The sequence below is a fragment of the Elgaria multicarinata genome, chromosome 3 (genome assembly GCF_023053635.1).
Source record: "Elgaria multicarinata webbii isolate HBS135686 ecotype San Diego chromosome 3, rElgMul1.1.pri, whole genome shotgun sequence".
Lineage (NCBI taxonomy): Eukaryota > Metazoa > Chordata > Lepidosauria > Squamata > Anguidae > Elgaria > Elgaria multicarinata.
Window position 1 is genome coordinate 84,300,591 of NC_086173.1, and position 64,977 is coordinate 84,365,567.

At 42.2% G+C, this 64,977-nt stretch overlaps 1 protein-coding gene across 1 annotated transcript; it reads left to right on the top strand.

Moving 5' to 3' along the window:
* The first annotated feature begins 6,661 nt into the window (after positions 1-6,661).
* SLC25A48 (solute carrier family 25 member 48) lies at positions 6,662-42,534 on the top strand. Its single transcript, XM_063120764.1, has 8 exons — positions 6,662-6,941; positions 16,984-17,027; positions 23,779-23,850; positions 24,811-25,063; positions 28,405-28,662; positions 35,918-36,051; positions 39,616-39,742; positions 40,498-42,534. The coding sequence occupies exons 1-7, from the start codon at positions 6,896-6,898 to the stop codon at positions 39,733-39,735; spliced, it is 927 nt and encodes a 308-aa protein (XP_062976834.1). The 5' UTR covers positions 6,662-6,895; the 3' UTR covers positions 39,736-39,742; positions 40,498-42,534.
* Positions 42,535-64,977: the final 22,443 nt, after the last annotated feature.

Genomic DNA, 64,977 nt, shown 5'->3' on the forward strand with positions numbered 1-64,977 from the left:
GACAGATTTCCAGCCTCCAATGTGTTTCAGCTCCCAATTGCACTGTACAGACCTGGAGTGCTTCCAGATAAAGCTTTGATTCTGGAATCGCCTTGTGTCATTCACATAATTTTATGGGGTAGAGGTAGACAAGGCCTCCCACTTGTAACCCTCCCACGTTTTCCCGCTGCTTCTTCCATATTTTCTTCTTCTTTCCTTTACACACAGAACATCAGTTAATGAGGAAAAGATGGAGAAGCTGCACAATTTCTTTCGATTGATAGTGCTAGGAACTGTCCATCTGGAACAGCCACGTCCGTTGCCGGGAAATCAGACCCTTCTTAGGCTTGCCACATTTCCACAGGTGCCCCAACTCAGCTTGCATTTGCGAGCTGAGTTGCAGTTTTTTCCGGAAATCTGGGAACTTTTTTGTTTCTTTGTTTTTGACGGCTGCAATTTGCGCAAATTTCTATTTACAATTTTTATTTAAATCCGTGATCGAATCAAGCCAGCTCATAGGGGAACAAACCAAAGCCCAGGGGGCCCACCCGATGAGAGCTGGGCAAACTCCACCCCTTGGACGGATTCCTCTGACATCCCTAGTCTGGAAGCACCCTTGGCGTTCATTGGAAATTAGCTATTGGAAACTAAGGGGAAATTAGCTATTCCTGTCAGCAGATGGCAGCGTGCTAACAGTTTTTCTTTCTTTCTTTAATTTTTAATTTCACCTGCTGCTCAGGTCAACAGGCGATGCAGATTTGTAGCTTGTAGTTGACACGCAAATGCAAAATGCAGACAAATTCCTCTAAATCCATGACTTCAGTTGGCGATGGCACAGTCGGGCTTTCTCTTCTACGAGGTGAACTTTGAGCTAAGTTTACAAAGGACTGGAAATTTGCACCTTCTCTCAGGCAGGCAGGGGTATGGAAAGGTGGCTTGTTTAGTTTCTATGGAACAAGGGATATTCTTATGGAACCAAGTGCAGTGAAAAGTATAATCAAAGTTTCAGACCACAATGTGAAAATGTGTTTCATAAAGCTTTACACTGAGATCTTAAAGGACAGATAAACAATGTAAAAATACGAATCCTCCTACCTTTACGACTACGAATCATCCTACCTTTATGGCATGCAGAATAATCATTAATCAGTAGTAAGGGCACACAGAATTCAATAACACTTACTCACAGGCAAGTGTGTCTAGGGGGGGGATCTACACTACTGCTTTTAAAGCGCTTCAAAGCACTTTGAAAACGTTTTGAAACCTGTATATGCAGTGTGTCCTGGGCCCCAACAGTTGTCAAAACTGTTATAAAGCGCTTTAAAGCAGTAGTGTAGATCCCCCCTAGGATTTCAGCCCTAAAGTGTTTGGGATGGGGAACATTTCTATTTGAGCTTCCTAAAGAGGAGCAGCTGGAAAGGAAAGCCTTTTTAGGCTGTCATCCCTCCTTGAGCCAGCTGCGAAGACATCAGAGAAGCTGTTAATCAGTTGATGTAATAAAATAAGCCCATTGCAAAGTATTATCCCTTTGGCACTTTTCCATGACTCAGACGTTTTTGACAGGGTCATCCTTGCTCTTAGTGATCACTGAGCAGCAAAAACCAAACCCTCCCATTTAATTTTAGATCTGTTCTGTACTTCCTGTTACTGTTTTGAACTCTCTCTCTCTGTGTCTCTGTCTCTGTCTTTGTCTCTGTCTCTCTCTCTCTCTGTCATTCTACTTCATAGTGCAGGAGAGCTTAAAGCCACCATTTCAGACCTGCATGACTTGAAAAGTAAGCCCAACAGTGGGTCTGGGTCAGCAGGAACTCAAATTGTCACCCGTGGAGATATGCAATATCATCTCCCATACACATTCAGAAGATACATAGTCATTTCAAGGTTTTGATAGAATCCAACTGTGCCTGAGCACTGTGCCCAAATTGCCACTTTTTTCCATTGCCTTAGCAAGCGCTGGTTATGTTGCGCAAGTATTGGTTTACACTAGCCCGATATCATTAGCACTAGCATTGGAGCATGGCTGGATATACCCTTAATATGCACACCAGAATGTCATTAATACATTATTTTCTGGAAGGACTATGCAGAATTATTTGGAGGTTTAAGCCTCCACATGGTAGAAATTCAGAGGAAACCTTCACATGTGCTTGCAGAAGGGCTTTGTGAAGCACTTTGTGTGTGTGTGGGGGAGGAAATCCTCCTAACTGACATAATTTGTATGACTCAATCACTAGGAAGGCCAGCTTCCTTTCCATAGCCTAAAATACAGTAGGAATATTTATTTATTTATTTTATTAAAACATTTGCATCTCACCCTGTATCACTAGGATCTCTGGGAGGCATACAGATAAAATCAGAGCAATGTAAAACAATATACACATTATCAAAGGGTGCTTTAAAAAGACATATAATAAATCATGATAAATAATGTGCCAAGTGTATTACAGGTCCTGAAGATCAGTTGATCCTGTTGACGGCTGCATGACTCCAGTCCACAGTGGCATGAGTACTTATGCTATTCTGAATAAGTAAATGTAGGCTGCTGGGCCATGGGGAAATGGCAGTCACTGACCTGGGCAGGATCTACACTACTGATTTAAAACAGTTTATAATGGTAGTGACAACTGTTGGGGCCCAGGACACACTCCATATACAGTTTTCCAAATGCTTTCAAAGTGTTATATCCCGCGTGGTGTAGATCTGGCCCTGGTTCACACCAATGTGAACCACCCAGAGTGTGCTCATTGTGGGCCTGCCCAATTTACATAATTACCCTTGCTGGTCACAGCTTGGCATTTGCACTTGGTGAGGGTAGTTTGTTAGGGTAGTTAACAAACCACCCAGCAGCCCTACAACAGACCGTGGTTTGTTAACCATCCCAACTATCCACCCTCACCAGCTTGGGACATCATGACAAGCTGTGCTCAGTGGGGGTAATAATGTACATCATCCTGCACATGACCACCATGTTCAGGTTGGTTAACAAGTCCCCATGACATATTAACCACCCTGAGATCATGTGAACTGGCCCACTGGAAACAGCAGGAAATAATGTAAAAGGACTAGGAAAGGGGGGTTGAGAGAGCTGGTTGCAGTGACTCTTCAGGTGTGCTGTGTCCCACAGAAAATGGGGTCCGGAATATCCATATACAATGGGGCCCAGAACACCCACAACATGGTTGCGGGAAACTTGTGTCTTTGTCCACAGAATAATGGCAAAGTCACTCTGATGTTGCCACTTCACCAATTCATCTTTAACAATTTTTGTACTTGACTTTGTTTTAGCAACTTGCTTTCATCCCCAAGAAATGACATTAAAAATAATAATCAAGCTGGACTGTTGTGAGTCAATTGACTTGTCTGCTTTTGTACGTTGGTTTGAAGAGCCAAACCAAGCTTTTTATTTCTCTAGATGCTTAAATGAAAAGTTAAGGGAATTAAATGATAACTTAAAAATACTCACATACAAGAACTTGATGTGCAAATAAGAGCTCATTCTGGATTATACATTCTTACATTTGGAAATAGTTTACCTTTGGGGCAAAAAAAAATACACAACAGAGGTGATTATACTGTGAAATTACACTATCCTTGTTAATGTGCCACTGGATTTATCTGGTAATGTATAACTACAGGTCAAGAATGAAATATCTGATAGTTGGGTTACCTACTGCAAGTAAGTGTGTGAACTGTGAGTGCTCAAGGTATAACAACAGGCCGTTACGGGGAGTTGTCAAAGATATTTTTGAATTCTTAGGTCAGCACAAGGAGGAGAACAATTAGTGGGTTTGGGAACCGAAGATTCAGGTTCAAATATCTGCCTAACCACAAGTGAACTGGGCATATATAAAGTCCCCTAGGAAGAAGGCCACTGTGATGATTGCACAGAATACTATCTTTTATTTCCTTGGATTTGATATTTAATACAATATGAACACAAAGAGTGCATACAGTGTAGGAGCTTGTTGTCTATATGTATGAGCTGGCCTAGCCATTTTATGACCTCTCCAGGTACAGGTCAACATCCTAAGCCATGTGATCCTATATCTTTTTCACTTTGGACAGTTACTTTGTATTTCCTAATGATGAGATTAGGGAACCTGATCTCCCAGTTCTCAGGTGACATTACCCTCAGAATATGCGCTGGCCTAGTAATCTTTCCCCACATAGTTCTATCTTTTCGCTTATCGCTGATTCACACTCTGTCTTTGTACAAATGCTCGTTCTACTAGTTTGAAAGGAAAATCAGCCAAAAAAACCCATTTTTTTTTAAAAAAAATACACAACTTGTCTTTAATGAAAGATACACAAGAACAAATTCAACAACAGTAAAAGCCCAGTTCATGTGACCATCCATAAGGAATTATGGAGGGGGAAACAGTGGGGTTGCATCTGCTGGCCCCTTTACTGACATTATGAACCTGGGGTTGTATCCAGTGAAGTCATTCTGGCAGCAAGAGGGGGCCACAAGTAGAACAGATTTCCCCCTCCCCCTGCAGCAGCATCCCACTCCCCCCAAACTATCTCCAGAGGGTTGGGAGATCCTCCAGAGCAAATCTGTGGGCTGCAGGGGGGCTGCAGGGGGGAGAAGTGGGCAGGGAATCCTGTTATGCAAGCAGACATTTCATTTCACAAACGGATTTCTACTCGCACAAGAGTTGGATCTAACCTCTAATTACCAACTTTTAATAACCAAAACCCCACAATTATTTACATGCATGCCCTTCATATAAATACATTTTTCAGTCACTATAGAATTAAATAGACCTTTCATCTGCTGTTCATCTCCTATTCAAGGAGTAGCAACAGTTATGAATTATAAGATGCTCTCTGTGGCATTAAAGTTAGTAGAATGGATCCAGCCACTGAAAGAATGGCCCATGACTAACTTTAATGGGACTGAAGTGCAACTAACTTAGCCTGGATCCAACCCATTGTTACTTAACCAACATGCTCTTGATGCAACCTTTTCCTTCATATCCGCTTGAACAATCTGCTTCCATGAGGGCACTTGATAAGATCTCTTAAACACTTAGTTTAGAGGCATCTTCATCCGAAGGATAAATATTTGAGTAACTGACATCACTTGGCATGTCTACATCATCCATCATCATTGCAAGGTCATCCCTGTGTTATCCAAATGATGCACAGGGGATCCCAGGGTCAACCGGGGATGACATCTCACTTTCTCCGGGATAAAATGGATGGCAGTTACCTTGATTTTTCCTGCAGTCCCGTGACAACCCTGAGGATGGTGGGTGGTGCAGTGTGGACTCCTGGATCCTTTCTCCTCCTCGCGAGTAGCGTGACACAACAAATGGGCATGGAGCTGGGGGGCTCTGTGCTCATCGGGGGTAAGGGGGTGAGATTTTTTGCCATCTCTAGGATGGCTGTTGGCATTTTATGGTGCTGGCTTTGGGCTTTCTGTTTTGTTTTTTAAACTTACATTTGCACTGGATCACACCCTCACGTAAAAGTCTCCTTTTCTGGGAAAAAACCCTGGCATGCCAGAGTGTCCCTCCTCTATGCTGGAGTGTCCTGTGTGCATACTGGGGGATGATCCCGGAAGTGGGAAAGTCCGGGTAGCAAGTAGGTGTAGATGAGCCCACTGTTAAGATAAACTATCAAAGTGAATTTCTTTCACGATATGTCAATTTTTTATTATTTCAAAACACAACCAACTTACAAACACACAATACAAAAGAAAGAGGGGAAAACATATAGAAAGATAAAAAAAATGCAAAACACATAAAAAACATACAAAGTTAAGATGGACTTTTGATTTTCTCCACAGCAAAAGTAAGTGACCATATCTTCTCTTACTCTATAATTACAATAATCAAAATTGCCCTCTTTCTTTTATCTTAAGATAAAATGAATATTTTTATCTTAAGATAAATGAATTTCTTTTACAACTAAATTAGCCTCTCTATCTTCTTTGCGAGAGCTAAATATCGCCCAGCTCAGCCTTGAACAAGTGACTGCTGTCTTATCACAGAGTGATTGCTGTCTTATCACTGTCTTATCACACAGGCTGAACTTTTCATTACTTCCACTCCCTTGCTCAGACAATCACCTCTTAAATCCTGTTATCTCCTGCTGTCTTTCAAGAAACAATGCTTGCCCACCTGTTTGCCCATCTTCACCATCAGGACTCCTTGCCGCTTTTCCTGCTTTCTTCCTCTTATCTCTCTTGACACTTAAATCTCATCTTCCAGGGCGTGGGACCACTGATTGGACATGACAGCCATCCCTTGCCTCCTCCTGGGATGCTGTAATAGTCTGCAGGTGGAGTAACAAGCCCAGACGAGTTTCTATCCACACACAACCTCTCACAACTGTTTTTTTAAATCTATTTTCCATTGCCCTCCCTGCTGGCAACCCTGTGTGCTTGTACTCTGTCAGGCCTGTTCTGTTTCCATATCTTCTGTTTTACTTTTGGGTTACTGATCAAACCCAGAAATACATTCACACGCACACAGTATTGATCCCCTAGCCAAATCTGTTTCTCACAAAGAGAAGCAGATCAGTAAACAGAATAACTTAGCCATTTGCCTTTCATTGGTTATATACCAGGGCTACGTGGTAGACTTTGGCTCTTGTGCCACACTGTTCCTTTAAACTCTGTGAGTGTGATGTCATACTTTGAAGGCACTTTTGAGAGAGAGGGAGAGAGAGACAGTGTGTGACAGGTTGGATTCAGAGTTGTTTCAGTTCTGAGCCTGCTGAAAGTTGTCAAAGAAACAAACGGCAGCTCTGCAGTCACTCTGGGACACTGTGGGATGTGGAAAAAAACAGACTGAAAGAGGCATATTCAGATTCTCTTCTGCTGCTTGCTTGGTGCTGGAGGAGCTGAATGGGAACAGCCAGCTGCTCAAGAATAAAATTGAACAGGACTGCTTAAAAAAATAATAATATGAGCAGCCTTCAGTTGGATGATTTTGTAGCTGGATGGGTAGGAGGTAAGTGACCCTTGTGGGGTAGTGTGAAAAGGCAGCAGAAGAATATTATAAGGGCCCCCGATTTAGCTGAATACTGATTGACTCTGGTCTTAACTGAGGGCACACATGACATTCTGTGCATTTCTCAGCCATTTGTGTGACCCCTGAGGGTAATATGTCCCATTTGTGAAGAAGGGTTCTTCTGAATTAAGCAGTGAGTCGCCTTTTTATGAATTATGTCAAAGGTACTATGCCCGTAGCTAACAGTTGATTCAAAAAAGAAACTGAGCAGGTTATTCTATCATTTTACCCATGTCTCTGAAACAAATGATGCCATGATTCAACAAAGATGTTCAAAAGTCAGCTTCACTGTGGACACAGATCCCGGTGTTTAGAGAGCTGGGACATTACGGTGGCCAGTCAAAAGGCACGATTCAGCCACTCCGTTCATGAACTCTGGTTCTGACTAGAGTTCATGGTACTTTATCAGATAATGATAGCTGATAAGAAAATACTGGACAGTTACCAGTATTTTCAATCCATTTTACTCCCTGCCTCCTGTGTACGGACAAACAATCCTCTTTGTTTCCCACCTTTCATTGGGTTTGATGCTAAGATCTGTGAAAAGAACAAGGCACTCTAAGTTCCTATGCGAGGGAAGGGGGAGATGTTTTGAACCCTTTTTTCTCCCCCCTGCAGTCCCCGCCACCTCCCAAAATCTGCTCTGGAGATTTGGGGAACCCTCTAGAACAGTGTGGGAAGGTGGAACAGGCGAAATCGGTGAAAATTGCCTCCCCAATTCTGTCATCAGGAAGCCCCCTCTGCGAATGGAATGGGCTCTTCCATGAATGGAAGGACTCTTTCCACAAATGGGAGGGTTCCACTGAACCCACCCCGTGGTCTTCTGCTGAACTCCCACTAACTTCCCAAAGCCAGTGTTTGCCCCAGTTGGACAGCAAGGCTTCAAGAGTAAACGGTGCATATGCATGTATACACAGAGCATTCAAAAGTGGGTCTGTGGTTGTGACAGAACCGCACTTTTTAGTAGAGGGTGCAAAAACTGCAGACTGCCAAGCCATTTCTGGTGGCCCACCAGACCGCCCTGCCTCTGCCACTTAAAAAACTGTGGTGGGGTCCCTTGGGTTTCCCTCACTAGCGCCAGCAGAGATTGGAGAGATAAAGGAAGGGTTTCTCTTGGAAGCCCTTGCAAGTTAACTCCTTCCTTATCTCCCACCGAAGACATGTACATGTGTGTGTGTGTGTATGTTAGTGTGTATACATATTTGCAAATGCAAATGCATGCATGAGCAAATGTATATGCACCTGAATGCATATGCACAGCCTCCCTGGCACCACTCAATGTGGCCTTCGGGGCCAAAAAGCTTGCTGTGTGGTGATGGGTGAACTTTCCTCCTCAGTTGAGAATCAGCTCAGTATTTACAAGCTTTCTTAGCAACTGTTTCAAAAAACCTCACGTTTTCTGGGAATGTACACTCATGGTGCAATACATGCCATGAGAGGACACAGAGGTATCCGATGTTGACTTTTGAGGACATTCATCTGGGCTTCCATGACCACTGAAAGACAAAACAGGGCTGCCTAAATGAAAACACTCCAAGCCTGTACTCACAAGTAAAGCAATATCATTGAAAACTTACAATGCAGAAAAAGTTCTTATCTGTTCTTCTCTTACTGAAGGAACATTCACACAAATAGTTACTTCAGCTCTTAGTGCATTTCAGTGCTTTCGATTAAGCTGAAAAGGATAAGGAATCAGAAAAAAATGGGTGTTCTTTTTTAAATGAGCCACGACGAAGTGCAGCTTGTCACGTGAACAGCCTGCCTGTCAGACAAATGACAAATTGTTCATTTTTGAAAACATAAAACCCATCTGTTAACTGAAAACTGTCTCCATACAGGGTGAACCAGTTAGGGTTTCTTGGTTGGGGAGGAAAATAGAAGTAGGGATCAGCTAGTATGTCTTTATATTAACCAAACTGGAGATAAATTTAGGTGTTCTGCTAGATAATAAATCAATTAATAGAAGCAAAATTGGGTAGTTTTACTTAGCAGTCAGAGGGCATAAACCCTCAGAGGACAAAGTCCCAGGTTAGGTGGTATAACATCTATCTATCTATCCATCCATCCATCCATCCATCCATGCATGTGTTTTAAATTATTAATTTTTTCCTTTATGAGAGAAATAAGGCAGGAATCATCTTTGCATTAAAGCCTAATAGTACATGTTTCTATGTCCCTGTGGAGATTATCCATTAGTTTATCCATCCCAGGGCCACTCTCCTTCTCCTAAGAGGACATATTTCAGGGCCACCAGTCCTGCCAGGGGGGTCTTCCTGCTACATGTCCCATGGCTGCCTCAGGAATTACAGTGGTTGTTTACCCTGCAAAGCTGTAAGATGTCAAGGTAATTAATACTGAGGGAAATGTAAATGACCTGTCCCCTTTACAGTACACAAAGTGATGATTTACTAGCAGCAAAAGTTATTTACCCTCATTACCAAAAATAAACCTCTCCTTTTGCACTATGTGTATGCATGAAAGAGAAGAGTTTGTTTGCCTTGCAAGTTATCTTTCTTAGCATACTGTATGCACAACATGTGTACCATGCAACAAAGGTAATGTATGAAGAGGCTCACTAGATTGCTGGTCTCTATGAAGTAGGTTTTGGCTTCTATGTGGGCGTATTAAAGAAGAAAATCTAAGTTAAGAAACCAGTTTACATACTCTTAATTTATTATTTTTTATTATTATTTATTGGATTTATATACCGCCCCATAGCCAAAGGTCTCTGGGAGGTTCACATAAGATAAAACATCTAAAAACAATATACAAAAATTAAAAACCACAAAAACATGCAAAATTCACATACATTTAAAACCACTACATCAACTTCAGAAACGATGAGACAAAAAACAGACCCAAGCTCATTACATATTGCTAAATGCCTGGGAGAAGAGAAAAGTCTTGACCTGGTGCCAAAAAGATGACAATGTCGGCGCCAAGTGGGCCTTGTCAGAGAGATTGTTCTACAGTTGGGGGGCCACTACAGAGAAGGCCCTCTCTCTTGTTGCCCTCCTCCAAGCTTCCCTTGGAGTAAGCACCAGAGGAGAACCTTAGATTTTGAACGTAGTGTTCGGGTAGGTTCATGTTGGGAAAGGTATTTATGTATTTCTTGACAACCATTGGCAACCATAAAATGATTTATGGGATCACTTAGTATTCTGCAAATCCAAGCATCTCAAATTAAATAGGGAAGGTAGTAATAACTTGGGGACACATCAAATATTATTGAACTATAGTCTGGCAATATGATGCAATAATTTTATGCATAGGGCTATTTGCATGAGTGAAAGACATCTGCTTCTATGGGGGATTCCCTGTTTGTTTGTTTGTTTGTTTGTTTGTTTGTTTGTTTGAACTTCCTCCTTCAGCTGCAACCTGCAGTGGACTATTGACAACTATTTGGGGGTTCCCTGATCCTCAGGATCAGTTTATGGGTGACAGAGGAGGAAAAGGAGCAATAGAGAACCCTGCTTGCAGTTCTTAGGATCTGGCCCGTAGTCGACAAGGCAGTGTTTACTGTTGAGCTGGCTTTTGCCAGAGTACCATCAGCAATATCAAGAGAGTATGGAGCTGCCCACAAGAGAAGGACAGTATTTCACTCAGACCTATCCTCCTGCACTGGCCTACTAATGGGAGCCTGACAAAAGCCGTGCAATATGTCTTAAGAGGGCTTTCCCCGCACATTGGAAGAGAGTGCAAAAGAAACATAGGACTTCGGTTATGCTGTTTTCTAGAGCAACATCCGAGATACTGCACTAGAAAACAGCAACTGGGATATTTGGGACGAGATTCAGCCTTTTATAGAAAGGTCTGCCGGAGGAAAGTCTGAAATACTTCCTCATAACTAAATCAACTCCAGGGAGGAAAGAAGATGTTGTTGGAAGCCTTAGAAGGGACTGAGAGCATCTTTCCAGTTTCTGGCAGAAATTAGAGATAGTTACTGATAGGGGCTGAGAAGGAAGATCCGGGGCCAAAATAGAACATTACTTTAAATGTGCGTCTAGCAGCTATGCTTTCTTTTCATCTTTATTCTATAGTAGGTGCAGGGGCCCTGATCTAGCTTTTAAAAGCCTGTCCCTCTTCTCACACAGCAAGGTTCCCAGTCCAGAGCAGAATGAAACCACTACTACTGCAAAACATACTGACAATGCTATTTTTTTTTAATACACACATAACTCAGGCTAAAGGAAAACGTATTGGTCTCTGTCTAGCTGTTAGGCACCATTCTTCCCTCCCTGTATAAATCCGAAACTCTGACACATTTAGCGCTGTCAGTTGGCTCTGCACCCTGAGTGACCATTGTGACTGCACCTACTAATTGTTTTAAGACCCCCAGAAATGAATTAACCCTTGGCTTGCACCATTTTGTGTGTCTAGGTCTCTAGGTCCCTCCACCTCCTTGCTCTTACTGAAACCTGGCTTCCTGCCCATGATACCGCCATCTCTGCTGCCCTCTCTCTTGGAGGACTTTCTTTCTCTCACACTAGTCGCCCAGAGGGTCGGGGTGGTGGTGTGGGTCTTTTATTATCTAGTTTGTGCCAGTTCCAGCCTCTTTCCATTCCACCTTCACATTGCTTCTCCTCCTTTGAGGTACATGTGGTGAGGCTCTTCGCTCCACTGCGACTGCGCGTTGCAGTTCTGTACCGCCCCCCAGGCTCGTCCTCAAAATTTATCTCTGATTTTGATTCGTGGCTGTCCCTTTTCCTCTCTGACAACTGTCCTACTCTTATCCTGGGTGATTTCAACATTCATGTGGATGACCCTCAAGATGCTGCAGCTCTACGATTTCGCTCATTATCTTCCTCTTATGATCTTAAGCTTTGGTCTGATGCACCCACACATTCCCTTGGACACTGTCTGGATCTTGTTCTCACTCGGAATTGCTCTGTGTTGGACTTTTCTACTGCTCACTTTCCGCTATCAGATCATCACCTAGTTTCTTTCAATATTACTCATAATCCTCCTCCTTCACGTCCCGCTTCTCGCTCTTGTCGTGACTTGCAATCTATCAATTATGAGGCTTTTTCCCAGTCTCTAGCCTCCTCCCTTCCTTCTGTCTGTTCGGCTGTCTCCTTGGACTCAGCTGTCTCCTTCTTTAATTCCTCCTTATCTTCAACTCTTGATAATCTTGCTCCATCTACAACTCGGATAGTTCGCCCTTCTCAACCCCAACCGTGGCTCACCTCTTCCCTCCGCTACCTTCGCTCTTGTTCCCGGGCAGCTGAACGCCTTTGGCGTAAGACCAGGGACCGGGCAGACTTTGTCCATTACAAATTTGTACTCTCCTCTTTCTCTTCTGCCATCTCACTGGCCAAACAGCAGTACTACTCAACGCTGATCCAATCAAATGCTAGGCATCCTCAGCGGCTCTTTGCATCCTTCAATTCTCTTCTGAAGCCTAATCCGCCATCTCTCCCCGCCTCTCTGTCTGCTAATAACTTTGCCTCTTTTTTCAATGCTAAAATCCAAACTATCCGCTCTGATCTGGCCAGCTCTGCTCCTCTTCCAGTTCCTGTTCCTCATCTGTCAGCTCCTCCTGCAAATTTCTCTGCGTTTTCTTCGGTCTCTGCGGATGAACTGTCTACAATACTGCGCTCTTCGAAGCCTTCCACTTGTTCTCGTGATCCGATTCCTTCTCGTGTCTTTATTAATCTTATTCCTGCTATCCTCCCTTCCTTGCTACATATTATTAATCTTTCTCTGTCCTCTGGTTCATTTCCTTCTGCTTTTAAACATGCTACAGTCTCTCCCATTCTCAAGAAACCTACTCTTGATAGGCTATCTCTATCTAACTACCGACCTGTCTCTTTGTTGCCGTTTGTTTCAAAGATCCTGGAGCGTGCGGTCTACTCTCGCTGTCTTGACTTTCTTTCTAGTAACTCTGCTTTGGATCCATTTCAATCTGGATTCCGTCCTCTGCATTCCACCGAAACAGCCCTTACTAAGATCACCAATGATCTCCTTACTGCCAAGTCTAAAGGCCATTATTCCGTTCTTATTCTCCTTGATCTAACTGCAGCCTTTGACACGGTTGATCATGATCTTCTCTTAGATTCCCTTCATGACCTTGGATTTTATGGCTCTGTCTATAACTGGTTTGCCTCCTATCTAGCGGGTCGCTCTTTCAGCGTGTTGGCTAATGGCAGCTCGTCTTCCTCCTTTCCCCTTTCAGTAGGGGTTCCGCAAGGCTCGGTGCTTGGCCCGTTGTTGTTTTCCTTATACATGTTGCCCTTGGGCAAGCTTATTCAATCTCATGGCCTCCAATATCATCTGTACGCCGATGATACACAACTATATCTGTCATCTCCGGAACTTTCTCCTGATATTCACGATCGTATCTCGGCATGTCTTTCAGATATCTCAGCTTGGCTGCTTCATCGTCGCTTGAAGCTTAACATGGCAAAGACTGAATTGCTTGTTTTTCCTCCTAAACCTTCTCCTCATCTCTCATTCTCTCTTACTGTCAATGATGTTACGCTTACTCCGGTCAAGGAAGCTCGTAGCCTTGGCTTTATCTTCAACTCCTCGCTCTCCTTTATTCCTCATATTGAGGCAGTAGCTAAATCTTGTCGATTTTTCCTGTATAATATTGCCAGGATTCGATCATTTTTGTCTGTCTCTTCTGCCAAGACGCTTGTTCATGCACTGGTTATTTCACGGTTGGACTACTGCAACCTTCTTCTCTCTGGCCTTCCTTCTTCTCACATCAGTCCGTTGGTTTCTGTTCACCACTCTGCCGCAAAGATCATCTTCTTGGCTCGCCGCTCCGACCATGTTACTCCGCTTCTGAAATCTCTTCATTGGCTTCCAATTCACTTCAGAATCCAATATAAACTTCTCCTGTTAACCTTCAAAGCTTTTCACGGTCTAGCTCCTTCCTATCTCTCCTCTCTCATCTCACACTATTGCCCCGCTCGTGCTCTTCGCTCCTCTGATGCCATGTTTCTCGCCTGCCCAAGGGCCTCTACTTCCCTTGCTCGGCTTCGTCCATTTTCGTCTGCTGCCCCTTACGCCTGGAACGCTCTTCCAGAACATTTGAGAACTACAAGTTCAACCACAGCTTTTAAAGCTCAACTAAAAACTTTTCTTTTTCCTAAAGCTTTTAAAACTTGATGTTGTGCAGACTTCTACTGTTACTTTCTACTGTTAGTTTTTCCCTACCCTGTGCCTGCTTACCCTACCCTGTACCTGTTTGCATTCTCTTCCCCTCCTTATTGTTTTACTATGATTTTATTAGATTGTAAGCCTATGCGGCAGGGTCTTGCTATTTACTGTTTTACTCTGTACAGCACCATGTACATTGATGGTGCTATATAAATAAATAATAATAATAATAATAATAATAATAATAATAATTCACTGCCATTGCTGTTCTAACAATGCTCATGTGTATTTGAAGGCATACAGTTGGGTCATTTTTGAAAGACTACACTCAGATCACTTTGAACAGCAACTTCGCCAACTATTTTGTAAATTCCCAGCTTGTAGTGGCAGGAATCTTCCTAGGAAAATGAGCAACAGAGAAATCATAATTATGGATCATTTGTGTTGATTTTTGCAACCAGCCATTTGAATTAGGGAAGCTCTTCTGAAACTATTTGGTGAAAGCAAATGTTTGGTAACTTTGCCTCAGAAAAAAATAAACGAATATGTACCATTCTGTGGAGAAGTAAGACTTTTGATTCAAATCTTTAAAAATGCTGCTGGTGTACTTAAGGGAGCACCAAGAACTGATCTTCATAATTTCTTTCACAACAACCCAAGATAAAATCCCTAAATCCTGTATCCATAAAGCAAATACTTTGGAATCTAGCAGTTTCAAAATTGGCAGTATTCAGATCGCTGAAAGTATACCAAAATGTCAAGGTGCTACTCATTGCTCAGCTTTTAATTTAACAGGTAAACTGCCAGCTGTTCAAGCTTGAGAATAACAACCCAGAAAATGATGGGTTTTATCTCGCTCTATGTGTCAGTGTGCTTACAACCAAAGCCAAGAATGTTAGTTTTCTTATAATTTATACTTAAAGAGTTGGGTAGTACCCATTCAGCTAACAGTATATTCAATCCCATCTGGAATGTAATAAAAGAATAATGTCACTGCTGCAGAAAAGCATAACTTCGAAGTAGTCTCTTTCAATTGAGGTATTACATTATATATGAAAAAATTGAAAGGAAAGGTGATGAAGATGCAATGTTCGTTGACACCATTCAATGCAGCTACAGATGGAAGGCCAGAATGGGTAAACCTGACTCATCAGTACTTAATATAGCAGTCTTCTCAGAGCTAACAAATGACAATATTAGATCTGATTATATTAGATCTGATTTTTTTTTCTTGAAGCCTCTATTGAAAGATTCCAAAGTGGCTTTAAAATCAAGGATGTTGAAGAGCGTCTTCAGAAGAGGAGAAATCACGATTCCTTTCTGTTGCGTACTATCGCTCTCCATATATGTTGCACTACAACTCCCATAATCCCTCAGCCTGCTTGTAGTCCAACACATCTGAAGGGTGCTAGGTTGGGGGAAGCTGCATTAGTTTGTTAAACATGCTAGCAAAGCAGTCCAGAATTTGTTGTTGGCTCGTTAAGCCATTGACAAGAATTTGAGTTAAACCTTGATTCCTGGTTCATACGTAACAACAAGCTAAGAAGTGAGGAGAGTGAAACTGAGTAATAGTTTACTTCTCCTCCCGGCTGCATGGGATGGGGAATGTGCAAGCTTAAGGTTTTTCTCAGGCTCACAGAGGCGCTTGTGTATAAGACTACATCCTGGCTTAGTGTTCCATATGAAATGGGCCATCGTGGGTGTGGTCTAGCCATTTGGAGCCCCCTTGTTTGCAATTTAGGCAAAGGTTCTTCAACCAACAGCATGCAAACATGAGTTTTACCTGATTAAAAGCTGCAGGAAGTTTTGCAGAGGACATTTTGTAGATCCTATTTAGCACCAAACCTGTGGGGTTATTTGCTAGGCATTCTAGCATTTCTCCTTTGGTATGCTAGTGAGCCCTAGCACCCAGTTTGGGAATTACTTCCTTAGGCATACAGAAACCTTTGCCTATTTGAACTAATTTCAACGAACTGCCTTTTGACTGTCTCTAGTTTGCCTCTAAATTTCGGGATCTGAGCCTTTAGAGACATGCCAGTGTTATCCTGAGACGCTTGCATGAACTTCAGTGGGGTTTGCTTTTGTCCCCTTTCTCAGGCTCCACCTCAGACTATATATTTACTTGTCCTTTAGGAAGCAGAGTCAAGAAGAAACCCAAGACGTAGCCCATATATGACTTCAGTATTATTGCTCCATCTGGAGAGAAAAAAAACACACCATAATGATGTGCTTCTGATCATGCATTTCTGTAAGCAACAAAAAAGGAAGGCACATGCATACCTCAGTAATCTCTAGGCTGTATTTTGTGAACACAGTCTGGGAACTTTCATGGCATCTCAGTGTGGAATGACAGAAAGCCAGAACGATTTGACAACTCCTTTTCCTTGATCTCCTTGGCCTAGATCAAGGTGGAGAAATGTGGTACCCCACAGTTGCTGGTCTGCAACTCCCATCATCCCTGACTACTGACCATGCTAGCTGGGGCTGATGGGAACTAGAGTCCAACCACATCTGGAGTGCCGCAGGTCTCCATTCCTGGCCTAGACAATAGCATCTTCTGCACTCTCCCTCCTCCTTTCAACTTCCATAGAAAGTACCTGCTTTGTACTGACGTGCAATTCCTCCCATGTGCTGTTGCTGCAACTATCTACGCTTCACATTGTTTCCTTAATTCGCATAATTCTGCTGGTGAGAGAAGTCTGGGAATTTACGAGAGAGAGAGAGAGAGAGAGAGAGAGAGAGAGAGAGAGAGAGAGAGAGAGAGAGAGAGAGAGATGCAGTTGTTTGAGATGGCACCATTCCTTGAGGCCAATAGCAAAATAGTTTCTCTTTGGTTGCTCACTTTTTCATGCAATTGTTTTACTTTAATCTCCAGGAGCTGGAGCTGTAATTGTGGGTCATCCTCTGGACACAGTAAAGGTAAATAGCTTTGTTGTTTTGCTTTTTCTATTATACAAACGTACAAGAGGCCATTCTCTTTGACAGAGAACAGGGATGCTTTCTGCAGTGGGATATATTTTGCATACACGATTAATGCAACCCAGAAAAATATACACCCTATTCAAATAAGTGGTATTTAAGTGCTCAGTTAAAGATTCACAAGATGTACATACACTTTTCTTTTTCTACAGTGTGTTCAATATGTTCAATAATGTATTATATCTCTCTGCTGAAATGGGAGAACTACCAAATATCTTTCAAAATTAAGAAAAACTGTGATTCCCTTTCCCTAGATTTGCCCTGATTTAGAGTTAGTTGGAAGGGATCTCTTACTTTATTGTTTTGAGATATGATTTATAACACTTATAAATCATATGAAAGTCTTTTGCTGACCAGCCCCCAAGGTTTCCTAAGGACTGTGAGAGCAGAAGTTAGCCGCCATAATTTGACCTTCACTATCACCACCACCAGCTCGATTTTGCTACTTTTAGTACACCTGTCACTCTCCAGGAAAGAGAACTTTACAAAATCATAGAGAAGAACAAAAGATAGACCTGTAAAAAAGAGAGGGAACAAGTATGCAACTTATTATCAGGTTCCCAAGTGGTGTTCCATGCAGGCACCAATCAGACCCATGCCTTCTTTGTTTTAGCAAGTTTGCTGCATCATGTGTTTTCAGGCCACACTGGAAGAGCACATGATGGGGCAACTTTGGTGAATCTAAGCAGACTTGGATGGGAGACCACCAAGGAGAAACCTATGTAGGCTGCTTTGAGTCAGGTAGAAATATAACTTGGATCCAAGGCATGTTAGCAGTGTTGAAGTCCCATTGAATCAATGGGACTTAAGTTAGCCATGATCCAGTTTTCACATTGATTTCAGTGGGACCTAAGATTGACTAATGTGGTCTAGATGCAACCGTCAATGAATTAATAAATACCTCAAAGTTGTGAGTACTGATTTTCAATAGATACTTATTTATATATTTGTAACCCACTCATCAACACCAAAGGGTTCCCAGAGTGGCTAACAAGGATGGGCAGATTTTAGGCTTGTGGCATCTACTATGTTTTCCACTAAAGTCCTGAGGTCTAGCAACTGCAGCTAGGTACAAAATAGTAGCTCCAGAAGATGGATATAGAATTGTGGAACATAGAATTGCGGTGCCTCTGAGTCCATAGTCAGCTCAGGAGTTTGTTTTCTGAATCAGAACTGGAGCTTGCACAGAAATGGAGTCCTGTTTCCCACCCTCACCCCCAAAGCTTTCTTGATTTCAGTAGCCTAACGAGGGTGGGGGGAGGGTTTGTTGTCGCTATTGTTTAACCATTGGGTGTGAGAAACTCTTGCTGATTTACTACATGGAGGATAAGGATATCACTAGCCATGATAGCTATATTACTTCCAGAAATGGAGGCAGTATGCCTCTGTATGTCAGCTGTTGGGGAACACCAGCAGGAGAATGCTGTTTCCCTCATGTCCTGTGTGAGGGCCTCCCAGTGGCATCTGGTTGGCCAATATAGGATCAGAAGGATAGGCCAGATAGGTCTTTGGTTTGATCCATCAGATCTGTTCTGTTCCATGACTGTGGGGCTTAGGGTCATCAGTGGCAAAACCTATGACGGCTCATGAGTTAGGGTGGAACTGAACACACGAAAGCTGGGAAATCATTTTTTCTGCCATGGGGCCCCATAGGGTCCCTTTAAATCCTCCCCCTTTGGCTGCATGGCACAGCTCAGCACAAACATTCTGAAGCCTCCAACTGACTCCCCCCAATACAAACAAATGGGGAGGAGTTTGGTGGTGGGGAGCTCATATCTCCCCCAGTGCTTGACCAATCTTTCCTGATTTCGATCTCACTGCTAGTTCACGTATTCTCTCCAGGCCTGACAAATTGGGAGGCTTTCCATCCATATTTCATGTGACAGGCTTTTTTTTTTTCAAACTCTGTGACCCTATTCAGACAACACACTAATCAACAGAGGTTAACTGTTTTGAGTCAAACATTATGGCTTAATGTATCATGCAAACCATGACTTAGCGTGTCATGTGAACCATTCCTAACCATGGTGACTACACAACCATGGTTTAAGCATGCTCACTAATCATTTGCTGCAAAAGGGTTAGCCGCTTAATCATGGCTTAGCATGTTATCTAAACAGGCCCCCCCAAATTTCTACCATAACCTATGCAGTAGAAGAACTCCCCTGGGACCTACATCTCAAAGGACAATGCAAACCTCCATCCATGAGACCATATACGGGGGAGGTGAATCCTTTCCCCCATAACATCCCATAATGTGTGTTGTTATGCACCAAACCTAGATAATTCGCTAGCAACCTACGTAGCTATTGACGTGCAAAATTTGGGGGCAGATTGGACAAGGGCTAGCTTAGCTATGCCCCAAAACTCACTTTTTTGCCCCTATGGGGAAAACACGCAAAATGGTATTCCCAAGCATAACTACCGGTGGCTTGACCGGACCGTCCACAATATTGACCTGGTTTGCAAATATAGCGTTGTTGAATGTATGTTAATGACACCACGAATTAGAAAGAAAGGCTAAAAGTCAATGTGGGAATCAGACCTGAGATTGCAATGCAAAGCTGTTCACTTACTTTACAGCCTTGCACATTCTGTGATGTGTAAGATGCTGCCTATTGTCAATGTAACTATTGCTATGTTCCCATGAACAGGGTTGGGGCTGAGTATGCTTGGAGGATTTAAGAAAACCCAAAGTACAGTGTTTGGTTGAATGCTCCCCCTTCCTGTTGTAGTTGTGCCAGAGCGCTGATCGCATTTGTGTATTTACAATTTGCTGTGCAGTCCGTGAATTTCTCTGGAAGTGAGTATTGAAGGAATGTGTGCCTTCCAGGGCTGGCAAATGGATGGTTTTACTGTCACTGCTGGTAATGCGTGCTATAGACCAACAATGGATCTTGTGGGAACATTTTTGCTACGTTTTCTACATTTGCTTGAGCACTGCCAAGAAACGAGCAACGCATCTTTCAGTACTTAAAAGACAACTGTCAAGCTGGCACTTTCTTTGCCCTCGGATCTGGATGAAGCTTGGGAATAGCAACGAGGCAGCTTTGTTCCATTTCCAAATCGGTGGGGGGAAGGGAAAGGTCTGAAATGGTGAATTGAGAAGTGGAGTCATAGAGTTATTCAGTATTTACTGATGAAAATAGCAAAGGCGCATCCTGAGGAATAAGGCAGTGAGAATAGGGTGGGTGGAGAGGGGACTGTGCTGAATAGCTGGGTGTATTGAATGCGGATTGTGTTCCAGTACAGCAGGTCTCTTGAAACCAACAAGTAAGCCATGTAGACCATGCTCAAAGTGAGTACTTTGACTCTTTGCAAAACGTGGAGCCCCAAGAGTGATCTGCCAGTGTTGATTTCAGTGAACAAGAAATAAACGCGATGGTCAGTGAATAAGAGGAATTTGGAAGGTAGTATAGCATGTCCTGGATTTGGCTGGAGCAGATTGCTCCTATGGTTTATATCTATGGATGAGGATGTATGGGCTTTAGACGTAGATATTTACCACAGCCCTGCACTCCAGCTTTTAATGAATCCTTGAATAACAAATCTGCCTCTAAAATGATCTTGGTACAATTAACCAAGCCTATATAAGATACAGAAGTGGAAAGTAAAGCTGGTGCTAAATTCCACATCTACTTTCTTCTTCTTCTTCTTCTTCTTCTTCTTCTTCTTCTTCTTCTTCTTCTTCTTCTTCTTCTTCTTCTTCTTCTTCTTCTCATGTGTCTCAAGAGAGTAGCATTTAAATTTCTTTTAGTTCATCTTCCAATTTATTACACTGATGATCTGATTCCTCCTGAAAAATATGGGATCATTAGCACCTTGCCTTAGAGCTCCCCAACATCTGGAGCTGATACTGGATAGTATAATTTTACTCACCAGTACCAGCCTGTTGCTAATGAGACCTATGGATGGATTCTCCTTCGATAGATGAATTCCAGGGCTTTCATGTTAATCATAAAATGTTTCATTTATTTTATACATTTTAACTCCATGTTCCTCCAGGGAGTTCAGCTTAACTACATCGAATTTCTGCTGCAGCTGGTCCCATGCAGGTCCTAGCTCGGTCTTGTTCTGCTTACCTAGATGGGAGCTCAACAAGCATCTGTTGATCATTCTCCATCTGGGCCCATTCAAACTAACTCACTTCTACTAATTTAGCTCACCAAGTCATCAAGAGCACAAGGCACTTTTGCACAGCTTTCAGTGATACCCTTGCCTATCTGTATGGCAGATGTGGGGATTATATGAGAAAGGATGAATATAGGCACAGGGAACCTCATAACACATCCTACCTTCCAGTTTTGCATTCGTCCATGGAATATGACTCCGTGGGGGGAGTCTACACACCGTTCCGAAGGCGCCCCGAAGCCACTTGAGGGCGCCCCGAAAACGCTCGTGTAGTATGTACCTTAATCGTCCCCAGAAGAGGAGGAGGAGGAGGCTGGCATGTGTGTGTGTGTGTGGCCTGAGCAGCCCTGAGTGAGAGCGAGGAGGACAATGGATCACGGAATTCAAAGGAAGACAGGAGAGAGAGAGAGAAAAATCCCTCCCCGCGGGAAAGGCCGGGACGCAGCGCGCGCCACCACCGCCGCCTCTTCCTCCCCTTCGCCCTCCGCTGCCAGCAACAGTTTGCCTCGTGTGTCCATGTGTGTTTGTGTGTGTGTGTGTGTATGTGCGCGTGCGTGTCTCCAGCCTGCTTCCTCCGCCACCCCCTTCCACGCAGCCATTTGCTGTGGCTGGGGATCTCCCCCGCGTGCGCTCCTTGGAGAGGCAAACTCCTTGGAGAGGCAAACTACAGAAGAAGCTGCCGCCGCCCCCCCTTTCCTCGCCCTTCGGAACGCCGAAGCACGCCTCCTCCTCCGCCTCTTCTGGGGACGATTAAGGTACATAGTACACGAGCGTTTTCGGGGCGCCCTCAAGTGGCTTCGGGGCTCCTTTGGAACAGTGTGTAGTAGCTACTCAAAATGGGGGTCTCTTTTTCAAAACTCTCCAAGGAAAGAGAATCCACAACTTCTGGGGCCACAATTATCTTGTCATTCTTGCCATTAAGATGCCTTCTTTTCAACTTGCACTTCTATTCATAGGCTTGTTCAACTATTTCTCTCTGACCAATTTTTCTCCCACAGTATCTACAAGCCATTACCCAGAACCTTCTTCATTTCCTCCCACACTCAGGACCATGCACACACTCAGGACTGGGCTACTCTCAGTCTGGTACTTATGGCCCAGAAACTAGTTCATTCATCAAAATAAGCTGGTCCACAGCATGCATAGCTTTGGGCACTATTGCAGACACCACGTTGAAGATGCCTGCTGTGTATATTTACTTGGGAGTAAACCCCATTTAATTTAATTAACTTCTGAGCCACTTTGAAAGGATTTGGTATCCTAAAAAGTGGCCTAAAATTACTTTACATAAATAAAAGAGATATACATAGGATTGTACTTTAGCCACTATGTTACACTGCTGAACGAAATAAAACTGTGCATTTTCCCAGCCAGTTGACAATATTTTCCTAATTTAAGCTGAAACAGAACCTATACAAGGATTTTCAGCTGGCCTTATGCCATAACTTGGTAAACCCAATTCCAGAATCCCAGGGCTTGTCTATATGCGCTGTATACCCCATTGTGGCTGTGCAGTGGTGCTGCATTGTTTAAATTATGCACTCACCACTCACCAGCACTGGGCTTTTCCACCCAAAACTACGCTTTTTTGCTGTGTCGTTTTACTGTGACTCATTCAATTGCTCTGAAGCATCCCAGGCAAAGCATCCTCAAAGTCATAGCATGCGTCTGCTCTCTGTTCAAAATGGGGCAAAGGTTTTAGGAACATCTGCCCCCCTCTTGCCCCTGCTAAATCCCCCCACTGCCAGGGGAAAAAGGTGAGGATCCAGCTGAAACGGCTTCCTGTCATGTAACTCCATCATTGCTGCTTTGCAGCAGTGATGCTGCAGGGTTTTGGGGGAAAAGGAAAGCAAAGCGGTATAGACTAGAGTCCCTTGACCGTATCTTAGCTGCTCACATTGACAGTGCCACTGAAAGCAGAATAGCCATCTAGGATGACTTCATAGGTGCAACCTCAGACTATAATGTGTTTGCATCAAAACAGAAGTGAAATAGCTTCAATGGAAGTAAAATCTACTAAAAAATTCCCAGTGTAAAATTGTATATGTATCCCGAATCTGGTAAAATCTACTGGATTCTAGAGCAGCAGAAGTGATATTCTGTCATTCATTAAGCAATTGCAGAAATATGTTATTTAACAGCAACCAATCCTGTTTAAGCCTAACAATTCTGACAGCTAGATAGATTACAATGAATTGGAAATAAAAGTGCATAGTGATCCCAGGAGTATTTTGGGAACTGGCAATAAAAAAATGGTCCAAATAGTCTGGGAGCTGCTGGTCTGATTTGCGCTAATAGTCCTGCATAATTTCTTATTTTCTGCGTGCAAAATGTGTTGATAGTAGAGAGTTTTAGATTGCATAGTATGGTTTTGATCTGTCTCTAGCAATTGAAAAACTGGATAGAATGCATGATTTTTTTGCCCCGTTGCCTTGTTTTTTCTTTGGAACAAAGCAAGAATTATAGTCAAATAAAGTGTGCATTGTTCATAAAGCATGAGCTGTGGTTTAATTGGAAGCATACTATTTCGATCACACTTCATAATTATGTTTTTCTGCAGGCTCGTTTACAAGCCGGGCATGGCTATGGAAGCACAGTTAACTGTGTCCTCACTGTGTACAGAAATGAAGGAGTAAGTACATTATTTTGCCGAGAACTACAAGTGCAGAGAAACTGAAATATGTGCATTCCAATCCCTTCCACTGACTGTCATACAGTCTTCAAATGGATTTGGCATTCCAAAAGTTCAGATCATTCTTCAATTGAAATCCAGGCCAGAAGGCTTGAATTCATTTAGAGTGGCTGGGTGCCACTCTACCTCTCTTTACCTCTCTTGGGCTACAAGTCTTTGTCATTTGATCTAGGTTTGCCAAGTCAAGCACAATTTCCCTCATGTGGGAGAAGACTGAGGCAAAGTAGGAGCAGAGGAGTTCTGCTTCTCTCTGTAGTCAATTAACATTTTCCATTTTCTTCACGGTGAACGTAAGTGCAACAGCACTCTCCTGCCCATCTTCCCCAGCAACTGGTGTAAAAAGGCTTACTGCCTCTGATACTGGAGGTAGCATAGAGGCATCACAACTAGTGGCCATTAATAGCTTTCTCTTCCAGGAATTTGTCTTGACACCCTTTTAAAGCCATCTAACTCCTTCTTGAGGAAGCAAATTCCATAGTTTAACTATGCTCTGTGTAAAAAAGTACTTCCTTTTATCTGTCTGGAATCTCCTACCTAAAAGCTTCTTGGGATGACTCTAGGTTCTAGTATTTTGAGAGAGGGAGAAAAATGTTCCCCTATCCACCTTTTCCACACCATGCATAATTCTGTACACCTCTATCATGCCTCCCCTTACCCCCCCTTTTTCCAAGCTAAACAATCCAAGCTGTTGTAATCTTCCCTCATAGAGAAGTTGCTTCAGACCCTTGATCATTATAGTTGTCCCCTTTGCCCTTTTTCCAGCTCTACACTGTCTTTTTAGGTGCAGTGACCAGAACTGTACACAGTATTCTAAGTGTAGCCGCACCATAAATTCTTATTTACATCCTATTTTTTGTTTTTGTTTCTGTTTTTTTTGTTTTTGTTTGTTTGTTTTTGCAGGTTGCTGGGTTCTTTAAGGGAATGTCTTTCCCATTAGTTAGCATTGCTGTATACAACTCAGTGGTATTTGGAGTCTTCAGCAATATCCAAAGGCTCATTAGCCAACATCGCTATGGGAATTCTAACCACCCTCCAGCACTCATAGACTTGGCTTTAGCAAGTATGGTGGCAGGGACATTTTCAGTAGGAATTGGTGGCCCAGTTGACCTGGTAAAGATAAGGCTACAAATGCAGACACAACCTCTTGTTGAAGGTAAGAATCCAAAGTTTCTGTGATTAAACACACACACACACACCTTCTATGCTTGTGGTTCTAACTTATATTTGATTCACCCTTCTAATTAGAGCTGAACTGAAATTTCTCAGATGTTTTCTGAGAAATGTATGAGATTTTGTATTCCCCCCCTTCCAAAAAAGAGAGCCTCTTTGCAGATCTCCCCCACCCATGATCTTCACCTGTTCCTTTGGAGTGGCCGCCACCCCACCCACCCCCATCAGGAACAACATTTGGGAAGTTGTAGAGGAAGCCAAATTGTTGTAGAGAACTCGATGGCCTTGTAGGCCCCTTCCAACTCTGCTATTCTGATTCTAAATGGTGGCTCAGCTGTCAACCCAATTGCTGCTGTTGTCAACTTCAATAGTAGCACCAAGGCGGTGGAGAGAGAGAGAAGGAGGAAGAGGAGGAGGAGGAGGAGGAGGAGAAAGAGAAGAAGAAGAAGAAGAAGAAGAAGAAGAAGAAGAAGAAGAAGAAGAAGAAGAAGAAGAAGAAAAGAAGCTATGTTACTACCATTGCTAATGTTGAGCCCTACCTTAAAGAAATTTGATGAAATGGTACACCCCCCCACCCCAGTAGTTTCTCTGCCCACAAATAGGCTGGAGGATTTCAAGCAGCCATTGGAGTGCAGCTCTACTTATAATGGCATTAAAGTGTTGTTATAATTAAATGTGATCAACTGACTCATATGAAACATTCCTGTACATAACTGCTTGAAGAATTGCCAACCTCAACTAGAGGTAGTACCACCTCTAGATGTTCCACCCAATAATTAAAAGACATTTTTTCCACAGGAATCACAATTCACTTAAAGGTTTATTTGCGGGGGATGGGGGAGGTTGCGGGGAGGTTGCTGGAAATAGACCACTTGCAGTAGTCACCTATATGGTGGAAGTTATTGGCATTCAGTCTTTCTTCTAACAACAAATATGTAGATGTAATTAATGTCACATCAAGCCAATCATTCAAGAAGAAGAAAAGTTGCATTTCAGTGAAATTTGGTGCCAGTAGCTTCAGATTATTAAGCCAAAACATGGTTGTCCAAAACATGATATTATCATTGATTCAAGGGCCAAACTACCTGTGTTAATTGTGTAGCCTCTTCCTCTTTTAACTTTAGAATAATTGTGCATAATCCTGATTCAGACTGGGACCAGCGTGCATCAGGAGAGTAGCGTTAACTCTCCCCCCACCTGTTTGCTTTCCAAAATTCCACCTCCCCCACTCTTGCAGGGATTAAAATGAAAACAAAAATCAGTCTCCATTGACTCCAATAGAGACTTTTTTCTTCTTTTTTAATCCCCATACTAGGGGTTGTTGGAGCAAATTGGTGGGGAAAAATTTAATTCTCCCCTCCTGGTGTGTGCAGGCCATGATATGAATTGGGGCCATGTGCACTTACTCTAGAGTTAAAAGAAAATAGGCTCAGTTTCACACTATGCAATTAACGCAACATGGAGTTTTATCCCATGTATCTCGATACATTCCAAGTTACAACTGAGGTGCTAAATTCCAAATTGTGATGTGAAGGGAAAAACTAATTTCACAGCAGCACATATTGTTTCTAGGATTGTTTTTTGGAGTCTGTTCTGTTTGCACAGTGGAGGGAAAGCAAAAACATTAAAATGGTTACAGGAGGAGATTTATTACCTGATTGGCAACAGAGATAGACTAGCTTCATAGGGTTCATATGGGTATAGGTACAGGTAAGGGAAGAGTTGTGGGTTTTGGTAGAAAGCGGTTTTGACACAGCTCCAAGAGACCAAATATATTAATCAGGAAAACAGCAGCAAGATATTGTATTAGACTCATGTTCTCAGATTCAGAAATGTAACTGTACTTTGTACAACTCTCACTTAGCATGGGTGAACCAAAATAAATGGAAAAGATGCTTCTAATTAGAAATGGGTAAACACTTTGCCACATGAACATGGAAATACGGATCATGTAAACTAGGGTGACCATATGGAAAGGAGGACAGGGCTCCTGTATCTTTAACAGTTGTATTGAAATTGGAATTTCTGCAGGTGTCATTTGTATGCACGCAGCATCTGATGAAATTCTCTCTTCCTCACAACAGTTAAAGCTGCAGGAGCCCTACCCTCTTAACCAGTTACAAAAGAGGGCAGGGCTCCTGCAGCCTTAACTGTTGTGATAAAGAGGGAAATTCACCACTTCCCTTGCACAAGAAATCCTGTACTTGAAATCTTGCAGACTTCATCTCCTCAGAAAGGGCAAGTATGCCTGCTAATTTCAGATATTAAAAAGTTATAAGCAGTCCATTTGAAAAAACAACCACCACCCTCAAACTGTAAAGGGCCTAGTGCAGAATCCCCTATAACTATTTGTTTGAAACTTTGCAAGCCTCAACCACTCCGAAGGAGCAACTTTATCTGCAGGTTTTATCCAATTCTGTCCATCATAGCCTTTTGTTCATTTCACCCTATGAGGCCTTAGCTAGACCTACCTTTTATTCCATGATGGAGGCGGAAGATCCAGCAATGTGATTATCACGAGATCCTTCCTCCGTTTACACGTGAGGCACGACGACCTCAGGAGGAGAGGCGTCGCATCCGCCATTTTTTTTAGAGCAACAGGAGCGCATGAGCGCTCGAGCACCAAAAGTTAATTTTTTTAAAAAAAAAATTAATTACCCCGCTCCCCCCACCCTACCCCCGATGGGCACAGTGCTCCTGGGGAGTGCTGTGCCCTGTGCGCGGCTCCTGGCTCCACGTGGCAATGGGCCACACTGCGGAAAAACCGGGCCCAAAGGGGAGGGCTCTATTCCGGAGCAAGGGAGGGATCATCTCTCCCTGATCCCGGGATCCCCTGTGCGTCATGTGGACGCACAGGGACGATCCCGGGGTTCGCCCCGGGATAAAGCCCCATCTAGCTAAGGCCTGAGTCAATGGAGAGACATACGGATCCTTGGCTTCAGACCCAAGGCAAAGTGAGTCGTGGTCAAAGCTGTCCAAGTCAAATTGAGTTCATTTCCAACACAGGATCCAAATTCATCTTGTTTTCATTGCACATCCGTAGTATTAATTGGTTAATTAAGGCATGGTCAAGAATTTTGGGAGTTGCCATCCAAAACATCTGGAGGGCACCAAGTTGGGGATGGCTAATATAGGCACATGACCAGAGAGCTGTATATAAAGTATACACATGGTGTAGGAAACATGTGTTTGCTGCTGCATAAGCTCTACGGCAGAACAAACTACCCAGAAAGAAGGGACGGAAAAAGAAGCCTAGAGAGAAAGCAACATTCTGAGGAATTGTTGGCTATCTGATAAGACAAATGTTTTTCTTTGCTTCTGCAGCCAACCTGGACTTGAAGCACAGGGCAACTGGATTTTCAGTACAGACTGCCTACCGAGGTCCAGTTCACTGTGTCGGCACAATCCTTCGGCAAGAGGGTTTGGCAGGATTATACCGAGGTTCTAGTGCAATGCTCCTACGGGATGTCCCCGGGTATTGCCTCTACTTCATCCCTTACACTGTTCTTTGTGGATGGATCACTCCAGAGGAATGCCTTTCTCCTAGTCCTTTTTCTGTGTGGCTGGCTGGTGGCATTGCAGGTATGAACGTTCTGTTTTCCTACATCAGAAATGATGATTTCTCTGCATTATTGCATTTCTAATTTACCCAAATCATTCCTAATCATTCACTAGCCCCATCTATCCCAGCTGTGCTTACAGTCACCTTGCTGGATGAGGGAGGGAGGCGAAGGGTTACAGGAGGTATATGAAGGATTCTGCCTAAGCTTTAGATAAGTCAGGTCAAGCTCAAGGACTGCACTTAAGGCAAGCCCAAGGTCATTTCTACACCAGCTCGAAAATCCAGGCTGGTCACGGCTGAGTCCCTGTGCATCCAAATGATGCAAAGGGACTCCCAGGGGCAAGGGGGGACGAGTGTGGGTTTTCCTAGGGATAAGTACTCCCAGGGAAAACCTGATTCTTCCCACGGTCTGGGGATTGTCCCAAGACAGCGGGAGGTATGTGTCTGCCTGTCCCGGCTTTGTCCCACCTCCTCATGAGTAAATGCAAGGAGGCGTGGAAAAAGCATGGGGTGGGCATGGAGCTCTTCAGGCACACCGTATCCATCGGGGCTGGCAGGGGAGCAGGAATGGGTGTTTAAAAAACAAACAAACAAACTTGCTTTTTTGTTGGAGGGCATGTGTGCTCATTTTCTGTAAAAAAACACACCTTGCTTTTTCGTTGGAGGGCATGTGCGCTCATCTTTTGTAAAAAAGAAAGAAAGAAAGAAAGAAAGAAAGAAAGAAAGAAAAATAAAATGGCGGGTGCGACATCCCTCCTTCTTCCCAGAATGTCGCGCTCACATGTGGACAAAAGGGAGGATCTCGTGATCAGAATATCACGAGATCTTCCCCCTCCCTCCCAGAACGCCGGGAGGTTTAGAAAGAGCCTAAAGCATTTTGCTACATAACCTAAAGAAGAAGATGACCCACCCACCCCACTCCATTCCATATACAAAAGCCAACCGATCTGCCAATTTTACTTCAACGCTGGGAATAGGACAGCACACCAGAGGGGAGCAGGTTGGTTTAGGGGGGAGAAGGCAGGCTGCATGCTTTACACAGCTCTGTCCTTCAACACCTCGCCACTATTCCTTGCATCCCAGCTTCTGCTGCCTCACTCTGCCTAATGGTAGGGCTGGCCCTCTTTGCACTACTCCGTAGTCCCACAGCTCAGGAGCACTCCTGTTGGCTGGTTCAGGAAATGCACAGTTCCTCAAAGTCTTAGCAGTCAGTCTTTTGTGCCTTCTAGTGTCGATGATGTAGCATAGAAATGGAAAGAAGTTCATGAATACCCTGAAGCAAAGCGCAGAAAGAGGTGCTTTCTAACAATAACCAATGTGAAAATAAAACTAATACTTTCTGTGAAGTGTTCTAATCTACACTACACATTATACTCCCCCTGACTTCCCACACTTTATCTTCTACCCTCAATGAGAAAGCCCTCTGAAGCTAATGGAAAGTTTCCTACGGTCATCATCAGTAGGCTCTCAAAATTGCTCAATGCAGCAAAATTAACCTTTTTAACAAGTTTTGGCCATACTCTTCTTCAAGCTGGATTTTCCCTACATTTTCAAAGATAACACAAGGAATACAAAATTGACTCTACTTTACCTTAGGGAGTGCATTTTCCCCATTAATTAAGTTGATGTAATATTGACAGAAAAGGAAAGTAGAAATATTCCTAAAATGATGATTTAAAACCTGGGTTCCTTCAAATGCTTTGGAACTACAATTCCCGTCAGTCCCAGCCAGCATGGCCAATAGTCTGGGATGAGACTTGTAGACTAAAACATCTGGAGGATACCACACTGGGCAAGGCTGATTTAGAGTATACATGCCCTGTTTTTATCACATTTAACCATGAATTAAAGTTAAATTGTTCCCTAGCTTGTGGAGTAGTAAGTCAAATCCACACTAGTGGGTGGGAGACACATGGTAAGGATAATGTTTATTTGCCCAATTTAATCCCTCCATCTCTGGCCATTTTACTCTGAAACAAAGGCAAATTATTTGAAGAGCACACCTTGATGAAGTTTCAGTCTTATCTGGCCTGTATTATACTGCAATGCTATTCCCCTTTTAACTTTAGGAACTGCATATTTATTTTTTGTAGCACTCCATGTGAAAATTTAACAGAGAGCAACAGAGAAGCCATAAATCCAAGGAACTCATTGTCTTTAGCTTTTTAAAATTATAATATATATCAGTAGGTTGATCAAATTAACCAGTAGATGGGGATCAAGTCACATAAACACAGATGCCAAACTGGAATGGTTTGCAATGGCCCTTAGAATACATTCTATTACATTGCTGTTTCCAGGAAACCTAAACAGTTTTGATCAAGTTCCAGCTTGAACAAATTTTACATTATAACAAAAAGAAGAAGATAGTAAATGCATACACAATATAGAAAATTTATTTAATTTCAAACATTTATTTTATTTTATTTATTTATTTAAAAAACACTTTGGTTTCAGTCCAACCCTATGGATTGATTTTAGTAGAAGCAGCATCCTATATACCTGTAATCAAATGTAGAACTGTTTGGGCCCTTTCCAGTAAACCTCTGTTCTCTGTAAATTTCAGTTATAGCTGGCATAGCTTCAGAGAAGTCAGCTAGACCCTTAGAATGACATAGAATAGCAGAGTTGGAAGGGGCCTACAAGGCCATCGAGTCCAACCCCCTGCTCAATGCATTTACTATCCCTAGGCCTTGGGTAGTACTAGTAAAGTACTACATCAGGGCCAGATTGTAACAGAATCTGGGTCAGTTTTATTTATGTATCTATTTTAATTTTGGACCCCCCTCAGTGGTCTTGCTGATGTCCTTATAATTAGAGCAAACTGTATGTGTATTTTGTTTGGCTTGTATGAACTTTCCTTATATTCCTTAGGCACAAGCCTATGCATGTTTAGACAGAAGAAAACATCCTACAACTCCCAGCATTCTCCAGTGCTGGTCCTCCAGATGCTGTTTGACTACAACCCCCATTATCTCTCATCATTGGCTATACTGGTAGGGCTGATGAACGCTGCAGTCCAACAACATCTGGAAAACCACACGTTTCCCACCCTTGGTCTATATTACTGAAAGGCAGGTGTCCAAATGAAGACATTGTTTAATCTAAGTAATGATTTTGCACATTGGCACTGGCTCACTTCAAAACACTGGCTTGCTTGAAAACAAAGTAGTTACTAGTTAACATGAACAGATCTCTAGAATTTCCCAACACTAGTACCATCCAAACTACATTCCTCGAAGACACTCTCTTGTAAACAAAGAGATGGACTGATGTGAAAAGCCACAGATTTAATTGTAACATATAATCCATATCTGTGAAACAACTTTACAGATTAACAAATTTATTGTGGCCTAAACTTTCATGGGCCCAGAGCACTTCATCAGATGCATGAAGCATTATCCCCAATTGCCAGGAATATCTACACATGTTTGGAGAGGGGAGGGAAAGTATTGTCAACAATAAGGTCAGAGGCAATTGAAATGCAGAAAGTGTAGACAGTGATAATTACCTTAACAGTGGCCATTCACAAAACAGTTGTAGAGTAGTAACAAGGACATCTTGAATTGATGTCCTTACTCAAGCTGCCAACCTAATACATTTGCCTTCCTCATTGCAAGATTAATTCCATTGTAAATAAGATGATCTGGACAATCAGTAAATTCTTTGCGGGTGCTTCATTTTATAGCATTTGTCACAATTTATGCACTGGTCTGGATTAGGATGCAGAGAGTGTGGTAACTCATACCAGGGGTCCCCAGCCTTTTTGGACCTGTGGGCACATTTGGGAATCTGAGAAACTGCTGTGGCACCACCACAAAATGTCTGATCAGTGGATCACCACTTTGGCATTTACCTTTTTACGTGTATGGATCCTAGGATGAGTCTGATTCAGCAAAAAGTTTTGTTTTGTGTCTATTGCCGCAACAGCTCTTTAATAAAGGATTGTCTAATTCTGTGAATTGCTAGCAGTGCAATACAGCTAATGCTTCTTTTAAGCATAATTTTGGCAATTTCCAGTAGTTGCTTCTATTTACAGATAAATTTTGTACCGGAACAGTCTTTAATATATAAATTTTGTACCGGAATAGTCTCTAATATTCACTGATGTACATGCTCTTTTAAACTCTTTAACTCATGGAAATTAACAAATGGTTAGCATAAATGAATTTTCTGCACTCTTTTGACAGCTAAAATACTGATATTGCAACATTGGAAGGATAAACACACACCTCCGATAATGCAATGGACTGAGGACCTTACAATTGAAGACTTTCAATATTTGAATGGGTGGCAAAAGGGCTCTACTTTCAAATTGATACTTATTTGGATATTTGGTCACTTTAATTGAAACCTATGTATAATTGCTAGAAAGTTGCATTCATTTCATATAAATCATATATATATATATGAAAAAAGGGGGAAAGGTTTGTTTGTTTTAAAAAATGGGTGCCTGTGGGCACCATATTTGGGCCCCTTTCATGGGCACTCTTGGATGTGCCCATGGGTGCCATGGCATCTCTGGGTGTGGGGTTGGGAACCCCTGACCTACATAGTGGGCTATGTAGATGTCAGGTTAACAGGAAATGTATTATGAACATGAGGAATTAAATGACTGGCATTTTTTTATTTCATAAGAAAAAAGGATGTTAAGGGTACAGTGAACAAGAGAATTCCAAAAGGTTTAAAGCAAACAAAATAGTTTATGCTACAACTAAGAAGTGAAAAACTAGCGTGGAGCTTGTTTTCTCAAAAACTCAGTTTTAATCTTCTATCATGAATCACCAATACAAAAACAAAAAAACCACAAGTTTAGGTGCACAATCCCTATGCATGTTTAGACAAAAAAATGTGCCACAACTCCCAGCATTCCCCAGCTAGCCATGCCTAAACATGCATAGAATTGTGTTTTTGTTACCATATTCAAGCATTTACAGACAGTAGCACTGAGAACAATATGTATAACTTTCTTGTTGAAGTCAATAAGATTGAATTCTTAACTTCGTAAAATATTAACTGCATAACGTATTTCCTTTTGCAATCTTATGAAAAGGCTTGAAATATGTGCAAGAAACCTTTCTGAATGGTAGGTTCACAATATACCTTTTCAGAGAGAGAGGCAGGATTTACACTACTGCTTTAAAATGGTTTATAACAGTAGTGGGAACTGTTGGGGCCCAGGACACACTCGATAGACAGTTTTCATACCATTTTCAAAATGTCATATCCTGCTTGGTGTAGAGAGAGAGAGAGAATGCATAGCACCTAAAAATACTTTTGGCATGACTATGATTCCTTAGGGAGTAAAGTGGATTGACTTGCTAAAAATTCAAGTCATCAATATACAGCACTCCAGTGATTATTTCATCATTTTCAGGAAATGGGAAAATCAGAAATTAGGTCTGACTTACATTGTAGGTGGCCAGCAAGCTAGATGTAGTGTGGACAGCAGCATTTCTATTCCTCTAGGGCTGTTTTCATCCTTTGCCACCAAGTACTCAAAAAGAAGAAGAAAACGCCGCTACTATAATTATGAGTTTATAAGAGTAAAGGATAATTTAGGGTACAGGTATTTTTTTTCAGTTCACTTTAAGTTATTATTTCATCATTTGGAAATAAGCACCCAATAATCACAGAATAAAGAAATGCTTGCTTCTTACTGTAGGCAAACGAACATGCTTCTTTATTGTTGCCTTGGTAGAAAGAACAGAACTGAAACTGAAACTGAAAACAGAGCAAAGGGAAGTCCAGGGAGGAGGTGGAATCTAATTATTAACCCATAATATAAATTTCTAATATTTAACTCTTCAAGGCTCACATTCTTAACTCACCACCTAGAACTACATGGACACTGCAGTGTCCATGTAATACAGGCTGTTTTTTCAGGACCACTTAACTAATTATGGGGTGATCATGATCGTGAAAAATCCATCCTCAGTTGAGCCTTGAGTGAGCAGACTGTAAGCTCCATCCGACCAGCATTTTATTGCATGCTTGTTACTGGGCACTCACAGACAGGGCCGGCGCCAGACTATTTTGTGCCCTAGGCAGGGGTGCTGTACTGAAGCTGCCCTCCGCGCCTGCTCCTGGCTTCAAAGCCAGTATGCTGGGGTTGGGGGGCGGGGTGGTGGTGGCTTCAGAACAGCGCGCCCGGGCATGCCGTACTGAAGCCGCCCCCCGCGCCCGCTCCCGGCTTCGAAGCCAGTATGCTGGGGTTGGGGGGCGGGGTGGTGGTGGCTTCAGAACAGCGCGCCCGGGCATGCCGTACTGAAGCCGCCCCCCGCGCCCGCTCCCGGCTTCGAAGCCAGGAGTCTGGGGTTGGGGGGCGGGGCGGATGCTTCGAAGCGGCGCGCCTGGAAGTGGCTTCCAGGCATGTCGTTCTGAAGCCGCCGCCCCCCAACCCCAGCATCCTGGCTTTGAAGCCATGAGCGGCTTCCGGCCGGGCGCTAGGAGAGCAGCTTCCGGGTGCACCGTTCAGCACCCTCCTTTGCTTGGCTCTATGCCAGCGCCGGCCCTGCTCACAGAGTTTGCTCAGGTCCCTCACATTACGTCGTCTGCCTCCCGCACCCCTTCCACCCCTTCTGGCCTTCCTTGCACAACAAAAAACCCCTGGTTAAGTCCAATGTTTTTTTAAACTCAGAATTGCTGCTCTCTCTTGCTGTGTGCAGGAGAAGCAGCGCCATTAGAACAGCAGACTCAATGGGCCTCGTGCTTGTTGAGTACTTCCTCTTTCAAAAGGAGGAACAAAAACACAGGCAGAGAAGCAAAGGTAGGGAGCGTGTTAACCCCTGGTGTGATAGAGCTTTGTGAGAGGGGAGGGGGCTCTTCCAGATAAGGCTTTTGTCGTGCACTCACCCTGCCTTATTCACTGAATTTTTCAGAGGACTGCTTGCTGAAGGCAATTTATTCTTAAATTGCTCCTGTTCTTAAAACAGCTGTCATTCTTTAAATGGAGGCTGTCAGTGTCTGTCATGTCACAAATTAAAAAGACAATTTCCCAAAACAAGCCGAATGGAGGGGTGAGTGAAGCACAGCTTGGCAGGGGGTGGGGGCATGCACCCATCTGCCCCACCCTGGCTACAGGGCTGGAATCCAGTAGTTGCAAATCCATTGAACTTGGCAGCAAAATTTATAAATGAAATTCTACTATACGTTTTATAGCTTGACTCCTAAAGACATCTAACATTCTCATGAATGAATGAGGTTGGAAGGGTGGGGTTTGTTTGCTTTTATTAGTTTTGGTAGCATATTACTTTCCCCTTTCATTTTTCCTAGGAGCAATATCGTGGGGAACTGCCACTCCTATGGATGTTGTGAAGAGTCGCCTTCAAGCAGATGGCATTTATTTAAACAAATACAGAGGAGTCATTGACTGTATTTCCCAGAGTTACCACAATGAGGGTCTAAAAGTAAGCACTACCAAAATAATATCTTTTTGATATCATGAACTAATTTCTGGTAACGAACTGAATGTGAAACAGTTCTCCCAGTTACAAATGAATATTAATCATTTAAGTAGTGTCATTAGGCATAATTAATATATAGAATTCACTGGCAAAATGTCTGGTGATAGCCAGTAGCTTAGATGGTGGTATAAGCGCATTGAACAAATCATGTAGGCTAGGAGCCGCTCTGCATGAAGCTAGTGTTACTTATGGAAGTTTTTGGTTCCTTTACATGACGTTGTCAGCCTACTGTTTTTATTAAAAATCGGGTAATGAGCCCTTAAAATCAGCATGCTGAATTTCTCTGTTAAAAGAGGAAATTGTGCAATAATAGGAGCTATACCTCAGCATTGTCTAGTGGCTGTATAATGAAACATAAAGAACTTGCAGTTAAAGGGGAAAGTGGTGGTGGGGAGATGCATGTAAAAGGCCGATCTTAGTCCCGCAAAGAATCCCTAGGTCTCTCCATAGTGATTAGCCAAGTTAGTGGAATGTTCCTTTATCTGTTAGCAACAAATAAAGTCCTACTGTTAATTTTCAAAGGCCCACATCCAAATCATGCTGTTGTTCTGTGTTAATTGAGGAAAAAACATCTCTGATGGATGAAACTTCCATGGAAGAATTCTTCAACTCGCTTGACGTTCAAGTGAAGAGCTATGCTATTTTCCACCCTGGAATTGAATGTTATAATCATGGCCCAGGAGTGTGGGTGGCATGGATGTTTTCAGCAAGCAATTTTAAAAAAAGGAGCCCAGCTCAATTTACTTTGTGCAAGTGCCAATATAAAATGGATGCACAAAAACCTGTTGCGTTTTATACTCCTGTTCTGGAGTATACTTTTTTCCCTGCCATGAGAGCAACAGGCTTTGGCATATGCCAAGATCCTTGGTGCTTGTGAGGAGTGATCTGAACTGCCTCAGAGCGTCATCCGACTGGGGTGGGAATTTCATTTCCTTACTATTGCTTTCCCCCTGCTTCTGTCCCATGAAACTTCCTCTTTCTTCACACACAGGAAGAAAGAGGAAGTAAACAATGCCCACGTGGCCCATTCATCCCTGAGTTGTTTAAAGTGATGTGCAAACCAAGGCTTGTTGGGGAAGAGACAAGCCAAAGTTGAGACTTAGGGTGTGGTGTAATGTTGGGTTGTGCTATGCAAACTGGGTCTGTAAAACCAGTGTTTACTTCCAGACAATTTAGGATGGCTCCAGCACTTGTACCATTTATCTCAGAACATCAGTCCAATCATAATATCAGGAACATTTATGATGCCAGCTTCTTTTGCCTGAAGCTGTTCACAGCTGTGTAAAAAGATTTCATCTGTGTTCTGTTTGGAAAAATGCAGTTTCTCCCCTAGGTAAACCCTAGAGTAATACGTGACCAACTGTTAGTCTAAAAGAACACAATTGTACACATTTAGCATGCAGTGGTCCCGCTCTTTGTATCCATTTTAAATATTTTAAAAATCAATCCTATTTTTTTAAAAATCATTAGCTTTGGCTTTGTGCATACTTATATAAAACCACCCCCCAAAACACAACTTCTTCCGTTCTTAATGACATAGGTGAAAAGAGATAGGACAGGACAGGATACAAGGGTATACTGGATTTGGAAGACCAGTGTACAAATCCACCTCTACTGAGGTGCTGTCTTACACTACACAAAAATCTATAAATTGTGCTTTATCATTCAGGCCCTGACAATGAAATTTACAAAATATACTGTGTTTTGAATTTTCTTTCTTTCTTTGACCTTTTATTTTGCTTTATCCCATGGACTCATATAGCCTGTTCACACATCATGTTAACCCCTGGTAGCTTATAAGCTATGCACAGTAACTTATTTTGCAAATAGCCTACTGTGCCCCAACAGACATTCTAACAAATCGGTTACATGGCATAATTTATCGTTTTTTCCCTCGCTCCTCCTCCTCCTGTAATCCTCCCACCTGGCTTGGCAGGTATACCAAAAGGGGCCCCTCAATCTCCTTGAAAGTTTGCAAAAATTGAACAAAATTTAATATACAGGTTAATACAGCACTACTAGATAAATGAAGGGCTTTGCATTTTCATGGAAAAGTGAAGATTTATCCACACATAAAAGTGTTTGGGAACCATGCCGTGTGTGTGGGGGGGGGGGGGGCATTTGGAAGTGGAGACACAGCTGAATGTGACAGGAAAAACAAGTTTGCTCAGAGATCATTCAAGAGGAGCAGAGCAACGGCAGCATTTTTGGCCACTCTTGCAGCTCAGTAGGCAATCTCTGAAACACACACTAACACGACAGATGACAGGGGGCAAAAGAGAACCAGTGAACTCACCACCCGCGCTACTATAGCTACCTCCAGTTCGAGGAGTGAGAGGTGTTCTTTCCCACGTCTGATTACAATCTGAGCCAGAAAACAACTGCTGGCGGTGGTGGGTGAATGACTCAGGGCATGTCTAGATGGGGCGATATCCTGGGGATCACATCCACATGATGCACAGGGGAGGGAGGGATGATTCCTCCTTTTCCCCGGGATATGGCCCTACCCTTCCATCCTGGTTTTTCCCACGGTCTCGGGATGATCCCAAGACCGCGGGATGTGTGGCCTGCCATTGCGGTTTTGTCCCAGCTCCCCACGCTCTGTACCCATCAGGGTGGGGGAGCGGAGTCGAGGCATTTTTTTTAACTAAACTTAAAAAAAAACCTAACCTTTTTTTAAAAAACCCTAATCTTCGCGCTGGAGCGCTCCAGCTCCTGTGCCTTTAAAAAAAAAAAAGGCAGCTGCGACATCCTCTTCTTCCTCAGACGTCTCACACCGCGAGGTCATACTCCTCCAACCCCCTTGTCTAGACATGCCCTCAGTTTGCAGAGCTGGCATCTTTTGTAGGTTTTCCAGACATGGTCATTAGGAACTTTAGCAACTTCATAATCTAATCTGTAGTTTTAGACTGTATTATACTCATGACGATGAACAGTGTACAGAAGAGGACAGGGAAATAGCCAGAGTTAGGTGATGTGTATCTGATTTGCATTCTGACAATAACCAAGTGGAATTTTCCTAGAATCAACTTGTTTTTGAATCCACAAAGTATTGTGCAATTCCATACAGGCCTGAGTTGGTCTCCTTGTTGAAGCCAACAAGCAGCTCTTTTACCATTAAAGAGGCCTGTCAGATGTTTCCAGTGAGGCTATTAAATTCTTATTAACATATGCAGGAAAAGCAGTTGATTGCTTTGTCTGTTGCAGGCCTTGTAGTAGATCCTATATGACGAGGCTTATAGTTTGTGTATTTTTTGCCTGATTGTAATACTGGATATTTTATCGAAAGTCAGGATAAATACTGTTAATAAATAAGAAAGATGCTAATATATATATATGATACAATAACTTGTGGAACCTTATTTAGGTGAGTTCTCTTATGTTCCTTACATAATGAATAAACTGGGGTCTCCCAATGTCTGATTCTGATTTCTGTATAAAGCAATTTCTGTACCAAACACTTGACATGCTCCTTTGGGGTAACCTTTCCTTCTTTCTTTTGGTCAGGTCTTTTTCAGGGGCCTTGCAGTGAATACAGTGCGAGGATTCCCAATGAGTGCTGCCATGTTTCTTGGATATGAACTTTCACTCAGAGCCCTAAGAGAACAAGCAGAGAAAAATCCTTGAATTCCAGGTTTAGTGATTCCATTCCTTCTCCATCTAGGGCAATATTATAACAGCAAGATAGACAGTGACCCGAAGTACATTTACTTGAAGATAACATCCAAAGAAGCCAATAAAAATATGTTGTACATGCACATAAGAGCATGCACATAAGATCAGTCTGTAAATGTCTGTATTGGATTGTTGTCAATGAGTGCAGCCCAGTCCATGAAACATAATATGATTTTTACAGTTAATTTCCATGGGAAATAGATTGCTCTTAGTTGTGGTCAAGCCAATATCAATTTATCAAGTTACTTTTCATTGACAAATGTCAAAAGAATACATTCATTTGTGGGGCACTGCTATGGGGTGGGCGTAACCTTGCACCACTTTCTTCTTTTTAATGTGCTTTGCGATTCATTCTGGATCAGCATTCAGCTTTGGATAGAGGGAAGAAAAAAATAAGCAAAGTGCTAAAACGGCTTTCACCATGGAGCGGTGGGAATAGATGATTCATTATGGGCATTGCTCAATTAGGCCTATTACAGGAGCACTAGCCATGGTTCTGGAAGCAAATTTTGTTTTTTTCCAGGGAACAGTTTGAATCTCTACGCTCTTTAAAAAATTAAATAAATCACAAAACCAGCTGACCAGAGACTTTGCTGAGACACAAAAATTGAATGTGTGCACCACATATAACAGTATTACAATACTGAAGTCTCTGAAACTATCTTGCCTGTATGGGTTGCTTTCCTTATAGTTGTTCTTTTTGTTCTTCTTAAGGATTTTTCTGCTCCTGACCTTTGCTTTTGCTTCCTGAGCCAAATCAACAGCGTAGCCTCGATGAAGGACTTACGTCACAAACATGGAACCTGCACAGGAGAATTTCATCATGACAGAAAAATTTCTGTTTGTCAAGAGTAATTATTGATCTGTTCTATGAACTTGGTTGAAGAGTTTCAAGGATGCATCTGCAGAATTCTGATCCAAATCCGCTTTATCTAAAATGTTCATCTTAAAGCCAAAGGCAACTTTAAAATGGATATGGTTACCTGGCAGTGACCAAAACGTTCATGGTGAAGCTTTCATGGGATGTAACCTGTTTTGTCTACGATAAGCCACTGGTGTCTGGTTTCTAGCACTTATGTAAGAGGTTAATTGTGGCTCATTACCTAGAAGAAGCCAAGAAAATAGCTTCTGATGTGCTGAAACTGTCTTTCCATTCCTTGCCTTCATATGACTAGGTACAAAATCATTAGAAGACAACAAGAAATGTAATAACCTCATCAAGCACTTAGCTACAACAAAATTACAGTTTCGAATTCCCCTTTCTGTGCTGTGCCCTCTGTGATATTTTATTTTTATGGAGTCTATTACACTGAATGAACTATCAAATGAAATGAAAGAAGAAGTGAGTGCCCTTAAGTAAATCTAAAAGAACCATTGACTATCAGCAGTCCATTTGGCCCGACTGCAAGTCTCCGAGTCTATCTTCTAGAGTCCTGTTTGGCTCCTGTCAGCAAATGGCCAGCAGATGAACAGTGTGTGCAGAATCTGGGTAGATCACTACTTTGAGGATTTAGCCTAGCTGGCATTTGCAGAAAGCTTGGCAGAAGTAGGTCTGCAAGCCAAGCCAAAGTCTGTTTCTCATTTGGAGTGCAGCCACTGAAACATGAGGACAGAGGTGGCAAGTGAATGCCAAACTGCATCAGTTTGGTTGTGAACAGTATCCAATGAGAAGAGATTGGAAAGGATCAAAATTAGGGTTCAATCTCAGAGAAGGGATAGATAAGTTGGAAGGCATGGCAAAGGAGCGGAGGAAGAAGAGTGAGAACCCGAATGACCAGTTTGCTTTACCAAAGTGGAAGAGTAGCCAATATTGCCACACACCATTGAAGACCGATCAGGCAACATCTTGCTTCTTCTCAACAAGGAGGAGGATTTTCTTTGGTACACAAATGGTGACCAGGGGGCTGCCCTGTGCAAACCCCATGCTTTCGCTGCTGTGGGGTGGGAGCAGCTAATCCCCATGCAGAAAACAGTGCAGGCTTTCCAAATGCCATACAGCATGCTCCCTACCCTCTGCCTGGGCTTCTGGCACCCAATCGGGTCGCCTTCCACCTGGGAACACCTCCACCTTGACACCAGAGCAAAGTTAGACTGCCGAAGGGCCATGTTCACCTCGCTCGTGTGTAAAAAGTCTGGGTAGGTCCCTGACTTTTAAAATGCAGAGCTTCGCAGTAAAGCCTGCGGTGGCGGCTGCATCGTATAACAAATGTAGTGCCACCGTGCAGCCATTGTGGGGCTTTTTAAACATATAGACAGCCTGCAGGGAAAACGCTTTGGATAAAATAACCATCTAAAAGATATAGGGTATTATTATTAGCATTTCAACACCACTGCACCACAAATATATTGTATGGGATGGCTAGGACTTTCGTTCAGTTCACATTTTGATGCAAACATACCTAATTTGACTCCCCAAACTTATACACAAAGCAAAGGGCAGTTGCAACCCAAAATTCATTTCCAAATGTTGCAATCAAATCAGTGAAAAATGCACACAAAGCGTGTATTAAGAAAAAGTTGCTTCAAAACTGGACATATTCAAGAAAATGAGCATAAAATCATTACGTACTATGGGAGGGGCATACATACATTTTTAAAGCTGTGTACAAAAATGTATATATTGGGAGAAATTTGCATGAAAACGTATATGCATTTTCACACTGACATTTTAAAACAAAATTTGCAAATTGACAAGGAAATGGCATGAAATGAACTTCATGGTGGAAACCCAATAAACTGAACGAAAAAGAATTTGACGCCTTTGCCCATCCCTATGGATGATCTTTGTTTAGAGATGGTGAACCTCCTTGTTAGTGGTGTTGGATGCCCCAGCAGCCTTTATAACTATGGACCACAGGATTGTTTTGGACCATTTAGAACATCCATTAGGAATGTCAATACATTCATGATCATTTTGTCCAATAGGACACAGAGGATGGTAACTGAGGATGGTTGGTGTTAACACCAAAACTAACCTAGGGTATAATGCTATGCATGTTTAGACAGAAAAAAGGCCCACAACTCCCAGCATCCCTCCCAGCATCAGCCTCTGCTGCAGTTATGGTTGGGAAAATCCAACACCAGTCTCTCTGCCATTGCTATGTTGTGCCATGTTAGATGGGTGGCAGCGAAGAGTAGGGCCTTTACTACCATAGTCTTGCCTTTTGGGATGAGGACAGCTTCATCTCTTAGTTTGCAAAAGTTGTAAACATTTTTATGATCTTGCGGCTAGTAGCTGTATGTTTTTAGTGAGCGTTTTGTATGTTTTAATAAATTCTGGGGTGGTTTATTTCCGTGGGGTGCCATTAATATTTGATGCAAGCTGCAATGAACCTTTGAGGGGGGGGAGTACTGCAAAATGTTTTAATTTAATAAAGTAATAAGAATTGATTACCCTTGATTGTCATGGGCAACAGTCAATGGCTAGGTTGTTGGCACTTTCAGGTTTATCCTTAATCATAAGATGCCAGGAACATACATTTCACTATATTCTTCTCTTCCCCATAGTGTATGTAAATTTATCCTGTTGGTCTCCGGAACAGTTTCCATTGTAAATCTGTATGTTGTGCATGACTTTCAATAAGAGCCGCATTGATTGTTTTAATTTCTGACTTTCTTGGTGTTAAATACTCAAAGTCTGCAGTGATCAAGAAGATAGGAATCTGCCTTATAGTGAGTCAGAACATTTGACTAGGTGCTGTCTACACATACTGGTAGTGACTCTCATTTCCTCCCACTTTGAAATTGTCCATCAGCATAATAGGAAGTGTAAGGTTAGACAAAAAAGCACATCCTTGTAAATAGATTGCAAATACATTCCTCCTGGATCTCAGTCAAGCATCTCTCCCAGCCCTGCCTGGATTTGAACATGGGGCCTAATGTGGAACAGCAGAGTTGTGGATGAAGCCCTTCATCTACAAGCATTGGGTGCTGGAGTTATCCTGAGCTCTGATGTCCTGCAAGACTGGTCAATCCATTTGACAAGGAACCAAGCTTAAACATTAATCTAATGGCAGAAGCAGCATTCGTGCACCGAAGATGCACCCATTTAATGTTTCTTCTACCAGTTTACATATTAACAGATGATTAGTCTGGACAGCGCCAATGTGAACTGCACTTCAAAACACAAAACTTCCAAAAGGTTTTTTTTAAAAAAAACACTCTTTGTACATTAAGAAATATTACATTAGAGAGGAAAGAAAACTGAATCCCCAAATGAAATCTGAGGGGTAAAACTAATCATCATGATTCTCCTGTCATTTCTGTATATGCATATAGAGAATTCCCATCAAGGAATATCATGTACACTTGCAAGATTGTCCTTACAAATCAAGGACGGTATGGCTGTCTTACCCCACATTACCTTAACAGTCTCATTGAGTAGAATTGCAACACTGACTTGCCTCAATACCACGGATTGAAGACTCAAGAGATAACATGGGTTCAGCCATGACAAATTCATTGAATACTACCAAGGATCTGCAATGTCTGCATTGACATAATCCTATCTGAATTGCCCATTGTGGATGCCCTTAAATTGGGGAAAAGGCAGGAAGCTCCCTGCATCTCCCCAATCGGGTGACACCCCACTGGCTCCAGGCACCAGGATCAGTGGACTGTTCTAGGCCTTTACTTGCCTGTTCACCTACAGGTAAGATGAGGATGAGCAGTTAACTTCTGCACCTGTCCCACACTCTCCAGCGTTCAGAGGAATGAAGTCTTCAGCGTCCAAGGTTAGCCCGCTGGCAATGAGCTATAACACCCTCTTCAGCATACAGGTGCCCCTGAGTGCTCATCAAAACAGGTTGATTTAATCCACTCCCTGGCTGCACTACCTCCTTCTTGTGACCAGAAAATGAAAGCCAGATTGTGCCAGAAAATCTCATCTCAGATCTGATCTGCAACATGGAGTAGGCAAAAGAGAGAGAGAGAGATGCTCCTGGGGGCGAATTTGATGACATGCCACAATAATTCTTATTCAGCGTCTTCTGAGTGACTGGCTAATCCCACACTACCAATGAAGGGATGGGTACTGCTAAAAAGTCCCCCCACCACAAAGAGCACCACCACTATATTAAGCGAGGTAAAGCCAGCCATGTCTGCAGGAAGAGGTGTCTTCTCATAATCACACTCTTCCTTCTTCCAGGGAGGTGGGCAGGCCTGTCACTGCAGAAGCACGGGGGATTTTCAATCTTGTTTGAAATGTTCCTTTTTGTGGGGGAGAGAACCTATTGGTACACTGGACTCCTTGCATTCGTTACTATGAGCTTAGTCGTTTTTTGTTTCTGTTTTGCTTTCTGATTTCTCCATCAGGGCTTTCTATAATAGCCCAGGGAGAACTGCTGGGTTGTATATTTTTTCTAGTCACATTGCTCAGGTTTCTTATTTGCCCCTCACAAACAAATAGTCATTCACTGGTCTCTGCATGTGCTTTTTGTGTTTAAAACATTAAATTAGGACTTTGGGGTCCAATGTACCCCAATAGGTTTTGGAGTTATTTACTTATTAGATTTGTATACTGCCCAACAGGACAGTATACAAAGTGTTATTCATTTCAAAATCAAATAACTTCTTTATTTCTAGATCTTTAAAGAACACTGGTTGAGGAATGTAGCGAATTCACAAAATCATTTTACAACCATTTCACCTACCTTGTTTTGATTTGTCAGTGTAAGGGGAGGGGGAATTCAGGGTGAAACAAATGAGCCATTTTGTTCCCAGAAAGCCCTGCTCCACAGTGCATTTGGGGAAATTCAAAATGGCAGCCACTATTAAAAAAATGTCCGCCTCCTGTGCAGTGGGAGCTGTCATTATAGTGGACAGCAGATGAATATCTACAGGAAAACTCAAAGCAGCTCATTTTATTCAAGCGGTGCAATGTTTTGAGGCCCAGTATTGGGCAAAAGGTGGGATACTACTGCTACTACTAATAAAATAATAATAATAATAATAATAATAATAATAATAATAAGTATTCATCCAAAGAAAAAGCAGTTGTTGAAGCAGACTTATTAAAAATACTAAGCTACAGTGTGGCATTCCATACAGCCCTCTTTTATAATGCATGTATTTTTATTTTTTTAAAATAAGACTGTCTTGGAAAAGCACAAATATGCTTTGTTCAAAAGCAGACCCAAAAAAATTAAAAGGCAGTCCAAGCCATGTTTTTTGGGCAGAGAGGGCTTATTAGAAATTAACAATGCAATCCTATACATGTCTAATAAGAAGTCTAAACTCTAATAATTGAGTTAATGATATTTACTCCCAAGTAAAGATGTTGATGAATGATCAAAATGAATCTGAGATACAAAGAAGTTTGAAGAGGCAATTCATGAAACTCTTTTTCCTTGAATTACTGGATCAATTTCAAAAATTTTGGGTTACATTACTTTTTTCTCTACAGGCCTAGCAGGAATTACGGCTGTGCACGGACTCCCCCCGCCCCCCCGATTCACTTCAGATCACTATTCGGACCTTCCAAATTGAGCCCAATTCGCTTCGGATCAATTCAGACTCAATCCGCCTCATGTTGGATCCGAATCAAGATTTGGATGTCGGAATCATTCATTTTTTTTTATTTTCCCATAGACTTGCATTGGGGGAAAAATGTACAACCACCGTTTCAATACATCAGAGCCAAAAGAAAATCATCCATGTGGCCACTGCACATATTGCAAGTTCACCAGAAAGAAAACATCTTTTGTTAATCCAAGCAATGCAAATCATATCCAAATCTCTGACTTTTTAACATGTAACTCTTCAAGAGTAATTTATGCCATCTCATGCCCCTGCAAAAAGATCTACGTTGGCAAGACATCAAGTCCTTTAAAACTTAGAATAGGGGAGCATTTATGCAACTTAAAACACCATAGGGTGGGAGCTCCAGTGGTCAAGCATTTTAGAGAAAAACAACATAAATTCAAAGATATTACTTTTGGGGACATTGCAAAGGTGAATGGGAATAATAAATTACTAAGTAAAAGAGAATTATTCTGGATCATCTCTTTAAAAAGAATGTGGCCTAATGGGCTCAGACTTCTGTGAGCTAAAATAGAGGCAGCAAAGTGTATACAGCACTAATTGATAGCATATATGTGAAATGCTGACTGTAAGTTAGAACAGGAGCACTACTTGAGGTTCAGCAGAGTTTAGTTTAGCTTTAAAGCACCTAGGATATACATATATCTCAGGTTTGCACCTGATATGAAAGCTATATGTTTTACAAACAGTGTGTATAAGTACCTCGGATAAAGGAATTATTGTCTGTTCCAGAGTTAAGAAATTGAATGGCTATACTATTGTCTAGTTAGAAGTCAGAATATGGGGAAATATCATGTCATGTTAAAGTGAGATTTCATTTTTAAAGTTGTTTTAGAATGTGAAATTCGTCCACAGAAAAGTACTTTGAACTTTGTGATGAAGGACAGGGTGTTGTATATAAGATACTATTTTTATTACTTGCTTGATTTATAGTTCCTGAAGGAGGAGACATCTCCGAAACACATAGAGCACAATAAATTTTCTTTTTCCGAACGCCGGAGTTCACATCCTTTTTGTTTCCAGACCATGGTGCTTTTTTCCGCTTCACTCCTGTTATAATCTGGGCCAGGAAGAGAAACAGTGGAACCTTCAGTAGCATGCTGTGACAGGTTGCACAGCACTTTGAAGATAAAGATATTAAAATTCATCAAGAATTGGACACCACAATTAATGCAGCTCCATTAGTACAGGCGTCCAGTTTTATTGGATGAATTTCAGTTATTGAGGTCTGAAGATGCAGACAAGGTGCTTGACCAAGTTGACCAACTGTGCGCTTGACTCTTGCCTGTGATGGTTTATTATGTTGAATAAGGAGGGGATATCTGGTTGTAAATTCCTCCTTGAGAGAGGGAATGGTGCTGGCTTCTTTAAAAGAGGCAGTAATCAGGCCACACCCCAAAAATCCTAATCCGGACCCGGATGACATTAAGAACGATAGACTGGTGTTAACATTCCCTTCCCGGGCAAGGTGCTGGAGCTGGTGGTTGCAGGACAACCTAAGTAAAACTGATTACTTGGATCCATTTCAAATCAGGCTTCAGACATGGTTTCGGAATAGAAACTGATTTGGTCGCCCCGTGGGATGACCTTTGCCAGGAGAAGAGCTGGGGAAGTGCCACCCTGTTGATTCTCTTGGACCTCTCAGCAGCTTTTGATACCACTGCCCATGGTATCCTTCTGAATAAGTTGTCTGCGCTGCAGTGGTTCTGCTCCTACTTGGATATTGATTCCAGAAGGTGGCTCTGGGGACTATTGCTCTGTGCCTTAGCACTTACGCTATGGGATTCCACAGAACAGTACTAGATCCCCATGCTGTTCAATATCTACTTGAAACCACTGGGAGGAGTTTATCAAGAGGTTTGGGCTGAGATGTCATCATCAATATGTGAGTGACACCTAGCTCTATCTTTCCTTTTCATCAAATCCTGGTGAGACAGTAGCTGTTTTAAATCAGTGCCGGGACACAGTAATGGACTGGATGGGGGATAAACAGATACAATCCAAACAAGATGGAGGTCCTGTTAGTGGGTGGTTCATTTGTTTGGCTAAGTGATATTCAAGCTGTTCTGGATGGGGTTTCACCCCTTCCCTACAGGATCAGGTTGTGGTTTGAGGAGACTCCATGGGTCTATTTCAGCGGACAAATTTGGGACTTAAGTCCACCACTCTGCCACTGGCAGCCACCCAGCTCCAAGGTCGTGATGAATCAGGAACTAACTACAGCATAGAATACCAAATCATATATGCATATTGCCTATTAACACATATGTTAAGTATGTGGCCCTTAACAGCTGTGATTTCCCAGCATTTTGGAGCTCAGGAGAGATCTTTCCTGGTCATTGGAAAGCTTTTCTGTTTATTTCAAAGCTGCCTAATGATCTTCATCCCCACCTGGTACATTTAATACATTGTTTCAACTTTTTCAACTGCCAAGTGGCGAGCCTTATTTCTAAATATTGCAACAAGGGCTGATAAGAGCATTGTTTAGAGTCCCTTCTGTTCTGCTCCTTTCAGAACAACTCAGGGAGTCCTCCAGGCTTCTGTCAAGACAGGCAGAGGTTCAATTGGTACAGCCCAACATCTCATATAGAGATGGGAATACCATCTTTGTCAGCTGAATTTTTGCCTGCCTTTCCTGGAGACAATTGAAGTGATCCCATTCCCTCCACCACCACCCCCATCTCCAGGACACATAGAGCATTGTTGCTCTAACCACTGTAACTTACTCCCTTCAGTAGAACGCAAGGTGTCTTCCAGTCGCCTACTGGAGGAGGTGTGCTCTGATCATCCCTATCTATCTTACAGAAACAAATCATCCCTGTACTATTGCTCCTCATTCTCTTATCCATCATTGCTACCATTTGCTTGCTTGGCAATAAGACAACCAGTGAACAAGGAAGCAGTGCTCTGGCACTGACTTTTTTTTTAATAATAAAAAAAAGGCAGGCACAACAGCCATGACATCCCCTTTCCCTTCCGGGATGTTGCGCTTCCGTATAGACACCCAGGGACAATCCCAGAAGCAGGTAAGTCCGGGATCATCCCCCCTCCCACCTATGGTGTAGACATGCCCCGTGTTGAAAAGATATCTGGGCTTGATTAATGTAATGTGCTAGATGTAAGGCTGCCAGTGAAGACAACCCAGAAACTAAATGGAAGCAAAATTGGATTTCTATTATGTATTTTGTTTTTTTAATTAAGTTGTAACCCACTTTGTGAAGGCTTTTACCCTGAGAAACCTGCTATACATTATTGTTATTATTAATTCTAGATGTGGCTTGTAAATCTTTTTTTTTTTTTAGAGATCCTATACCTCTTCTCAATGACACTATAATTAGAACTACAAAGAACTGAGATATTCCAGGGCTTATGACGCAAATGATGACCCAAAGATAACAATCAAGCAAAATTTATAAGCATGCTGTGAGAGAAGAGAGGAGAATTCAATCAATGATTTAATATAGACAACTCGTGTGATTTTTTAAAAATTTAGCAGGATAAATTTCCTAACCAGTTTATTTTGCTGTCAGCTCTGAGACTTGATGAAATGCTAATGAAGGAAGAAAAAGCAGCAGAAGTAGTATTATACTTGCAACATCAAATGGGGCATACTAAGACATGACTGGTGTTGTTCAAATGGGAATCATGTCAAGCTGGACTTGGCAGACTTCAGGCTTGCAGGATCTGTTTTATGTTTTCCTAGAACATCCACCAAAGCAGGATCTACACTACTGCTTTAAAATGGTTTATAACGTGACAACTGTTGGGGCCCAGGGCACACTACACATGTACAATTTTCCATCTGTTTTATTTTCTCAGTATTTCAACATCTAAATTTAAACTTTGCTGTTTTAATTTTGTATTTTAATCCTATATCAATTTCTGCTGTGTGGTTTTATCCTGGTTGTGCTTTTTATATTGTATTTTGTATTTGGGTTTTTAGCGTGTTGGATGTTTTATTATATTCCTAATGGTTTAAATTTTTGTGAACTGCCCAGAGAGCTTCGGCTATTGGGCAGTATAAAAATGTAATAAATAAATAAATAAATAAAAATAAATAACGTGTCATATATCCTGCTCGGTGTAGATCTGCCCCAAGTGTAATGCAAAAGAATACACTTAGAATTAAAGAATTCTGAGCCCGAAAATTTGTTGTGAGAACCAGAACTCAACGGAGTTCACAGTTCTTTCACAGAAAAAGCCAACCCTGGTTACTCCAAGCTTTCTTCATTTCAGCATATAATTTGGGGGCAGAGCAAGGGACTCAATTTGTTGCTGCTGCTGTTAAACAATTGTGAGTCAGAAATCCTTGATGGTTTACTGCAAATTGCTCAGAAATTGACCAGATCTCTTTCTGCCCACCCCTGACAGAGGGGTCTAAATAGATGTAATAGCAGCAGCCATATCTTTTAAAACACAACTAGCTAGTGGAAAGGTGCAGGATGCTGCCACTTGGAGCAGAAAGGGGAGCAGCAATATTGGGGTGGCCATCACCATCACCATCCCAACCCCAAACCTCTCTTCCCAGCTGCTGTTTACCTGAATAGGCTCTGAAATCAGAAGTAAATGTTTTTGGCACGAAATTGCTAGGGAAGGTGGTTTGGGAGAGGGGAGAGAGGGAAAGGGATGCCTTGTACCCATGCCAGTTCTGTGCTTTAAAACTGCACCTTTTATACCTGAAGCCAACAAAAAAGGAAAACTTCACAGGACCTGTCCAAAAAGCTGAAGGCAAAGGGGTAGAAGAAAAGGATGCTTAATATAAAAAGGCTGCAACGTGTTTCGGACCCTCAAGTCCTCCTTCAGGGTACTTTGTTAGAATGTAATGGGTATCATTTACTCCACATCCCCAGACTCCTATGCTTGGGGAAAGAGAAATCTGTACGCAAACAGAAACTCACGAAGATTGTTTCAGGACAAAATGGGATGAAGAAAGTGAAATGAATGGAAAAGAAATGAGAAGTGGAGTAGCTCGAGAAATGGAGTAGCTCATCTATTTCATCATAAATCTTCAAATAGTGTAACAGCTCGTTATGAAATTCCTTTGCGTGGAGTGGAAGATTTTGTTCCTTACTGGCAAATGCTGCAGCTTCCATCCTTTGTACCACCCATTTCTCAAGCACAATTTGAAAAGATTTTGGAGACAAGGGGTTGGATCTAGACTTAATCTTGGTCATGCTCAGTATAAACCCATTGAAATCAATGAGACTTGAGTTAGCTATGATTACCTTGTCCCATGGATTTCAACGGCTCTACTCTAAGCATGACCAAGGATGCTTCCAGACAACATTTTTAGTGTGAAATCCCATTACCTTATTCATGGAATTTTGCAGGGAGTCCAGATGTCATCTTCAATTTGTAGCCCTCCCTTGTTTTCTCATCACTTCTTTCATATTTTTTCTTAAATTTTCTTTTAAAATCTGTTAAGGAGGGAGACGGCCAACACCATTTGGCTGTTAGTGCTGTGAGTCCCCTATCTGGAAAAAGCCTAAAGAAGTCCTCATCAGAAAAAAGTCCTGCAACTCCCAGTACTCCCCAACCAGGATGTCTAAACCTGCACAGGATTGTCCTCTAAATCTGGACCCAAGCCAGTACATTCGAGCTCCATTTTTTCTTTTTCTTTCTCACAAACAGTATATGTACTGTTGGATAACATCACATCACAATTTATGATTAAATATCAGTCAAATTAAGACATTTCATTTAACAAAGAATTAGTCCAGAGGTGGGGATCTAGAATTGGGGGGGGGACAGATGACCCACACACACCTGGTCCCCTTTGGGCCTAATAACGTCAGGGACGGAGGGGTACAGCAACACCCGCTGATATTATTATTATTATTATTTATTTATATAGCACCATCAATGTACATGGTGCTGTACAGATAACACAGTAAATAGCAAGACCCTGCCGCATAGGCTTATTGTTTGTTTCCCAAGTTGAAGCACCAACTAAAGCTCTTCCAGCTATTGTTTTGATTGGGGATCCAACTTTGTCTGTCCTGTGCCTTCTCCTATGCCTTCCCTTTCCAGTGGGGAGTACGCAGGGTGGGATGGCAAGTGTTGTGCTAAGGGAGTCCTTAATGTGGTGCTCAACCTCCCAATTGGGAGGGAGAGGAACCTGCAGGGGAATCTCTGATCAAGGGGAAGGACTTCCAGAGGGCAGAGCCTGTGAGAGGGAGAAGGAACTCAGCTGAGGCTCCATGGGCCAAATGTGTCAATTTGGCCTGTGACCCAGAATTTCTCCATCCCTGAATTAGGCAATGGGGCAAATGTGCAAGAGAATACGAGCATTTTTTCCCCACAAGGCTTTTATTGCATGCTTGTGATTAGCCAGTTACGGAAATTTGTGAATCCACAAATTTGTCATCAACCTCCAGAGCATCTCTCAGTTTTTGAGCTTTATCCCACTTTTTAAAAGATCAGAGATAAGTCAATAACAAACATTAGTGCGAAAAATTGGCAGTAGGTAACAACGGCATTGCACTATAATACAGCCACTAGATGGTGCTGTATTATAGAACATTGCCAAGAAAGGAAGTTTTCACTTCAAATCACATGGCTGCTATGTAAAGGAACCCATCATAATCTTGCAAAGAAACCAGAAGCAGAAAGCCTGGGTAGGGATGCTGGATTTCAGCCCGGTGTAGTGAAGCCCTATAGCACTCCCCCCACCCCCAACAGACGCTATAAAGGTTTTAAGGATTTCCTACCCACAGCATTTCCCCCCTTTTTGGTCTCAGATTACTTTACAAGTTTTCATATTAAAGAAGTCATAGAGCCCAGCAGCTTTAAAGGCATCTATTATTTCTGGCATTGTCACTGTGACTAGATACAGCAGTAATTGAGAACCTCCAGCCCTCCACCTATCAACTGACGTTGTTTAAAGACGAAGCAGCAGCCAGGCAGTAAGGTATACCCTAAACTTAACATTGAGAGTGGCTGGTTAGCATCTGCCACAGTACCCTTTCCTTGACCAAATTAATTCTAGCAGTACTTACTTCATTATAATATACAAGTGCATAAAAGGGTTAGTTAAAGATTATAAGATTACTGAACATTCCACTCGGTGGTAAAGGAGGTGAGGTCAGGGCAATGTCCTTTGGCTGCAATAGGAAACTACATCATGGAAGGATTTTGCAGTCTTACTTTAGAGGCTATTTATAAGGAAATGAGTGTTTCCTCACCCCATGGTCTCTTGCCAGCATTATGTATGATTGCTCATTTATATCAATAATGTGGTAGTACCCTCTTGTGGCCTACCAGAGCATTGCTACTTCTTAAATGCTAAACAAGATTATTTCCTGTAACAATCAGCTTGTATGATAAGGTACGTCATCAGTATGCAAATGTGGGGAAAGTAAAATGTAAAGACCTGGGGGGAGAAAACAAAATCCCACTTTTTTCTATCGCACCCCCCCACCCCCCAGTACTTTTTTCCAGTTTGTCCCACAAGAAGAAGAAAAAAAGGAAAAGCCCGAAAGAAGGACAAAGCATACTTGTACAATGGATTTCAAAGAGGGTTGCACGTATTTAAAACTATTTAAACTCTACGTCATCATATTAGAAACATCTAGTTAAAGTGTTCTTCCAGTATACCTGAAGGTACTGGTAATTTCCTGTTCCAGGGAATTAAAAGGATATTTCACAGTCTGAATAAAGCCTATCTTAGATGAGTTACATTGAATCAAACCAGAGAGTTTGTATATTAGTATGTTATATGTTAGTAATATATGTTAGTATATTCATGGTTGAGGGCCTCTAAATATTAACTTAGCACTGTGGGTAACACAGAGTAAAAACTGCAGCCATCATGTTTCTATGATATATTCTCATTATGATTCAATTTTCAAAGTCAAATGTAGCCCAAAGAGAAGCGGCCACACACAAAAAACATAGGCATTAGTAGCTTCTGAGGAACCACAAGTTTTCAAAGTACAATGCCTTTTTCATGTCTGCCTCTTCCTCCATAAGAAAAAAAATACTAGTCTTTCCAAAGAACACACTATAAATTATCTCTGTCTCCGTCCCAGCCATAACTTTTCCTTCCATCTCTCTCCCTATTGGGACCTGCCCAGGACAAACTTTTCAAAACTCAAACTAATAGTTAAGAGCATATAACACACATGCCTCCCCCTCTATAATAAATATTATATAATCTGACTGCTCAAAACTATGTAACAAATTCCTGAAATCTTTATGGTGGGCTTCTGTCTCATCAATTTCTCCTAACTCCTGATATTTGGATTGTCTGTTTCTAACCCTGTAGGTCAGGTTGCACTTCAACCAAGCCCCCATCTTGATGAGGCCTTGGGCTCCCATGTTTGTGCTCCTTCCCGGCATCTGAACAGGAAGGAACGCAAGTACGGAGTTGCCGCCACGCTGAGCACCGGAAGGGATGGGGGAGGAACGAGGCAGCTAGAGGGGGATTAAGAGAGGGACACATAGTGCCCGAACCACCTCTCCTCCCTCTGACTTCCCTCTGGCTGCCCCAGTTCCTCCGCCCTTTTTATTTTAGTTTTATCTATATCTGCGCAGTTTCACACATACAGATAAAAAAACCTGGGGAGGAGGAACAGACTCCATTCCTCTCCCCCCCCCCATTTTTTATTTTTTTTATTTACCGCAGGGCTGTTCTGAGCTCCTGGAGGTCTGCCCCCTTTCTTGTCACAGCTAATGACAACCAATCAGGGGGCACCATCAGCTGTGACACACCTCTGCTGAAAAAAAGTCAGGGAAAGTGCCCACATTTTTTTCAGCTGAGTGTCTGGGGTTTGCTCCTGGATCTCTTCACAATGGTGGCTGTGTCATGTAGATTACCTGCCACTACTGTGATTCCCCCCCCCCCCCCCCCGGCAAACCCTTCATCAAGACAATCCCCAGCAGTGCTATTCCAGGCACCTGGTAAATACTCCATGTGGAAAGTCCATCAATTTAGCAATCCACTTAGCAATTCTTGGTGCTGCTTGGCGAAATCTCCAAATGGTGAATAAAACATAAAAGTTTCTGATCTGCGCACAAAATGAACTTTCTTCCCCACAGAAAAGTTCTGAAGTGTTGCTTTCCCAACAAATATGCCAACACTTCCTTTTCAGTGACAGGAAACTTTTTCCAGATTCAATAAGTGTTCTAGGGGCAAAGGCAATTGTAACTTCTCTTCCATGTTTTAATTCGGTTAAGACTTTACCCAGACCATACTCAGAAGCATACGTTGTGAAAATTATTGTTCTGCTGGTGTCAAAGGAAGTAGGGCTGCGCACCATCTTGGATCTGAACCCCAAATCCGAAGTGAATTGGGGTAATTTGGAGGGCTTTGAAACAGATACAAAGCAAAACAAAACAGGTCTGAATTAGTCCAAAGTGAATCGGCATGCTCTGAATTTATTCAGATCGATTCAGACCCTTTTCCAAGCACATATGGAAATGAAAATTGGCACAATGGTAGGGCTTCATCTTGGCCAAGTTTAAAGCATATTGGTTCATCCTCTGATTTTTAGGATTTTTTTAAAAATTGAGGTTTTAAAATTATTTTTTTAAGAATACACTGTCATTTTAAAGAGAGGAAACTTAGCACCATGATAGCTCCTAAATAGGGCTTCAGGCATGCCAAGGTTGAAGCATATCAGTTCATCCCTTGTTTTTTGGGGGGGGGGAGGATTTTAAAAGTTCAAACTCAAACCTCATTGGGGTCTAGCAGCTTGAGAAGTAACCAAGTTTCCCCCAAAAGAAATGAAATTACAGATACAGACATGAAAATTAGCACCATTGTAGGGCTTCAGCCATTCCAAGTTTGAAGCAGATCGGTTCAACCCTTGTTTTTTGATGGAATTTTATAAACGTGTGCTTTATTGTGTACTGCTTGTGCACAACACTCAGCAGACAGACACAGACAGACACACACACACACACACACAAAGTAGAAGACAGTGAGAGACTCAACAAGACAGAACTCTGGATATTATTATTATTATTATTATTATTATTATTATTATTATTATTATTATTATTATATAATTATTATTATCAGTAACTCAACTCTGAACGAAGGAACCAAAAGGGATCCTCTTCCTAGCCTCTTTGATTGAGGGGATTCTTTGCAATCCCTTTTTCCTATTAGAGACAGGCAGGCTCATTATTATCATCATCATCATCATCATCATCATCATCATCATCTGTGCTTACCATGGAGTAAGTTAACTCTGAAGAACCTTAAAGCTATCTTCCTCCTCTTCTCCTATTAAGGGGATACCAAAGCATCTCTCACTGACTGTTTCCAACCACTGTGCCCACCTCGCAGGGCTGGTTTGTTTGCTTTCTGCCAGCCTCTCTGGGACAGCCTGCCTCCCTGCCCTCCTGGTGCTTGAAAGATGTAGATGGGCTGGGTGGGTTAACCCCACAAACCTATGGCATACTTGCTTCTAATGCTTCATGGGCATAGCCACCTGCTGCCTCTCCTCCTCTGTGCTCACCTCACAGGGCCGGTTTGTTTGCTTTCTGCTGGCCTCTCTGTGCCCACCCACATAGCTGCCTCACTGCCTGGTTTGTGTTTCTGGCTTTGAATTGAGACAATCCTTGGCTTGCTTACTTGTGCCTGCATAGCTGCCTGCTGCCTCTCTGCCTTCCTTCCTGAGCACCTGCACGCTTCTCCACTCTTACCTGCCTGGTCCCACCTTGCAGGGCTGGTTTGTGTTTCTGGCTTTGAATCGAGACAATCCTTGACTCACTTACTCGTGCCCGCATAGCTGCCTGCTGCCTCTCTGCCTGCCTTCCTGAGCACCTGCATGCTTTTCCAATATTACCTGCCTGGTCCCACCTTGCAGGGTTGTGTTTCTGGTTTTGAATCAAGACAATCCTTGGCTCGCTTACTTGTGCCCTGCCTGCCTTCCTGAGCATCTACACACTTCTCCAATATTACCTGCCTGGTCCTGCCTTGCAGGGCTGATTTGACTCAATTTCTGAGGCATATTGCTCCCAGCCAGGTAATTTGTGTATTGCGGGCAGCCTACTTTGCGTTTCTTTTCTGAATGGGAAGGACCTCAGGGGTTCAGAACACACAAAAGAAAACTCAAGTAGGGGAGATTTGCATTTCAAAAACAGAGATTAGGGAAGCAATAGTATGAGCTGAATGTACACCTTCTCAAATTTCTCTTTGCTTTGATTGGCTGCTTTGTTTCCTTGAAAATCGCATTTTTAGCAGTGGATTACAGAAATTCCACTGCACAGATGTGTCTGAAATTTGATCCTCATAAACAATTCCAGGGCATCTGTAAAGCTGCAAACTTTCATGTTTGTCTCATGAAAGATGAGAAAGTTATAGCACTTTGCTTTAACTGGTTTGCCTGAAAAATCACATTTTGAGCAGTAGTTTACAGGAAAACCACTGCACAGATGTGTCTGAAATTTGGAACACGTGAGCATCTCCCAGGCATCTGTAAGGTTGCCAATGTTCCTATTTCTATGTTGAAAAATAAAAAAGTTATGGGTGTTTATTTTTCCCCAATGGAAGTCTATGGGAATGATTCAGACATCCGAATCTCAATTTGGATCCAAGGCGAGGCGGACTGGGTCCGAATCGATCTGAAGTGAATCAGGCTCGATTTGGAAGGTCCAAATCTAAGCACCCTCTTCCCTCTCCTATTTACATATTCTCAGGACAATCCTTAGTAGAGTCAGGGAGTTGCGGCAGGGAAGCAATGATGTAGGTCCATCATCTCATCCTCATCCATGATAACAGGGTGAACTTGGTGGGAAGGTCCTTTTCTCCTGACAAGACATATCTTTGGTTGATTTTTTTACATGTTTTCCTTTGGTCGCACCAGGAGGGAATTTTCCTACAAAAACTTCAGGCTGACATATGAGCAGTGCTCAGATGGATCCAGTAGATCCAAAGCTAGCTTTGACCTGGTCCTGAAATGCCCTGTTTACAGACTTACTGCCATCAATAGCTTCACACTCACCTGGGCACAGACGAGGCCTCCACCATGATAGCAACCTTTACACCCACAGCAGAGCTTCCCTCCACAAGTGGAGGTCAACAACTACTAGATCCTACAGCTAAGAACAGAGAGTTGGCATTACACTGTTTATGTAGCTTTTATTTAACTCCTATCTTTACTTTCTAAATATGGGAGAATTAGAGAGGGGAGAGATTGGGTAGATGTTTTGTACTGATATTTTTTTTAAAAGTTAACAACAAAAAGGCGTGAGGGGAAAGATTGAACCTGGTAGTGCTGCTGTTTGTCCTGCCCCAAGGGAGTTGTCCTGATTGACTGATGCTACAATGAGAAATGACATTTAAATGTAACTTTTCCTCATAGGGGAGTTGATCCAGCCCCTTGATCATTTTAGTTGCCCTTTTTTGCACCTTTCCCAACTCTATAATATCATTTTTAGGTGCGGAGACCAGAACTGTAAGAGGACTGTCATTTTGTCAGTTTTATTTTCAATTCCTTTCCTAATTATGGAATTAGGAATTTGCCATTTCCACAGCAGCCACACAGTGGGTTGACATTTTCATCAAATGGTCCACCAGAATCCCAAGATCTCTTTCTTGTTCAGTCACCGTCAGCTCAGATCCCATCAAATTAATGTGAAGTTAGGAAATTTTTTTGCCCCCAACGTACATCATCTTACACTTGTTTACATTTGCCATTTGGATGCCCATTCTTCCAGTTTGGAGAAATCCTTTTCTTGTTATTTGAAGGTCAAAATATTATCTCATGCATCAACATATTCCAGTTCTACAATATATTGTTTGATTATCATGACTGAACAAATGCTTTATTTATAGCATGACAGAACAAATGCTTTATTTATAGGATTTGTGTTACATCATATGGACCATTTTTGAAAAAACTGACATACTTTTCTGAAAAGAAACACAAAACTGCATCCAAGGCTAGAAAATACAAATATCAGATAAACCATACAAGCCTTTTTGAGTCTCTGAAGGTGCAATTTAAAAGAAAATTGATTCTTCCAAACATAAAGGACAAAAAAAGATTGCCGAAAAAACACGTAAGCTCTAAAGAATATTGCATGACATACAGCTGTGAAAATGGCAGGTGATTAATAGAACAACTAGGCAGCCTTCATGAATCTTGACATACTAACCTACTTTGAAGGTATTAATGCTGTTGTCACTTCTGTCTCCTTGGTAATTTCAGCCCATTAGAACTGCAGTATCTATCTAATCATGGGAAGACCATCGTTTGTTGTTTTTAGGATGTTTGCTGCTGTTGCTGGGTTTTATTGGGGAGGGGGGTTGTACCGCATTGTTTTTTATTACATGAGTTTTATTGTTCTGTACCATCTTGGGAGGGCATCTGCCCTAAAAGTCAGACAAGAAATATTTAAATAAATACGTTTCAGTTTGAAAGAATGGGAATGACAACTTCAGCTTTCCCCGCTATGAACTAGCTCATCTGAGCAAGTCTAATAACATTATATCTGCAGAAAGTGGTATGACTTTTCTTACCCCAATCCAACATACTGCATTTGTATCAGCCAGGTCTGTGTCTATATAACCCTATAAAATCAGAAGCGATCATACCAATCAGCTCTTTGGTGTTGGGGGAAAGAGCAGGTCCACATTACTCTCCAAAATAGTTTATCAGCAAGATTTCAGCTTATTTTACAACAATGCACATGGATCCCCAGCTGCTGGATCAGCTTGGGAACATATACTGATTTCCTTTCAGCAAGGGATATTTGTGTAGAAGCCTGCTTCTGTCTATGAAGTTTACCTTAAATCGGGGTGAACAGGGCTGGGCAAAGCTGGTAGTAGACCCAGGCCAGATGGGAAATGTAGGGCCCATTTCAAACTGCTCATTAAGTATTTTTAATCATTTCTAAATACATATGAACCAGAACGATTTATAAAAAAGGTAATGGCAAGCACTTTTATTCAAGATGTATATAAGACATCACTTCTTCACATTCAGAAATGCTTTACGTGCTTTTCTTTGGGCAAATTCATCATCAACAACAGAAAAATCAAGCAACTTTGCCCAGGGGGACTTGGAGTAGGACCCCCTCAAAATCATAGGCCCATGCTAACTGGCCCCACTGCCCGCCCTCTCTGCCCAGCCCTGAGGGTGAAAGTAAACAATTAAAAAGGCAATTCCAAATCTACGCACACATGAATACTAGACTGCAAATTCCTTAAAAACACAATTAGGAGTATACTGAGGTTTGTTTGCTTTTTATATGGAAACTCATTTAACCAATAATTGCCTGCTTCTACATTAGCACTTTAAACTATTTCCAAATTCTCCAACTTCTGCTCTGATGTCAAGACAAATACATGCATCATTTATTCAAGGTATGCACAGATCACAAGATAGAATTTGGACCCTGATTCAGCAAAGCACAATTCAACTCAGACTGATTCAAAGGCCACCCAATTTGATTTGCTGTTGAACCTGAAACTCGATTAAATCGTAGAGGTGCTGTTATAGAAGAAACCTGCAAAGTTTCAGAATGATAGCTTCAGGGGTGGTTGTGCTGTGCTAGGTGCCTTTAAAGCTGATTTTGGAGTGGCATGCTAAAAGAGATTCAGTCCTCCAATGGTTTTGTGGGCAATTTGTGAGCAAATACATCCTCAAGGTATCCCTAACTAGGTAATCTATACAATTTCAGAGAGATGTATTTTGTGTGTGCAAGAACAGATGTTACAGTTTGGTGTGTTTTTTCAAAGGGTGACTTGCCTCCCCCCCCCCCCGTTTTGTGGGCAATTTGTTGGACTCTTTCTTGTGTGACTGTTAAGTTCTCTCCTCCAACCCCTGCTCTCCAAGGTTACACTTCCCACCTGTCTAGGACTTCTGCATAGCCCCCTATAATAAGCTGCAGCTACTTCTAGGCACTGCTTTTAGCAGGAAGGTAGTACCCTGACCACAGTTTACCTACAGCCACAGTTAAAAATCACTGGAGAAGCTCAACTCAGGTTGTGAGGGACTCAGCAGAACTCTACATATCTGCTTGGGGAGTTGGGTGTCAGGGGCAGCCACCCACTGAAGAGGCAACAGTAGATTCAAGCATCTCCCAGTTAGTGCTGGCTCTCTGGCCATTGTAGAAGTTCTGAGCGCTGCTGCTGCTGCCACAGACACAGAAGCCCTCTGTGGAGTTATTCATTGGTTAAACAACTCCATTAACCCGTAGGTTGTTCTTGGGTTAACTTGAGGTCATTTAACTCATGAACAACCCCAAGCGCTCCTGCTCAGACATCCAGATCCAAGTATCTCCTGAATTTACACTGCCTCAGTGTGCAGAGAACAGAAATCCCAATGAGGGACCCAAAGAAACCTGCCAGATAAATGAATATAGGATTGCAGCTTTTTCACATCTGTTCACCTTACTCTAGCAAGTGCAAGCCCCTCCTGTCAAGGACAAATATGCACTCACAGAACCTGGCATCATGGATCATACAACCAGCAGGTGATCTACAGAAAGATGCTTTCAGAGACTAGGAAATCCAGACACACTCAAACAAGTCAAGCCACGGTATGCTTTTCTATAGTGGCCCCATTCAGACGACACGCTAAACTATGCTGTTTAACCACAAAATGGTTAATGGAATGCTTAACCGTGGTTAACAGTGTCATCTGTCACACTAACCATCTGCCCCATTAACCACATTGTGGTTAGGCTCACTAACCATGTTGTGCAACATGGTTAGCGGCACTAACCAGGCTAAAAGTGTTGTCTGACACGTGTCTGTTGTTAAGGGGCCATGGTTAAGGATTTAAGGCATAGAGCTTCCAGTGCAGAGTTGCCTAACTAGGTGGGGCGCTCTAGCCAGCAAGCTCTATGGCTGCTCTGGACTGCTGATTGATATGCTTGCTGTGGCTGCTGTTTTGTGTTTTGCATAAGTTTTTTGAAGCAATTTTTGCTCTTCTTAGCAGAGCATGCTTACAGAAGCTTTTAAAATCCCCACTTGCAATTTCCCCATATGAAGCAACCGTTTCTTCTACCTCGCTGAAGCACCATTACACCCCTCAGGTTCTGATTACTGTGGTGGCGCTACCTGATGACGCAGCTAGTGCAGCCATTCAGGAAGGCCTCCACCTACCCTGTGATGACTGTAGAGCTATAGCAGGTACGGAGATGCAGAAAGCAAAGGAACCGCTCACTAAACAGGGCGATGCATGCATGTAATTGCGGATTTCCTTGGTGCCTGCTCTAAAATGACGGCCATAACTGCCAGGGCTCCTAGCGCTAGGGCTGCTAGGATACAGGGTGGATCAGTTGGAGGAATCAGGTGCTCCACTAACCATTTTGTGGTTAGCGTGTGGTTAAGGAAAATTTAACCACAAAAGGGTTAAAAGGGTTGTCTGCATGTGGTTAGCGTTAACCACAGCTGAACATGGTTAAGCTAACCACAAAGCCCAGAGTGTCCTCTGAACCAGGCCAATATCTTGCTGAGACAGAACAATTCTGGGATAAGACAATACCTGGCCTTGTTAAGGAAATTTCCCCAAACCCAGTAGGGAAGGAACGACTCCAGACCAAACCAGATGCAGAGGCTTTATTCTTTACTACGTAGGTAGGAGAAGAACCTACCTCCAGCGAGCTGAAGGCTGAACTCTCTGCCCATCATCCACATCTGCATACTTTTATACTCATCAAAGATGCTCTGATGAAATCATACTTTTCCCTCCTCCCTCCCGTGATTGCTCACAAGCCCCATACAAATTCCATAAAAAGAAAACCATTCTTACATAAACAATGACATATTTTGACAGCCTATGACCAGTACAAAATGTTGCATTCTTATTCTCATTCTTATTATTTATTTATATAGCACCATCAATGTACATGGTGCTGTACAGAATAAAACAGTAAATAGCAAGGCCCTACCGCATAGGCTTACAATCTAATAAAATCATAATAAAACAATAAGGAGGGGAAGAGAATGCCAACAGGCACAGGGTAGGGTAAGCAGGCACAGGGTAGGGTAAAACTAACAGTATAACAGTATAACAGTATAACAGTATAACAGTATCTGTTCTCTGATAAGCACCCCAAGGAAAAATTGAGAGTCCAGAGCACTCTGACCCTTCCAAAATGCCCAGTCAGGGTACTTAGGTGGTAAACAGTGAAGCGATGCACCTTCATGTCTATCCTGGTTCCTAAACACAAAGCAGACATATTTAAGGAACCCAAGTTGGTGTATATAACCTTCTCCATTTTTGTCCTCACAACAACAACCCTATGAGGTGGGTTGGGCTGAGGGCCTGTGACTGACCCAAAGTCACCCAGTGAGTTTTCATGGCCAAGTGGGGACTAGAACCCGGACCCCTCGACTCCCAGTACAACACTTTAGCCATTACACTACAATGGCTCAGTCTGTGGAGGCAGATGCGCTCATTGATTTCATGTTAGTTTCAGGCATTTTTCATGTAAAAATCACAAAGATCACTGAGGTTCCCTGCCTCAAATCCACATTTGTCCACCATGCCCATGTGTGTCAGATCCTGGATTTTTCTAGTAGAGTCCATAGAGGCAGATATGCTCTTTGATTGGATTGTGGTTTGAAGTATTTTCCATGTAAAAATCATGAGAATCCCTGCCTCAAATCCAAGTTTTTGCGCTGTGGAGGCACCCATGAGTGGCAGACCTATGTGTTTTTGTGATTCAGTCTGTGGAGGCAGATGTGCTCTGCGATATGCTAGTATTTGGGGGATTTTCTCTGCAAAAATCATGAGGAACCTTGAGGATATCTGTCTTGGATCCATGTTTTTCACTGTGAAGCGCTCACAAGTAGTGGGTCTGTGATTTTTCTGTTTCATTCTGTGGAGGTAGATGTGATTGGTGATTAAATGGTGGTTTTGTCGGTGTCTCATTAAAAATCATATGTGGGTAAAAGGTCTAAAATATACGTTAAGTACAAGACTTAAAAAGAACTTTTATAAGATGATTTATATATGGTATATGTCTCCCTCAAAATTAGCTAAAATGTATAGGGGTGCCTTGGGAGGCTGTTGGAAATGTGAAGAACAAGAAGGAACCTTCTACCATATGTGGTGATCCTGTAAAAAAGCAAAATCTTTCTGGACTCAGATCCACTTGTTAATGCAAAAAATATTAAAGACAAATCTACAAATGAAACCAGAATCATTCTTGTTGGGACTTATGATCAACTTAAAGAAAAAGGAGGAACACCGTTTTTGTACATGACAGCAGCTGCTAGGCTCCTCTATGTGCAATACTGGAAAAACACACAAACACCATCAACTGAGGAATGGCTGATGAAGGTTTTGGAGTTGGCGGAGATGGCTAAACTTACGCACTAGTAAGAGAAAAATCATCAACCTCGTTTGTATTGGACTAGAATCCGCTGATAGAATATTTGCAAGAGTTGGAAAAAATGATTTATATGTTTGTGGATTTCACATATAATCTGTGGTCTTAATACACAACACTGTGCTGGCTAAAGTGAAGTAACATATAACCCATATGTCTGCCATGAAGAATGCCTTAAATGGAATATGGCCTTATGTTTTATATGTGTGCTTTTAGAAGTTGTACTGTATTGTATTGTTTGTTAAGTTTTGTTTCATTTTTTCCTGTAGAAAATAATTTCAAAAATGTAAAATCAGGGGGGGGGAATAATACAAAATCATGATGCTCTCTTTGTGATTTAATGAATCCTTGTTT

Coding starts and splice junctions, on each gene's coding strand:
- SLC25A48 (XM_063120764.1), top strand. CDS start 6,896: ATGAGCAGCCTTCAGTTGGATGATTTTGTAGCTGGATGGGTAGGAG. Junction 25,064..28,404: donor GACACAACCTCTTGTTGAAG/GTAAGAATCCAA, acceptor TTGCTTCTGCAG/CCAACCTGGACTTGAAGCAC. Junction 28,663..35,917: donor GCTGGCTGGTGGCATTGCAG/GTATGAACGTTC, acceptor CATTTTTCCTAG/GAGCAATATCGTGGGGAACT.